General features: G+C 45.4%; 1 protein-coding gene across 1 annotated transcript; it reads left to right on the forward strand.

Annotated features, from left to right (window-relative positions):
- The first annotated feature begins 3,632 nt into the window (after positions 1-3,632).
- LOC140729956 (uncharacterized) lies at positions 3,633-46,796 on the forward strand. Its single transcript, XM_073050127.1, has 5 exons — positions 3,633-3,971; positions 14,090-14,234; positions 21,070-21,113; positions 21,593-21,636; positions 46,546-46,796. Exons 1-5 carry the CDS (start codon positions 3,686-3,688, stop codon positions 46,660-46,662), a joined length of 636 nt encoding a protein of 211 aa, XP_072906228.1. The 5' UTR covers positions 3,633-3,685; the 3' UTR covers positions 46,663-46,796.
- Positions 46,797-72,089: the final 25,293 nt, after the last annotated feature.

The raw sequence follows: 72,089 nt of genomic DNA on the forward strand, positions 1-72,089 counted from the left end.
ATTTGAACAAATAAATTACTAACTCAATGATTAAATATACAATACTAATATGGTTTCAATTTTGTAAATTTTTTGATTTGAATAAATTTACCCTTTCTAGTCCTATTTTATTTAATTTTTTTTTCAACCATCCAGAATTGATCAAGCCTTTCATCTTTGGAAAATGAAAGGAATAAACTGTCTTCGTGATTTATTTACAGATAACTGTTTATGTCTTTTGAACAGTTTTCTAATTTGCCTAGATCACACTTTTTAGATATCTACAGATTAGAAATTTTTGAATGTTATTTTGCCTACGTTTCTGATGGAATAGCAAGATGAAATTATGGGAAAAAATGTTAAGTTTAAATCCCTTACAAAACAGTGTAATAATACCAACTATCTACAATTTGATCATGAAAATCTCTTCAAGTATATCTGATAAAATAAAGAGTGAATGGGAACGAGAACTTAAAGTAAGTGTATCCATCGAAGAATGGGAAAAGGTTCTTAAATTAGTTAATACTTCTTCAATGTGTGCTAGACATACTTTAATACAATTTAAAGTGGTTCATAGAACATATATGTCGAAAGTCAAACTGGCCCGTTTTTATTCCCATATAAATCCTATGAGTGACAGATGTAACTCTGAGGTTACTTCTTTAACCCATATGTTTTGGTCCTGCCCTCTTTTGACAAAATATTGGAAAGACATCTTTGATATTGTTTCAGCAGTTTTAGATATTGATCTACAACTCCATCCTATTACTGCAATTTTTGGATTACCAATGATGGATTATAGTTATTTGCTATCTTCAGCCTGCCGTTTGATAGCATTTGTTACGCTGATGGCCAAAAGATCTATTTTATTTAAATGGAAAGATTCTGATCCCCTTACTACAATGGTTTTCTCAAACTATAGCTTGTTTAAACCTAGAAAAAAATAGGAGTGGCACGGTTAATTGCTCCATTAAGTTCAAGGAAACTTAGGAGTCTTTTATTCAATATTTCCATTCATATGACTTAAGTTCATTTTTTTCTTATTTTTAATCCTTTTTCCTATTAACTGTTTATGGAAGGAGGAATGGAGTCAAGGACAGAATAATTATAATTAACAAATTATACCAGACAGTTTTTATCTTTCTTTTTTTAGTTTTGTTTTCTGCTTAGTTTAGGGGATTTTTATTTTTTGTTTGTTTTTTCTGAACAAATCCTTTGAAATTTTTCTTGTTTCAATTATCAAGAGATCGGGTGGACATGTCTGGATATGATATTTGGAACTCATGTTGCATGTGTTGTAGCTATTATTGTAATCTTGTTCTCTTGGTATTGTTATTATTGATGTGTTCATTTAACTGATTATAATGCAATAAAAAGGTTTGAAAAGAAAGAAACACTGCTCAATAAAAATAAAGTGTAAACAAATCACTAACTTAACCGCAAGTTAACTGCTATATGGCAAATCAAACTGTTCCTAAAGCAATAAATGCAAACACAGTTCTTAAAGTGGTAAATGGGAAAGTCCAAATGATCTATACAGTCAATTAGGAGAGACTTTCCTGAAGTACCGAATTCCTCAATGACGTGACGTTACTGCTGATCCCAGCCAAATATGCCTTGCCCGAAGGATTTATGGTGAAGGAAGTAAAAACGGCTTAAAGGAACTGACCTTTTCCTTGGTGAATAACACTGTACCCAACCCTTTCTGCTCTTACAGCAGGGATTATCTCAGATGGAGGTTACTATCTCTTTGAACAAATATCCAATAAGGTCGATCCTGTAATACCGGCGATGATGCCAACTTTACTCGATCCTTCAGGTTCCCATACTTCTGTAAATATTCACTCTCCAATAATTAAACTTTAAAATTAAATCAAAGATACATCAAAATTAACCTGCAGTAATTTTAAAAAACTGCGGGCACAACTTACAGTAGAAAGTAAAACTGCACTTTAAAACAAAACTGTGTCATGAAATGAATATGCAGCATAACAGAGAAACTGATGAATTAAACAACGAACTAACCTGCATCATAGCAAGACTTTCCTGTTTTATACCTGTTGGGACAGGCAACCATATGATGTCTCACTGTCGGGAAAATTACATCATGTGACCTCACACTGGAGGGAAATTATATCACCCCACCGTCACAAGACCATTACATCATGCTGTCCAGATATTCAATTACGTCATGGTCATAAGACAGTCATAGATACCCATGGGGTATGTAACAATATGCAGTGAACAAAACAGTTTTAGATTGTGTTCCTGCTTATTTCTCATCAACTATCAGTGGCAAAATCACTGCTCCTTGAACAAAAACACACGCTTTGATACTATTTAAAAACTATTCATTAGAAGCAGTGTTGCATAACAGCCTTACAAGTGCACACTATTGACGCCTGTTAGAAACTGTTCAGCAACAACTTCCTGTCCCAATCACGCAACATATTGTCTCAAATGAACAAATTGAATCCAGGCTATTTTCTCAATTAGTTTTTGTGTTTTAAGAGATAGATAGATAGATAGATAGATAGATAGATAGATAGATAGATAGATAGATAGATAGATAGATAGATAGATACTTTATTCATCCCCATGGGGAAATTCAACTTTTTTTTCCTATGTCCCATACACTTGTTGTAGCAGAACTAATTACATACAATACTTAACTCAGTAAAAAAAAATATGATATGCATCTAAATCACCATCTCAAAAAGCATTAATAATAGCTTTTAAAAAGTTCTTAAGTCCTGGCGGTAGAATTGTAAAGCCTAATGGCATTGGGGAGTATTGACCTCTTCATCCTGTCTGAGGAGCATTGCATCGATAGTAACCTGTTGCTGAAACTGCTTCTCTGTCTCTGGATGGTGCTATGTAGAGGATGTTCAGAGTTATCCATAATTGACCGTAGCCTACACAGCGCCCTTCGCTCAGCTACCGATGTTAAACTCTCCAGTACTTTGCCCACGACAGAGCCCGCCTTCCTTACCAGCTTATTAAGACGTGAGGCGTCCCTCTTCTTAATGCTTCCTCCCCAACACGCCACCACAAAGAAGAGGGCGCTCTCCACAACTGACCTATAGAACATCTTCAGCATCTCACTACAGACATTGAATGACGCCAACCTTCTTAGGAAGTACAGTCGACTCTGTGCCTTCCTGCACAAGGCATCTGTGTTGGCAGTCCCAAATAAGCAGCTCCCTGATTACCCGGCAGCCCAATGAACCGGAATCTATTGTATCTGCCTGGAATCGATTACTGGGGTAGTCGTGGAAGTAGGCAGTTTGTTTGACTTTAAGCGGATTTTGGATAGACACATGAATACAAAGGGAATGGAGGGATATGAATGATACATAGGAGGAGGATATTTAACATAAATGAGCATCAAGATCGGCACAACATCAAGGCCAGGTGTCCTGTCCAGTTCTGTACTGTTCCACATTCAATTTAAAGTGGGTGGTGATTACTTGAAGCACATATTTATCACCCATCATTGGTCTCATCTGAACTCTGTAAACTCGGGAACAGCTGGAACATAATATTAACATCAGAAGCAATAAAGTGTTTGTACTTTCACAAGAGGTCATTTAACCAAAGATGGCTGCTTCAAGCTGGGGTTGAAGTGACGATATTTTCCCTTACAGGTGCAGACGTTCCTGTCCTTATCCAGTCCCCGAGCATACAGCGTGTCACTGAGGGTCACATGGCGTGGTTATGGTGTACCATGAGCAAAGCCAGGCTGGAAGACACCGACGTCCACTGGTATCGGAAACTAACTGGGCAGGATATGGAGCAGGTTTTAACACACAGGGCAGGAGGCAGCCCAGAGTGGGGACGGGGTTTCAATGAGAGGTTCCAGTCTTACAGAGACACGTCCAACAGCAGCTTCACCCTGATGGTCACAGACGTGGTGCACAGTGATTCTGCCATCTATTACTGCAGAGTGTGGGGAGACATAGATGGGAACGGCACCCAGCTCATCGTAACCAGTGAGTACAAGTTCTATTTATTCAGCAGTGTGTCCCTGTATTGGGAGTTATTCCACCACCACTCACTTCCCGTGGCTGGGCACATTGTACTGAAGAACACACAGTGTAATACTGGAGCCCAATCACTGGGACATGATCCAGAGCACTGTGGCCCCTAACTCATGGGTGGGGAGCACAAACATGGTGACTGACCATCTGCTCTGTGTGTCCAGTTAGATATTTGAAAATAAATGTCAATGTGGAGTGTGTTATCACAGGAGAGAAAAGGAGAAACTCTTCAGTGTTCAGAATCATAGATCAGGGTCTCTTAAATCAAAACCACCTCCTTCAAATGTCGCAAAAATGTGGAATTCAAAACCTGAAATGCTAAGAGATGTAGAATCAGTTAACACTTTTAAATGCCAGCTCAAAAAACTAATTATTTAACAATTAACGTCTTTTAATAGATCAAAGTAAGCTTATTGTCAAAGTCCATATATGTCACCATATTCAACTCTGAGATTCATTTTCTTGTGGGCAGCCAGCCAGAATGGGATCCCTTTATTTTCACTCTCTGTTTTCTGCTGACCAGCCAATACTCCACACTGCTAGTAACTTCCTTGTAATTCCATGGGGTCTTACCTTTCTAAGCAGCCTCATTTGCAGCACCTTGTCAAAGGCCTTCTGAAAATCCAAGTACACCATGTCTACTGTATTTCCTTTGTCTACCCTGCTTGTAATTTCCTCAAAGAATTGTAGTAGGTTTGTCAGGCAGGATTTTCCTTTCAGAAAACCATGCTGGCTTTGGCCTATATTGTTATGTGCCTCCAGCTACTCTGTGATCTCATCCCTAACAATCAATTTCAACAACTTCCCAACCACTGATGTCAGGCTAACAGGTCTATAGTTTCCTTTCTGCTGCCTCCCACCCTTCTTAAATAGCAAAGGAAAATTTGCAATTTTCCAGTCATCCAGTACAATGCCAGTATCTATCGATTCTTCAAAGATCATCGTTAATGCCTCTGCAATCTCTCAAGCTACTTCCTTCAGAACCTGAGGGTGCAAAACACCAGGTTCAGGAGACTTATCCACCCTTAGACCATTAAGCTTCCTAAGCACCTTCTCAGTTGTAATTTTCACTGCACAAACTTCACTTGCTTGACACTCTTGAATATCCACTATAATGCAGACATCTCTCACTTTTGTATACCTCTATCAAATCTCCCCTCAATTTTCTACATCCTAAGGAATGAAGATCTAACCTATTAAGACCATAAGATACAGGAGCAGAAGCAGGCCATTCGGCCCATTGAGTCTGCTCCACCATTCAATCATGATCTGTTTCAATTCTTCCAGCCATCCCCATTCCCCTGTCTTCTCTCCATACCCTTTCATGCTCTGGCTAATCAAGAACCCATCTATCTCCATCCTAAATACACCCAATGATTTGGCCTCCACAGCCTCTCAAGGCAACAATTTTCAAAGATTTACCATCCTCTGACAAGTAATTTCTCTGCATCTCTGTTCTAAGTGGTTGTCCTTCAATCCTGAAGTCTTGCCCTCTTGTCCTAGACTCCCTGAACATGGGAAATTCTTTGAGGAATAGAGAGGATGAGCGAGCATGTCTGTGGGGTTAGTACTTTGCTCCGTGAAGAAATGCAGCTTCCCACTGACTCCTGGGAACCATTGGCCCATGACACAGGAAACAATATTCAGGATGGTATCAAGAACTTTGAGGCCATGCATTGCAAACACACGGAAAAACTGCTGAAGAAGCACCACCTTATAAACCATAACACAATATTCTAGATCCACAGTCACCAGGATATCACATCACTACAGAAATATGTAGTTGAACCCTTTTCCCATGAAGATTATCACATATTTACTCTCCATACCTACATATCACCTTCATTACACAAGTAGGACATCCAGGTTCCTCTGGACACCAATGCTTTTCAATCTCATTCTTTCCATCTGACAATTCACTAACCTGTTCTGTCTGTCTGAAATCGCTCCACATTCTCCTTATAGCCACACTGCAAATCAGTAACTTAATCCATCACACAGTCCTCTCACTGACATCACCGATCAATTCACTGTGATACCCCAACAGTCAGAGTCACACAATCTTAAAATGGTCATTTCTGTTTCAGAAACTGGTTCTGAACAGACTGTTTTCTGTGCATAACCAATCCACAATCCACATTAGCATATTACCTCTCATACGGTGCACTGTAGTTTATATAACGATGTGTGTGTGACTCCTCACAGGAATCTCAATAGACAATAGACAATAGGTGCAGAAGTAGACCATTCGGCTCTTCGAGCCTGCACCGCCATTCTGAGCTCAAAACCTCCTCTCGACCCTCTCCAATAACATGACATTCCTTCTCGGATAAGTGGCCCAAAAATCTCACTCCACTCTTTAAGAAGGGAGGAAAGCAAAAGAAAGGAAATTATAGGCCAGTTAGCCTGACTTCAATGGTTGGGGAGATGTTGGAGCCCATTATTAAGGGTGAGGTTTCGGGCTACTTGGAGGCACATGATAAAATAGGCCAAAGTCAGCACGGTTTCCTTAAGGAGTTATCCTTCCTGACAAATCTGTGGAATTCTTTGAGGAAATAACAGGTAGGGTAGAGAAAGGAGAATCAGTGGATATCGAGCCCTCAGATTTTCTGAAGGCCTTTGACAAGGTCCACATGAGGCTGTTTAACAAGATAAGATCTCATGGTATTACAGGAAAGATACATGGAGTAAGAATTGACTGATTGGCAGGAGGCAAAGTGTGGGAATAAATGGAGTGATATTTACAATTTTACAGTCTTCCAGAACCATTCCAGAATCCAGTGAATCTTGAAAGATCATTACTAATGACTGCAATGTCTTCAGCCACCACTTTCAGAACCCTCGGGTGTTGACCTTGTGGTACAGGTGACTACTTTCATACCTTTCAGCATTGTAAGTACCATTGCTTTTGTAGTAGTTCAAGTTTATTGTGACTTGACAGTAAACATTTATACAATCACATGACACAACGTTCCTCCAGACCACAGTGCACACACAAAACATTTATCACAGCAGATAAAACAAAATATTACCATCAATATATTAATAAAATATCATTCAAAATACATGTAGACCACAGCACAGTAAACAGTAACCAACTCACTGTCTGAGTGATGAGACCTCAGTGGTGACAGGGTATTAATTCGTCTCACAGCCTGAGGGAAGAAGCTGTCCCCCTGTCTGGCTGTCCTTGTCCTGATGCTTCTGTACCTCTTTCTTGATGGTAGTGGGTCAAAGAGATTGTGGGATGGGTGGTGGGGATCATCAACAGTACTTCAGGCCCTTTGTCTGCAACACTCCCGGTAAATATCATAAATGGGGAGGAGGGAGACCCCAGTGATCATCTCGGTGATTTTTACTCCTCTTTGTAGGGTCTTGCTGCTTTGTACCACACAATGATACAACCATACAGCTAATTGAATCCAGTATTACATCATAAAACATAGGAGCAGAATTAGGCTATTTGGCCCGCCAAGTTCCCTCTGTCATTTCAACATGGCTGACCCAATTTTCCTCTCAGCTCCCATCTCCTGCCTTCTCCCCTTCATGCCCTGACCAATCAAGAATCTATCAACGTCTGCCTCAAAAGTATATGAACACTGCCATTCACAGATGCCTGTGGCAAAGAATTCCACAGATTCACCATTCTCTGGAAAAAGCAATTTCTCCTCTTAACCAATCTAAAAGGATGCCCCTCTATTCTGAGATTGTGTCCTCTGGTCTTAGACTCTACCCCCACAGGAAACATCCTGATCCCATATCCTTGCTTTTATATTCTAGTCTGAGTACTTGCTATGAGTACATGTGTTACATTTGCCTTCCTTACCACATTCAACCTGCAAATTGGTCTACAGGGAACCATGCACAAGGACTCCAAAGTCCCTTTGCACTTCAGTTCTTTGTATTTTCTCTCCATTTGGAAAATAGTCAACCCTTTCATTTCTTTTTGGGATGCTCTGTTGGTAAGGGATGGAATTACATCTTTAAAAAGAAGTGACATGGGATCAGAGAATGTTGAATCTTTGTGGGAGGAGTTAAGAAACTACAAGGGTGAAAATTATCATTATGGGAATGATCAGGCCTCCAAATAATAACCAAGATGTGCATTTGAGATTGCAAAGGGACCTGGAAAAGGCATGCAAGGAGATTGGGAAAATCAGGTTGGTGTCAGATTCCAAGAGAGTGAATTTGTTGAATGCCTATGAGATGGTTTTTAGAGCAGCTTATGCTTGAGCCAACTAGGGGAAAGGCTATCTTAGACTGTGTAAAAACCCAGATGTTATTAGGGAGCTTAAGGCAAAGGAACCCTCAGGAGTAAGTGATCATAATATGGTTGAATTCATACTACAGTTTGAGAAGGAGAAGCATAATTCACATGTATCAGTATCGTAATAACATAAAGGGAATTACAGAGTCATCAGAGAAGAGCTTGTACAGGTGGATTCGAGGGGTGGGGATGACAGCAGAGCAGAGATGGCTTAAACTCTGGGAATAGATCACAAGGCACAGTCCCAAAGAAGAAGTGGTTCTCAAATGGCAGGGTAGGTAACCGTATCTTGACAAAGGAAGTTAAGGACTGTATAATAGCCAAGGAAATGGCATATAAGGTAGCAAAACTGTGTGATTGGGAAGCATTCAATATTGAGAAAAAGGCAACTAAGAAAACTATGAGAAGGGTAATGGTGAAATACGCAGACAAACTAAACAATATTACAAAAGTTACGCAAGATACTAAAAGTTTTCTCAGTTCTATAAATAATAAAAGGGAGGTGAGAGTTGATATTGGACCATTGGAAAATGATGCTGATGAGGCAGTAATGGAGGACAAAAAAATTACAGACATACCTAATTGTGGAAGACACTAGCAGTGTGCCAGTGGTCTGTGAGTGTCGGAGCAGGAGTGAATGCCATTGAATTGAATTGAACTGGCTTTATTTCTTACATCCTTCAAATACACGAGGAGTAAAAATCTTTACGTTATGTCTCCATCTAAGTGTGCAATGCACAATCATAGTAATTTAAAATAAATAGAACAGTCAATGTGACATAAAATCAGTGTGAATTAATCATTCTGATGGCCTGGTGGAAGAAGCTGTCCCGGAGCCTGTTTGTCCTGGCTTTTATGCTGCGGTATCATTTCCTGGATGGTAGCATCTGGAACAGTTTGTGGTTGGGGTGACTTGGGTGCCCAATCATCATACTGGCCATTTTTACACAGCTGTTTTTGTAAATGTCCAGATTCATAGGAAGTTCACAACTACAGATGCACTGGGCTGTCCACACCACTTTCTGCCGAATTCTATGATTAAGGATACTGTTTCCATACAATTTCCATACCAGGCAGTAATGCAGCCAGTCAGGATGCTCTCAATTGTGCCCCTGTAGAAAGTTCTTAGGATCTGTTAGCCAATATCAAACTTCCACAGCTGTCTGTGGTGAAAGAGGCGCTGTTGTGCCTTTTTCACCATACAGCTGATGTGTACAGACCACATGAGGTCCTCGGTGATGTGGATGCTGAGGAACTTAAAGCTGTTCACCCTCTCAACCCCAGATCCATTGATGTCAATAGGGGTTCACCTGTATCCATTTCTCTTGTAATCCACAACCAACTCCTTTGTTTTTGTGACATTGAGGGAGAGGTAGTTTTCTTGACACAACTGTGTCAAGGTGATGACTTGTCCCCTGTAGGCCACCTCACTATTATTTGAGATTAGGCCAATCAATGTAGTGTCATTGGCAAATTTGTGGTGACACAGACATGGGTATACAGGGAGTAAAGGAAGGGGCTTAGTACACAGCCCTGAGGGGCTATTACAAATGAAAAAGTGCAAGGCAAACTCATCCCATAGGTTGCTGAAGAGATAACTGATGCATCGGTCATGATTTTACAAAAAAACTCTAGTTTCTGGCATGATCTCAGAGGACTGGAAAACTGCAGGTGCCACTCCACTCTTTAAAAAGGGAGGAAGGCAAAAGAAAGGAAATCATAGACCAGTTAGCCTAACCTTAGAGCTTGGGGAAACTGTTGGAGTCTGTTATTAAGGATGAGGTTTTGGGGTACTTAAATCAGAATCACATTTATTATCATCAACATGTGACATGAAATGATAAAATATGATAAAGTTAACATGGTTTCTGTGAAAGGAAATCTTGCCTGACAAACCTGGTAGAGTTCTTCAAGGAAGTAACAAGCAGTGTGGACAAAGGAGAGGCAGTGGATGTCATTTACTTGGATTTTCAGAAGGCATTTGACAAGGTGCTATATATGAGGCTACTTAGCAAGATTAAATGCAATGGCGTCAGAGAAAAGATACTGGCATGGACAGAGGAATGGCTAACAGACAGGAGGCAGTGAGTGTGAATAAAAGGGGCTTTTTCTACTTGGCTGCATGTGACTAGTAGTGTTCCCCAGGGGTCTTGATTTGAACTGCCATTTTTCACATTGTTTGTCAATGATTTGGATAATGGAACTGATGGCTTTGTGGCAAAGTGTGCGAATGAATCAAAGATAGGTGGAGGGGTAGGTAGTGCTGAGGAAGCAATGTGATTGCAGCAAGACTGGGTAGAAAATGGGTTAAAAAGAATGGGTAAAAAAAAGTGGAGGACAAAATACAGTGTTGGGATATGAATGATAATGCATTTTGGTAAAAGGAACAATAGTGCAGGCTACTATCTAAATGAGGAGAATATTCAACAGAGGTCAAATGGGACTTAGAAGTTCTCATGCAAGTCTTCCAGAAGATGAGTTTGTGGTAAAGAAGGCAAATATAATGTTAGCATTTATTTCAAGGAGAGTAGAATATAAAGGCAAGGAGATAATGCTGAGCCTTTATAAGACACTAGGCAGCCAACACTTGGAGTATTGTCAACAGTTTTGGACCCTACATCTCAGAAAGAATATGTTGTCATTGGAGAGTCCAGAGGAGGTTCTAAAGGATGATTCTGGCAATGAGTGGCTAACGTACGAGGAGCATTTGACAGCTTTAGGCCTGTACTCACTGGAATTCAGAAGGATGCATGGAAACCTAATTGAAACCTACTAAATTTTGCAAGGACTAGGTAATCTGGATGTGGAGAGGATGTTTCCTATGTTGGGGTTATTCAGAGTTAGAGGGGAAAGCCTCAGAATTGAGGGATGACTTTTCACAACAGAAGAGAAGAGGAATTTTTTTACCATTGAGTGGTGAATCTGTGGAATGCTCTGCCACAGGTTGCGATGGAGCCAGGTCTGTGGGTGTATTTAATGCAGAAGTTTATTGTTTCCTGATCGGTCAGGGCATCAAAGGATATGGCGGGAAGGTAACTGTATGGTGTTAAATGGGATCTGGGAGCAGCTATGATGGAATGTCGGAGCAGAATCCATTGTCTGACTCCCTATTTCTGCTTCTATATCTTATTGACTTATGGTCTTCTACCAAAGTGCATGAACATACACTTCCTGACACTGTATTCAATTTGTCATTTATTTGCTCATTCTCCTAATCTGCCTAAATCCTTCTGTAATCTCCTTACTTCCTTAAATTTACCTGCCCCTCCACCTATCTTCATATTTTCATCTTTTCTGTGAATATTACAACAAAGCCCTCTCAAAGCACTCTTTGTGTTCAGCTAATCATCCACAGCTCTCTCCATGCTAGAACCTTTCATGTAACACCATGTGATCATAGCTTGTTAAGCAGCCTCATGTGTGGCACCTTGTCAAAGGCCTTCGTAAAATCAATCTATACAACATCAACTGATTCTCTTTTGTCTATCCTTCTTGTTTTTAATTTAAATAATGCAAAAGATTTGTCAGGTCTCTCTCCCTTCTTGAACAGTGGGGTGACAGTCTTCCGGAACCATTCCAGAATCTACTGATTCTTGAATAATCATTACTAATGATTTCAGAATCTATTCAGCTGCCTCTTTCAGAACCCTTGGGTGTACTGAGATTTTACTGCTTGGCTGCCAGTAAGTAGTGATGTTCTATAGGAGTCGGTGTTGGGACCACTTCTTTTTATGCTGTATATCAATGATTTAGATGATAGAATAGATGGTTTTGTTGCCAATGATGTGGCCTGTAAGACTAACGTGCCTTCAGGGTGCCGGATTTTCGTAGGTCCGGAGGTAGGCAGATTAGACGTCAATGCAACATATTGTGTCAAGAAACCTTCTTGAACACACCTAACAAACTCTACCCCATTTAAACCCCTTGCTGTAGGGAGATGCCAATCAATATTTGGGAAATTAAAATCTCCCACCACAACAACTCTATTATTATTACATCTTTCCAGAATCTGTCTCTCTATCTGCTCCTCGATGTCCCTGTTACTATTGGGTGGTCTATAAAGAACACCCAGAAGAGTTATTGACCCCCTTCCTATTCTTAACTTCCACCCACAGAGACTCCGTAGACAACCCCTCCATGACTTCCTCCTTTTCTGCAGCTGTGACACTATCTCTGATCAGCAGTGCCACGCCCCCCACCTCTTTTGCCTTCCTCCCTGTAACCTTTCTGAAAACTGAATCCCTGCCCCCTGCTCCAATCCCTCAGCCACACATTTATCCTCCAGCTCATTCTATTCCTATACTCACTGTCACGTGCCACAGGCAGTAATCCCGAGATTACTACCTTTGTCTTCCTGCTTCTCAACTTCCTTCCAAACTCCCTGTAGTCTGTTTTCAGGACATCCTCCATTTTTCTACCTATGTCGTTGGTACCAATATGTACTACAACCTCTGGCAGTTCATCTTCTCACTTCAGGATATTGCAGATAGGATCAGAAATATCCCGGACCCTGGCACCTGGGAGGCAAACTACCATCTGTGTTTCTTTCCTACGTCCACAGAATCACCCCATAACTATAGAGTCCTCTATTACTGCTGACATCTTCTTTTCCCTACCCTTCTAAGCCACAGGGCCAGACTCGGTGCCAGAGGTGCAGCCACTGTTGCTTGCCCCAGGTTGATCATCTCCCCCAACAGTACTATAAGAGGAGTACTTATTGTTAAGGCGGATAACCATTGGGGTACTCTTTTGCCCTTCCCTCTCCTGATTGTTACCCTCTTATCTGTCTCCCGAGGCTCCGGTGTGACTACTTGCCTATAGCTCCTCTCTATCAGCCTATAGCTCCTCTCTATCAGCTCCTCACTTTCCCTGACCAGCGAAGATCATCGAGCTGCATCTCCAGTTCCCTAACCGAGTCCCTAAGGAGCTACAGCTAGATGCACCTGGCACAGATGTGGTCATCCGGGAGGCTGGGAGTCTCCCAGACATCCTACATCTGACACCCAGTACAGAACCTTGGCCTCACAGCCATACTTCCTGTCTCTATTCTTCACAAGTAACTTAACCTCGCCTCAACCCATTATCACCTAAGCTCTTATGCAACTAAACAACTTAGCTTTATAATTTTTAAGTTGACAAAAGGGTTATTAAAATAAAACAAAAAGCAAAGGGCCCATTTTAATGTAACAGTCTAATGTGTATGTTGGAGCTCACAATTTCCCTTCTGCTGGTCTTCCATTGATTTCCCTGGGCTTTGTCGACTGCCAGCCCCACTCAAGTCCACTCCTTTCTGGTGTCTATGACCTCTTCTTTCTGGCGTCTTCTCTCTTCATCTTCCGCCGAACAAAAGACCCAGATCACCTTGGTCGCAGGCAAACAAAAAAAAAACTCCTTTCATTGGATGGCGCACATTCCAAATCCCACGTTAGCTCTAGCCATAACCCGAGCATTGCTGCTTCAGAAACACCATTACATTAGCAGTGAAACCTTTTTCAAAGTGTTACACATGCTTCTAATCTATTTTCATATTTGTACTTTATCCCATTGTCTATATTGTCTGCAGGAAAAGTCCTCTTTAAATGAGTTATCATTATTATTGGTCATCTTGATGTTTCTTTCCTTCCCTACAATAGCAGCACAGTAAGTCTATACTTCAGCACGGTGCTCTCCTCCCTGACTGACCATAAATGAGATGTCTAAGGGAGAACTATCAGCCTCCAATGTTCACATATTAAACCTGTCATTTAAAGGACAATTCACATTACCGGTGTTAAACTGTACATCAATCTTTGCTATTTTTCAGAAGCAGATGAAGGTGGGTCTTGGAAAGTCTTGGCCAGTATTCTAGCCAGTATCCTCGTACTCGTCCTCTTATTCTGCATCTTAGTTACAGCAAGATGCTATGTGAAAAAATCAGCATCTTTTCAACAGAGATTGATGCCAGAAGGGTAAATAACATTTGATTTTGAATCTTGTATCAACAATATTGAATTAAACATTCGAAGGAAAAGGAAATTAATCTGAATGAAAAAGTCATAGAACACAGAAGTTCCACTAGGATGTTGTCTGGGATGAATGAGGAGAGACAGGAGAAGCTGAGTCTGGTCTCCCTTGGCCAGGAGCTCAAGGGGGGTGATTGATGTGTACAAAGTTATGAGGGGAATAGATAGGGTATACATTGCAGAACACTCATCCCCATATCAGGGGTAGTTAAAATTTGTGAACATGGTCTTAAAGTGAGGGGCAAGAGATTCAGAGGGGATATGCCAGGGCCTCAACAACCAGAGAGTGGGAGTACCAGAACACATTGCCAGAGAGAGTGGCTGAAACTGGGTCACTGACAGCACTAACAATGAACACTTAGGCGGAGAGGGCGATGGACAAGGTGCCAGGTGATGGGATTACTATGGAAGGGTCAATATTGGTCGCATGCAGTACAAACACATGAAATTACTGTAATTTCAAAATGAAAAGTGTGAAACAATAAATAACAAGACAGTGTCAAGAGACCATTCAGAAATCTGATGGCAGACTTTAGAAACCATTTCTGAATCCCTAACCTTAACAAGTTTAAACAGGAAACACCAGGAAACAGTATTACAAAGAGCAGATCTTTCAAGTAAACAACAAGGAACTCGAAGTGTTTAATAGATTTCATTAAACAACAGTTAGCCAATTCAGGTGCCTGAGAAACCTCAGCGTCCAACACTCTCCAGTGCCCCACACAGGCCCAAAGAACTCATTACAGACAGTGGTACAGGAACCTGAAGACACACACTCAACATTTCAGGATCAACTTCTCCTCTGACATCAGATTTCTGAATGGACAGTGAACCCATGAATTGCACCTCACTATTTTTTTTTTGCTCTCTTCTTGTACATCTTATTTAATTTGAAATGATATGTATACATCTTATTGTCTGTTGTATATGTAAACTTCTTATTGTAAATTATAGTTTATGATTATTATGCATTGTAATGTATTGCTGCCACAAGACAACAAATTTCACGACACATGCCAGTGACATTATACCTGATTCTGATTCTCCCAGATGGTGGTAACAAGCCGGGGGATGTCTGGATGGTGAGGGTCCTGAATGATGGATTTCACAAGCCAGGGGATGTCTGGATGGTGAGGGCCCTGAATGATGGATTTCACAAGCCGGGGGATGTCTGGATGGTGAGGGTCCTGAATGATGGATTTCACAAGCCGGGGGATATCTGGATGGTGATGGTCCTGAATGATGGATTTCACAAGGGGGATGTCTGGATGGTGAGGGTCCTGAATGATGGATTTCACAAGGGGGATGTCTGGATGGTGAGGGTCCTGAATGATGGATTTCACAAGCCGGGGGATGTCTGGATGGTGAGGGTCCTGAATGATGGATTTCACAAGCCGGGGGATGTCTGGATGGTGAGGGTCCTGAATGATGGATTTCACAAGCCGGGGGATGTCTGGATGGTGAGGGTCCTGAATGATGGATTTCACAAGCCAGGGGATGTCTGGATGGTGAGGGTCCTGAATGATGGATTTCACAAGCCGGGGGATGTCTGGATGGTGAGGGTCCTGAATGATGGATTTCACAAGCCAGGGGATGTCTGGATGGTGAGGGTCCTGAATGATGGATTTCACAAGCCAGGGGATGTCTGGATGGTGAGGGTCCTGAATGATGGATTTCACAAGCCGGGGGATGTCTGGATGGTGAGGGTCCTGAATGATGGATTTCACAAGCAGAGAGATGTCTGGATGGTGAGGGTCCTGATTGATGGATTTCACAAGCCGGGGGATGTCTGGATGGTGATGGTCCTGAATGATGGATTTCACAAGCAGAGAGATGTCTGGATGGTGAGGGTCCTGAATGATGGATTTCACAAGCCGGGGGATGTCTGGATGGTGAGGGTCCTGAATGATGGATTTCACAAGGGGGATGTCTGGATGGTGAGGGTCCTGAATGATGGATTTCACAAGGGGTTGTCTGGATGGTGAGGGTCCTGAATGATGGATTTCACAAGCCGGGGGATGTCTGGATGGTGAGGGTCCTGAATGATGGATTTCACAAGCCGGGGGATGTCTGGATGGTGAGGGTCCTGAATGATGGATTTCACAAGCCGGGGGATGTCTGGATGGTGAGGGTCCTGAATGATGGATTTCACAAGCCGGGGGATGTCTGGATGGTGAGGGTCCTGAATGATGATGCCACCTTCTTGAGGCCCTGCCTCTTTAATAGTCCTCGATGACGGGGGTGGTTCTGTTCCCCAGCTGGCTGAGTCTACAACCCTCTTGCAACGTGTGTGTTGGAGCCTCTCTATCAGGCTGTTGTACAACAAGTCACAATGCTCTCCGCCGTCCATCTGTAGAAATTTGCAAGAGCTTTTGGTGACATACCAAATCTCCTCAGACTCCTATTTTCACTGAACTGCTGGAATGTCCACTTCATGATTGGATCAATGTGTTGCACCACAGATAGATCTTTTATTTATTTACTAATTGAGATAGAGTGTGGAGTTGGCCCTTCTGGCCCTTTGAGCTATGCCACCATGTTATTCCACAATTTAACCCTAGCCTAGTCATGGAATAATTTACAATGATCAATTAACCTACCAACCGTTACGTCTTTGGACTGTGTGAGGAATCGGGAGCATCCGGAGGAAGCCCGTGCCATCACGGTGTTGAATGTGTGAACTCCGTACAGTCAGCAGTGGGAATTGAACCTGGGTCACTGGTACTGTAAAGCGTTGTGCTAACCACTACACTACCATGCTGCCACCTTCTGAGATGCTGACACAGAGGAACGTAAAGCTGCTCACTCTTTCCACTGCTGATCCCTTCATCACTTCCTTTGAAAGCTCTTGTCTAAAGCCCCGACCTCTGTCACCCAGAAGGACATCGAGCACATGGAATGCCAGCAGAGGGCCAACACAACCCTCACTTGGAGATACGATATCATTCCTTCATTGTCAATGGCTTTGAACCCCAGATCACCTCACATGAAATAAATTGTTCACTGGACAGACTGTAGCAATTGAAGGTGACAGTGAACTCCCTTCACTGGGTCTCTAAGAATGAATATTTAATACAGGCATGTCTGATTTAAGGACATTTTTGTTCATTTTGTTTATTTAGATACAAGGTGAAAACGAGTAAAAGTCAGTGTGTCCCTGTGAGGATCACCACTCCCTAAAGCCAGTCAGTTAGGCTGTTTTGCTCCTTTTCTCCAATATCTCCACGTGTGTCTCAGTCCCATCATTATCAATGCTGCTTTACCTTTGCCATCTTCTGCTGAACAGAAAGTGCTGGAATTAGCACTTGACTCAAATTTGGCAGTGTGGAAGGTAAGGAATGTTGATCAGCAGGCCGTCTGGGCAGTGCCATGGTAGATGGAATTGAATGCTTCATTTTGGAACATCAGGAGAAGGGTGGGGCATATGCAATGAATGTGAGGATGCTAACAAGTATTGAGGAATGGAGGGACATTGACGCAAAAAGTGCAGAGTAGGTTCACTAGGATATTACCAGTGATGGAGCGCTTCAGTTGTAGGCTAAGAATGGAAAGTCTAGATTTGTTTTCCCTTGAGCAGAGAAGGTTGAGGAGTAACCTAGAGACAGACAATGACTTGTGTGACAGAAAGAAGGGACACAAAATGCTGGAACTCAGCAGGTCAGGCAGCGTCTATGGAGAAGAATAAACTGTCGATGTTTCCGGCTGAGACAGTTTAGAGGGATATAAAATCAACTTTTCCACCCAGAGGGCAGCTGCCGATTGAAATGCTCTGCCTGAGAGAGTGGTGGAGGAAGTGTCGCTCACAACATTTTATTTATTTATTGAGATACGGAACAGAATAGGCCCTTCTGGCCCTTCGAGCTGTGCTGCCCAGCAAACTCCTGATTTAAGTTCCATCCTAATCATGAGGATGTTCACCAATTAACCTCCCAACCAGTATGTCTTTGGACTGTGGGAGGAAACAGGAACACCTGGAGAACATTCACACAGTCATGGGGAGAATGTACAAAATCCTTCCAGGCAACGGCGGGAATTGAACTGAGCTTACTGGTACTGTAACGCATTGTGCTCACTACTACACTGCCGTTGAGAAGTATCTCACTAAGTGTTTGAATTACTGGGACCATCAACAAAGGGCTGGGAACAGAATTGATGAAGAGATGGGTCAGAATATATAGGGTGGGTTGAAGGACCTGTTTCTGTACAGTATGACTCTATCCAATATACCCATATAAACATCAGCCTTTGTGCTGACCAGGTACCTGAGCTGACCTGCTGATGACTCGTCCCTACTATCAGTATGTCCTTCTTCCCCACTCCCCACCTTTTTATTCTGGCATCTTCCCCATTCTATTCCAGTCCTGATGAAGGGTGTCATCTTGAAATGTCTTCAGTATATTCCACTCCATAGATAATTCCTGACCTTCTGCATTTTGTCTGTATTATCTTGGATTTCAAGCACCTACAGAATCTCCCCTTTTTTTGAAATCATCTAGCCCATTCCTATCTTAATCCTGGCAACCCTGCTGTGTCGTGTATTGAGGATGAGATTAACCCAATTCCATCAGGAGTACTAAAACCAACATGAATCAGACAACTGTTGCATTCACAAAACTTTATTATACCAGAAAAAATAATCTGACTAACTTCTCGTAAAGTTGTCAAATTACTTTTCAGACATTACCATTTATCATTTAACATTATCCTTTACTCAAGAAAGGGAGTAGAGTTAGCCCAGGAAATTATAGACCAGAGAGTCTTACTTCAGTGGTTGGTAAGTTGATGGAGAAGATCCTTAGAGGCAGGATTCATGAACATTTGGAGAGGTATAACATGATTAGGAATAGTCAGCATGGCTTTGTCAAGGGCATGAGAACGTTTACAAGGATGTTGCCGGGACTTGAGAAACTGAGTTACAGAGAAAGGTTGAATAGGTTAGGACTTTATTCCCTGGAGCGTAGAAGAATGAGGGGAGATTTGATAAAGTATATAAAATTATAATGGGTAAAGATAGAGTGAATGCAAACAAGCTTTTTACACAGAGACTAGGGGGGAAAAACAGAGGACATGGGTTCAGGGTGAAGGGGGAAAAGTTTAAAGGGAACATTGGGGGGGGGGCTTCTTCACACAGAGAGTGGTGGGAGTGTGGAATGAGCTGCCAGATGAAGTAGTAAATGTGGGCTCACTTTTAACATCTAAGAAAAACTTGGACAGGTACATGGATGAGAGGTGTATGGAGGGATATGGTCCAGGTGCAGGTCAGTGGGACTAGGCAGAAAAATGGTTCAGCACAGCCAAGAAGGGCCAAAAGACCTGTTTCTGTGCTGTAATGTTCTATGGTTCTATGGCAGGTTGTGCTTCATGAGCCTGATTGAATTTTTTGAGGATGTGACTAAACATATTGATGAAGGAAGAGCAGTAGATGTAGTGTATATGGATTTCTGCAAGGCATTTGATTAGGTACCCAATGCAAGGCTTATTGACAGACAGACAGACAGACATACTTTATTGATCCCGAGGGAAATTAGGTTTTGTTATAGCCGCACCAACAAAGAATAGTGTAGAAATATAGCAATATAAAACCATAAATAATTAAATAATAATAAGTTGAGAAAGTAAGGTGGCAAGGGATCCAAGGGCACATTGCTTTGTGGATCCAGAACTGGCTTGCCCACAGAAGACAAAGAGTGGTTGTGGATAGGTCATATTCTGCACGGAGCTCGGTGACCACTCGTGTGCCTCAGGGATCTGTTCTGGGAACCTTACTCTTCGTGATTTTTATAAATGACCTGGATGAGGAAGTGCAAAATGGGTTAGTAAGTTTGCCGAATGCACAAAGGTTGGAGATGTTGTGGATAGTGTGGAAGGCTGTCAGAGGTTACAGTGGGACATTGATAGGATGCAAAACTGGGCTGAGAAGTGGCAGATGGAGGTCAACCCAGATAAGTGTGAAGTGGTTCATTTTGGTAGATCAAATATGATGGCAGAATATAGCATTAATGGTAAGACTCTTGGCAGTGTGGAGGATCAGAGAGATCTTGGGGTCCAAGTCCATAGGATGCTCAAAGCAGCTGCACAGCTTGACTCTGTGGTTAAGAAGGTATATGGTGTATTGGGTTTCATTAATTGTGGAATTGAATTTAGGAGGTGAGAGGTAATGTTGCAGCTATATAGGATCCTGGTCAGACCTCACTTGGAGTACTGTGCTCAGTTCTGGTCATCTCACTACAGGAAGGATGTGGAAGCCATAGAAAGGGTGCAGAGGAGATTTACAAGGATATTGCCTGGATTGGGTAGCATGCCATATGAAACCAGATTGAGTGAACTCGGCTTTTTCTCCTTGGAGTGACGAAGGATGAGAGGTGACCTGATAGAGGTGTATAATATGATGAGAGGCATTGATCATGTGGATAATCAGAGCTTTTCCCCAGGGCTGAAATGGTTGCCACAAGAGGACACAGGTTTAAGGTGCTGGGGAAAAGGTACAGAGGAGATGCCAGGGGTCAGTTTTTTTACTCAGAGTGGTGAGTGCGTGGAATGGGATGCTGGCAACGGTGGTGGAGGTGGATATGATAGGGTCTTTTAAGGGACTTTTGGATAGGTACATGGAGCTTAGAAAAATAGAGGCCTATGGGTAAGCCTAGTAATTTCTAAGGTATGGACATGTTCGGTACAACTTTGTGGCTAAAGGTCCTGTATTGTGCTGTAGGTTTTCTTAATTTCTATGTTTTATCATATACCGGTAACTAATTCACTAACATTATCTTCACCATTTCCCCAGGTGCTCTATTGAAGATCAGAACACAGTGTATGCCAATGTTACAGGTAAAAAGTTCATTTCAGTGCTCATATTGGGAATTACTTCACATGATAATTATGTTCAACGATGATTCCCAGTGCAGGACAAGGGAGTAATCAATTGTTTTATCATCCTCAATGGCAACTCCAGTCCTGCCTTTTCAATTGTCTTTAATATATGCAGACAAATAAACATTCCTTAACCTCTGAGATAGAGAAGGATAAAGATTCACAAGCCATATTAAAGAAAATTCATCGCAACTTTGTCCTAAATAACGGACACCCGTACACACAGACCATACTGAGCGATAGATCTAGAGTGAAAATCTCTACACTATTGCCTCAATTCCAATCAGATCCTGTATCCAAACAATCCAAATGTAAGCACTCAAATCTGTTTCAAACCAGAGGACAGTCTGCTACAGTGCACTGTGCATTCTGCCTACAGACACAGGCTGGCATACCATCAGTTGTGAGTTCTCAAACAAATTCTCATTTCATTTCAGCTGAAACCGAGGTGGATACACAGGCAGCCACAAATGTTACTGTGGTAAGTAACCTTCTTCAATATAACATTGAGGAATGTTTTCCATGAACACTTTTACTTCCTAATAAATCAAATAGTGAAAGTCTGTTCGATAAACACCATTACTTCCCCTTTAACCTTTTATTTAGACACTAATATGAATTAGCAGTAGGAACAGGCCCTTCTGTCCCGCTGTTATAAGACTATTTCTACTCTCCTCTACTCGTCTATTTCACCTCTACTTTCTGAGGAGGCTGAAGAGAGCTGGACTTTGCACATCCATACTCATGTCATTCTACAGATGTACAGTAGGGGGCATCCTAACAAACTGCATCACTGCACGGTACAGAAACTGCACTGCTGTGGACAGGAAAGATCTACAACAGGCAGTCCAAACTGTCCAACACATCACGAGCACCAGCTGCCCTCCATCAAGGACACAGATACAGAAAGGTGCTGGAACAGGGCCAGTTACATCATGAAGGATCCCTCCCACCCTGCTCATGGACTGTTTGTCCCACACCCGTCAGGCTGCAGGCTATGTAGCATCCACACCAGGACCACAAGACTCAAAAACAGTTACTTCCCCCAAGTAGTAAGACTGATCAACACCTCAACCCACTAGCCCACCCCTCTACACCCACAACCACCACTACTTTATCATTTCCTGACTGTCTCCTTATGTACAGACTGTCTTGTGCCTAATGTCACTTTATGGACATATGATCAATCTATGTATATAAACTATTTATATAAGTATTTATATTTATTGTATATTTTTATTGCTGTGTTCTTTATCTTCTTGCGTTTTTGTGCTGCATCAGATCCAGAGTAACAATTATTTTGTTCTGCTTCACACTTGTGAAATGGAAATGATGTTGAACAATTTTGAATCTTGAAAGGATCCCCTATAGGATAAGACCCTTGACTCACAATCTACCTCGTTATGACCTTCTACCCTATTGTCTGTCTGCACTGCACTCTCTCTGTGACCGTCACACTTTATTCTGCACTCTGTTATTGGTTTATTTTGTCCTACATCAGTGCACTATGGTAATGATTTGATCTGTGTGAACAGTGTGTATGTTCTTCACTCTACCTCAGTACATGTGGCAATGATAAACCAGTTTAACAATTTACCCTCAGACCTGCCCTCTTGTTTATTAAGGTCAAGGTGGTTCAATTGTAACTGCAACTCCATGATCCCATCTCCTCCCATAACTTTTCATCCCTTTGCTTATCAAGAGTCCATCTCTTTCCATTTTAAAGATTCAAAGGCTCTACTTTCAGTGCCCTTTGAGGTAAAGAGACCAAAGAGTCAATGCTCAGAGAATAATAAAATCCTCTCCTCTACAAATCCTGAGGCAAATTCACGTGGGTAATTCTCCAGATCCTTACAAGGTGCTCCCTCAGACCCTGTGAGAAGCAAGTGCAGAAATTGCCAGGGCCCTTCCACTACCCCACTCAGGATAGGGTCCCCCCTTGTCCTCACCTACCACCCCACCAGCCTCCAGATTCAACGTATAATTCTGCATAACTTCCACCACGTCCAACGGGATCCCACTACCAAGCACATCTTTCCCTCCCCTTCCTTCCTGCTTTCTGCAGGAATCGCTCCCTATGCGACTTCCTTGTCCATTCACCCCCCCCCAATCCCTTCCCTCCAATCTCCCTCCTGGCACTTATCCTTGCAAGCGGAACAAGTACTACACCTGCCCTTACACTTCCTCCCTCACCACCATTCAGGGCCCCAGACAGTCCTTCCAGGTGAGGCGACACTTCACCTGTGAGTCAGCTGGTGCGGTATACTGCGTCCGGTGCTCCCGTTGTAGCCTTTTATATATTGGTGAGACCCGATGCAGCCTGGCAGACCATTTCGCTGAACACCTATGCTCTGTTTGCCAGAGAAAGCAGGATCTCCCAGTGGCCACACATTTTAATTCCACATCCCATTCCCATTCTGATATGTCTATCCATATCCTCCTCTACTGTCAAAATGAATCCAAACTCAGGTTGGAGGAACAACACCTTATATACCGAAGAATACAAACACACAGCTGGGAGAACTCAGCAGGTCAGGCAGCATCCGTGAGAAAAGAGTAGCCAACGTTTCGGGCCCTTCATCAGGAATGGAGGGGAAGAGAGGGCGGAAGCCCAGTAATAGAGATAGGGGAGGGGGTAGGGCCTAGAGGCGCCAGGTGGAAAACCAATCAGAGGAAAGATAAAGGGGGAGGGGGAGTTGATAAGCATGAAAGAACTGTATTGGATAACAGACCCCAGCAGTTCCCCAGCACCACCACACTCCTCCAGTTGGCGGAGCTTGTTCTAACTCTCAATAACTTCTCCTTTGATTCTTCCCACTTTCTCCAGATCAAGGGCGTAGCCATGGGCACTCGCATGGGCCCCAGCTATGCCTGCCTCTTTGTGGGTTATGTGGAACAGTCTATGCTCCAAATCTATACTGGCACCACTCCCCAACTTTTCCTCCGCTACACTGACGGCAACATTGGTGCTGCTTCCTGCACCCATGCTGAGCTCGTCAATTTCATCAACTTTGCCTCTAACTTTCACCCAGCCCTTAAATTCACTTGGTCCATCTCGGACACTTCTCTCCCCTTCCTTGATCTCTCGGTCTCCATCTCTGGAGACAGACTATCCACTGACACCTTCTACAAACCCACTGACTCCCATAACTATCTTGACTATACCTCTTCCCACCCTGCCCAATGCAAAAATGCCTTTCCCTAGTCCCAGTTCCTCCGTCTCCACCGCATCTGCTCCCAGGATGAGGCTTTCCATTCCAGGACTTCGCAAATGTCCTCTTTCTTTCAGGAGCGTGGTTTCCCTTCTGGCGTCATCAAAGATGCCCTCACCCGCATCTCCTCCACTCCTGGCACTTCAGCCCTCAACCCATCCTCCCGTCACTACAACAGGGACAGGGTTCCCCTTGTCCTCACCTACCACCCCACCAGCCTCCGGATCCAACACATTATCCTCCGCAACTTCCGCCACCTTCAACAGGACCCCACCACCCAGCACATCTTTCCCTCCCTACCCCTCTCAGCTTTTCGCAGGGATCATTCCCTCGGCGACTACCTGGTCCACACGTCCCACCCCGCAGAACTCCCACCCGGCACTTATCCCTGCAAACGCAAATGCTACACCTGTCCCCACACCTCCCCCCTTACCACCATTCCGGGCCCCAGACAGTCCTTCCAGGTGAGGCAACACTTCACCTGCGAGTCTGCTGGAGTCGTCTATTGCATCCGGTGCTCTTGCTGCGGCCTCCTCTACATCGGCGAGACCCAACACAGATTGGGGGACCGCTTCGTCGAGCACCTCCACTCCGTCCGTCACAATAGACAGGACCTCCCAGTTGCCACCCACTTCAACTCTCCCTCTCATTCCCATTTGGATATGTCCATTCATGGCCTCGTCTACTGCCATGATGAGGCTAAACTCAGGTTGGAGGAGCAACACCTCATCTACCGTCTGGGTAGCCTCCAGCCTGGTGGTATGAACATTGAATTCTCCAATTTCCGGTAATTCCCTCCCCCTCCCCCTTCCCCTATCCCAGGTCCCTCTCTGCCTCTCTCCCCTTTCAACTTTCTGCTTCTTTATCTCTACAGTTCTTTCATGCTTATCCCCTCCCCTCCCCCCTTTATCTTTCCTCTGATTGGTTTTCCACCTGGCGCCTCTAGGCCCTACCCACTCCCCTATCTCTATTACTGGGCTTCGGTCCTCTCTTCCCCCCCATTCCTGATGAAGGGTCTCTGCCTGAAACGTTGGCTACTCTTTTCTCATGGATGCTGCCTGACCTGCTGAGTTCTTCCAGCAGTCTGTATGTATTCTTTGATCCACAGCATCTGCAGTTGTATTTTTGTACCTTATATACCGGCTGGGTAGCCTCCAACCTGATGGCATGAACATTGACTTCTCTAACTTCCGTTAATGCCCCTCCTCCCCTTCTTACCCCATCCTTGATATATTTAGTTTTTTTTCCCATCCCCTTTTCTTTCTTTCTCTCTCTGCCCATCTCTCTGCCTGTTCTCCATCTCCATCTGGAGCTCCCCTCCCCCTTTCTTTCTCCCTAGGCCTCCTGTCCCATTATCCTTTCCCTTCTCTAGCTCTGTGTCCCTTTTGCCAATCACCTTTCTGGCTCTCAGCTTCACCCCACCCCCTCCGGTCTCCTCCTATCATTTCGCATTTTCCCCTCCCACTCCTACTTTCAAATCTCTTACTATCTTTCCCTTCAGTTAGTCCTGACGAAGGGTCTCGGCCTGAAACGTCGACAGCGCTTCTCCCTATAGATGCTGCCTGGCCTGCTGCGTTCCACCAGCATATTGTGTGTATTGCTTGAGTTTCCAGCGTCTGCAGATTTCCTCATGTTTGCCAGAGATATTTGAAACCTTGTTGGTGACAGGAGAGGTACTAGAGGACGGAAGGTTAGATCAAATTGCCTGTTTAATGAAAAGGCTCTAAACACGAACCAGGGAATAATAGGCAACTGAGTGAGAAATCACTTGGAAGGAGATTGGAAGGTTTTTGAATGGACCAGACATTTAAGTATTTTGGATAAACATGAACTGATTAAGAATTATCTGTATGGCTTTGTGCATGGTAGGTCAACCTTACCAATCTTGCAGAGTTTTTTGAAGAAGTTATCAGGAAGGTGGGTGAAGGCTTTGCAGTGGCTGTTGTCCACATGGACTTTTGCAAGGCACTTGACAGGGTCCTGCTTGGGAGGTTGGTCAAGAAGGTTCAGTCGCTCAGCATTCAAAATTATGTAATAAATGTGATGAGATATTCACTTTGTGGAAGAAGCCATAGGACCTTAAGATATAGGAGTAGAATTAGGTCATTTGGCCCATTGAGTCTGCTCCTCCATTTTATTAAGACGGATCTAATTTTCCCCAAACTCCAAACTCCTGCCTTCTCCCCATGTCCCTTCATGCTCTGGCCAATCAAGAATCTATCAACATCTACCTTAAATATACATAAAGACCTGCCCTCCACAGGTGCCTGTGGCACAGAATTCCACAGATTCACCACTCTAGCAAAATAAATTCCTCCTCATTTGTGTTCTAAAAGGATGCCCCTCTATTCTGAGGTTCTGACCTCAGGTGTTAGACTCTCGCACCATAGGAAACATCCTCACCACATCCACTCTGTCAAAGCCTTTCAGCTTTGATAGGTTTTAATGAGGTCACCCCTCATTCATTTGCATTCCAGTAAATAGAGGTCCAGAACCATTAAATGCCTTTCATAGGACAAGCCATACTATCCTGAAATCATTTTTGTGAAGCTCCTTTGAACCCTCTCCAGTTTTAGCACATCCTCTCTAATATATAGGGCCCAAACAGTGCACAATACTGCACTTGAAATGAATGCTAACATCGCATTTGTCTTCCTCATCACAGTCTCAACCTGTAAATTAATCTTCACAGAATCCTACAGAAGGACTTCCAGCTCCCTTTGTGCCTCAGTTTTTTGTATTTTCTTTTTGTTTAGAAAATAATTAATTCTTTCATTTCTTCTAGCAACATGCATGACCATACTCTTCCCGACACTGTCAACCATCTGCCATTTCTTTTCCCATTCTCCTAATCTGTCTAAGTCCTTCTGGAGCCTCTCAACTTCCTAAAAACTACCTGCCTCTCCACTTATCTTCAAGACAAGTCAAGTCAAGTCACTTTTATTGTCATTTCAACCATAACTGCTGGTACAGTACACAGTAAAAACGAAACAACGTTCCTCCAGGACCATGGTGCGACATGAAACAAAGCAAAACTACACTAGACTATGTGAAACGACAGAAAACTACAGTAGACTTCAGACCTACATACTTCAGACTTCATAAAGTGCACAAAACAGTGCAAGAGAGTACAATAATTAATAAACAAGACAATAGACACAGTAATGGGCAAATTACAATATAATAATAAATGATGTAAATGTAAAAAATGTAAACAATGCAAACTTTGAAACAAAGCCATCAATTCCGTATTCCAAATCAATTACATATAAAGTAAAAAGAATTAGTCTCATCTCAGAGCCCTGTAGAACACCAAGTCACAGGCAGGAAGACAGTGTAGAGTCAATGTATCGGGCTGAGATCCTTTATCAGGACTGATTGAATAAAGGCCCCCTTTTTTTCCCACTCTTTGCCTCCTGTTAATAAGCCACTGCTTTATCTATGCTAGAATTTTTCCTGTCATACCATGGGCTTGTAGCTTGTTAAACAGCCTCATGTACGGTACTTTGTCAAGAGCCTTCTGAAGATCCAAGTACACAACATCCACCGATTCTCCTTCGTCTATCCTGCTTGTTACTTAATTCCAACAGATTTGTCAGGTAAGATTTTTCCTTGAGGAATGCATGCTGACCACGGCCTATTTTATCATCTGCCTCCAAGTACCCTGGAACCTCACTCTTAAAATCAACTCCAACATCTTCTCAACCAATGAGGCCAAACTAACTGGCCGATAGTTTCCTTTCATCTATCTACCCCACTCCTTGTAAAGTGGAGTGACATTTGCAATTTTCCAGTCTTCCACAACCATTCTAGAATCAAGTGATTCTTGAATGATCATTTACAAGTGCCTGCACAATCTCTTCAGCCTCTGCTTTCAAGGAACTTGGGTGTACACTACCTGGTCCAGGTGACTTATCCATCTTCAGTCCTTTCAGTTTCCCAAGAACCTTTTCTCCAAGAGTAGTGACTTCATACACTTCATGACCCCTGACACCTGGAACTTTCACCATGCTAGTGTCTTCCACAGTGAAGACTGATGCAAAATACATATTTAGTTTGTCTGCCATTTCATTGTCCCCCATTACTACCTTTCTAGTATTGTTTTCCAGGCATCCAATATTTGATCTTCCCTCTCTTTTACACTTGATGTATCTGAAGAAATTTTTAGTATCCTCTTTAATATTACTGGCTAGCTTAATTTCATATTCCATCTATACCTTCTTAATGACATTTTTTGTTGCCTTATGATGACATTTAAAAGTTCCCAATCCCTTAACTTCCCACTAATTTTTGCTCTATTATACACCCTCTCTTTGGCTTTTATTCTGGCCTTGGCTTCTCTTGTTAGCTATGCTTGTGTCATCTTTTCTTTAGAGTACTTCTTCTTCTTTGGGATGTATATATCCTGTGCCTTCCGAATTGCTTCCAGAAATTCCAGTCATCGCTGCTCTGCCGTCATCCCTGCCAGTGTTATTTTCCAATCAATTCTAGCCAACCTTTCTCTCATATCTCTTGTAATTCCCTTTATTCTAATGTAACACTCATACATCTGACTTCAGCTTTTCCTTTTCAAATTTCAGGGTGTATTTCATCATATTCTAATCACTTGCTCAACCATGAGCTGATCTAAAAAGCCATCTTATTGGCACTCTAGAAATTCTCCTTCCTGAAATCCAGTAACAACCTGATTTTCCCAATTGACCTGCATATTGAAGTCCCCCATGACTATTGTAACATTGCCCTATTTTACTGACAGAGCAACGCTGCACCCTTTGCCTTCCTGCCTGTCCTTTTCATACAATTTCAATACTTGGGTTATAACTCCCAGCTATAATATTTCAGCAATGATTCAGTGATGCCTACAACATCATAGCTGCCAATCTGCAACTGTGCTACAAGTTCATCTACCTTATTCCAGATACTGTGCACATTAAAATACAACTCTTTCAACCCTGTGTTCACTCTTTTTGATTTTGTCTGCCTTTTACATTGCAACTCATCCTTTTGACTGCAATTTTGCCCTATTATCAGCCTCACTACACATTGCCTCTGTTTGTAAACCAGCTACCTCATCTTCAGCACTATGATCTTCCTTTCATATGATACTTCTTGCTTTGAAATATACGCAGCTCAAGATACTAGTCACACCATGATCAATCTTTTGATTCCTAGCATTGTCTGAGGTCTTACCAACAGCTGCCTCCACAACCTTTCCACTAATTGTTCTGGCACTCTGGTTCCCATCCCCATGCAGATCTAGTTTAAAGACCATTGTGAAGCATTAACAAACCTTCCCACTAGGATATGAGTCCTCCTCCGGATCAGATGCAATCTGTCCATTCTGTACAGGTCCTGCCTTCCCTGGGAGAGAGCCCAATGATCCAAAATCTTTTGCTCTCCTTCCTACACCAACTCCTTAGCCATGTATTAAAATGTATAATCTTGCTAGTTTTGGCCTCTCTAGCACGTGGCATGGGTAGCAATCCTGAGATCTCAACCTTGGCGGTCCTGCCCTTTAACTTTTCCCCTAACTTACTGAACTTCCTGTGCAGAACCTCATCACTCATCCTACCCGTGTACTTGGTACCTACACGAACCATGATTTCTGGCTGATCACTCTCTCATTTAAGAAAGATGACCAATACATCCTGGACCCTGGCACCCAGGAGGCAACATACTATTCAGGAATCTCATTCACGCCCACAGAACCTCTTGTGCGTTCCCCTAACTAACAAATCCTCTTCAACACAGCGTGCTTCTTCTCCCCAGTTCCCTTCTGAGTCACAGAGGCAGACTCTGTGCTAGAGACTCACATATCGTGTTTTTCCTCTTTTAGGTCAACCCTCCCAACAGTATCCAAAGTGATATACCTGTTGTTGAGGGGTTGGCCACAGAGGTACAGTGCATTGGCTCCTTAACCCCTTCCCCTGCCTGACTGTCACCCAGTTTCCTGTGTCCCGTACCTTGAGTGTAACTACCTCTCTATATGTTCTATCTATCACCCCATCAGCCTCCCGAATGATCTGGACTTCATCCAGTTCAGCTCCAGCTCATTAATGCCATTTGTTAGAAGCTGCATCTGGATGCTCTTCTCGCCATTGTAGTCCCCAGGGACACTGGACCTCCCCTGCCTTCCCACATCCACCAAGAGGAGCATTTCACGATCCTGCCTGACATCTCTACTGTCCAAGCTGAGCAGATATAAAGAAGATAATGAAAAAATTTGATCTGTTCTTTCCTTTGCTTCTTCTTCACTGGCACCTCAGGAACACCACTCTGACCCTGCCTACTCAGACCCTGCCCACTCAGACCCTGCCCACTCTGATCCTGCCCACTCTGACAGGCTCCCACACTGACCTTGCCCACTCAGACCCTACCCACTTTGACCATGTCCACTCTGACCCTGCCCACTCTGACCCTGCCCACTCAGGCAGGCTCCCACTCTGACCATGCCCACTCTGTCCCTGCCCACTCTGACCCTGCCCCACTCTGACCCTGCCCCACTCTGACCCTGCCCACTCTGACCCTACCCACTCTGACCCTGCCCACTCTGACCCTACCCACTCAGACCTTGCCCAATCTGACCCTGCCCACTCAGACCCTACCCACTCTGGTCCTGCCCACTCTGACCCTGCCCACTCAGACAGGCTCCCACTCTGACCCTGCCCACTCTGACCCTACCCACTCTGACTCTGCCCATTCTGACCCTGCCCACTCAGACAGGCTCCCACTCTGACCATGCCCACTCTGACCCTGCCCCACTCTGACCCTACCCACTGACCCTGCCCACTCAGACCCTACCCACTCAGACCCTGCCCACTCAGACAGGCTCCCACACTGACCCTGCCCACTCTAACCCTACCCACTCTGACCCTGCCCACTCAAATCCTGCCCACGCTGACCCTGCCCATGCTGACCCTGCCCACTCTGACCCTGCCCCACTCTGACCCTGCCCACTCTGACCCTACCCACTCTGACTCTGCCCACTCTGACCCTACCCACTCTGACTCTGCCCACACAGCCAGGCTCCCACTCAGACTCTACCCACTCTGACCTTGCCCACTCTGACTCTACCCACTCAGACCAGCGCCTACTCAGACCCTACCCACTCTGACCCTGCCCACTCAGACAGGCTCCCACGCTGACACTGCCCACTCAGACTCTACCCACTCTGACCTTGCCCACTCTGACTCTACCCACTCAGACCAGCGCCCACTCAGACCCTGCCCACTTAGACCGGCATCCACTCTCACGCTGCCCACTCAGACCCTGCCCACTCGGACCCTGCCCAATCTGACCCAGCCCACTCTGACCCTGCCCACTCTGACAGGCTCCCATGCTGACCTTGCCCACTCAGACCCTACCCCACCCTGACCCTGCCCACTCTGACCCTACCCACTCTGACAGGCTCCCACTCTGACCCTGCCCACTCTGACCCTACCCACTCTGACCCTGCCCACTCAGACAGGCTCCCACTCTGACCCTGCCCACTCTGACCCTACCCACTCTGACTCTGCCCACTCTGACACTACCCACTCTGACTCTGCCCACACAGACAGGCTCCCACTCAGACTCTACCCACTCTGACCTTGCCCACTCAGACCCTGCCCACTCGGACCCTGCCCAATCTGACCCAGCCCACTCTGACCCTGCCCACTCTGACAGGCTCCCATGCTGACCTTGCCCACTCAGACCCTACCCCACTCTGACCCTGCCCACTCTGACCCTACCCACTCTGACAGGCTCCCACTCTGACCCTGCCCACTCTGACCCTACCCACTCTGACAGGCTCCCACTCTGACCATGCCCAATCTGACCCGGCCCACTCTGACCCTGCCCACTCAGACAGGCTCCCACTCTGACCCTGCCCACTCTGACCCTGCCCACTCAGACAGGCTCCCACGCTGACCTTGCCCACTCTGACTCTACCCAGTCAGACCAGCAACCACTGAGACCCTGCCCACTTAGGCCGGCGCCCACTCTCACCCTGCACCACTCTGACCCTGCCCACTCTCACCCTGCCCACTCAGACCCTGCCCACTCTGACCCTGCCCACTCTGACCCTGCCCTCTCTCACCCTGCCCACTCTGACCCTGCCCACTCTGACAGGCTCCGATGCTGACCTTGCGCACTCTGACCCTACCCCACTCTGACCCTACCCACTCTGACCCTACCCACTCTGACAGGCTCCCACTCTGACCATGCCCAATCTGACCCGGCCCACTCTGACCCTGCCCACTCAGACAGGCTCCCACTCTGACCCTGCCCACTCTGACCCTGCCCACTCTGACCCTACCCACTCTGACCCTGCCCACTCAGACAGGCTCCCACTCTGACCCTGCCCACTCTGACCCTACCCACTCTGACTCTGCCCACTCTGACCCTACCCACTCTGACTCTGCCCACACAGACAGGCTCCCACTCAGACTCTACCCAATCTGACCCAGCCCACTCTGACCCTGCCCACTCTGACAGGCTCCCATGCTGACCTTGCCCACTCAGACCCTACCCCACTCTGACCCTGCCCACTCTGACCCTACCCACTCTGACAGGCTCCCACTCTGACCCTGCCCACTCTGACCCTACCCACTCTGACAGGCTCCCACTCTGACCATGCCCAATCTGACCCGGCCCACTCTGACCCTGCCCACTCAGACAGGCTCCCACTCTGACCCTGCCCACTCTGACCCTACCCACTCTGACTCTGCCCACTCTGACCCTACCCACTCTGACTCTGCCCACACAGACAGGCTCCCACTCAGACTCTACCCAATCTGACCCAGCCCACTCTGACCCTGCCCACTCTGACAGGCTCCCATGCTGACCTTGCCCACTCAGACCCTACCCCACTCTGACCCTGCCCACTCTGACCCTACCCACTCTGACAGGCTCCCACTCTGACCCTGCCCACTCTGACCCTACCCACTCTGACAGGCTCCCACTCTGACCATGCCCAATCTGACCCGGCCCACTCTGACCCTGCCCACTCAGACAGGCTCCCACTCTGACCCTGCCCACTCTGACCCTGCCCACTCAGACAGGCTCCCACGCTGACCTTGCCCACTCTGACTCTACCCAGTCAGACCAGCAACCACTGAGACCCTGCCCACTTAGGCCGGCGCCCACTCTCACCCTGCACCACTCTGACCCTGCCCACTCTCACCCTGCCCACTCAGACCCTGCCCACTCTGACCCTGCCCACTCTGACCCTGCCCTCTCTCACCCTGCCCACTCTGACCCTGCCCACTCTGACAGGCTCCGATGCTGACCCTACCCACTCTGACAGGCTCCCACTCTGACCATGCCCAATCTGACCCGGCCCACTCTGACCCTGCCCACTCAGACAGGCTCCCACTCTGACCCTGCCCACTCTGACCCTGCCCACTCTGACCCTGCCCCACTCTGACCCTACCCACTGACACTGCCCACTCAGACCCTACCCACTCTGACCCTGCCCACTCTGACCCTGCCCACTCAGACAGGCTCCCACGCTGACCCTGCCCACTCAGACTCTACCCACTCTGACCTTGCCCACTCTGACTCTACCCAGTCAGACCAGCAACCACTGAGACCCTGCCCACTCTGACCCTACCCACTCTGACAGGCTCCCACTCTGACCATGCCCAATCTGACCCGGCCCACTCTGACCCTGCCCACTCAGACAGGCTCCCACTCTGACCCTGCCCACTCTGACCCTGCCCACTCAGACAGGCTCCGATGCTGACCCTACCCACTCTGACCCTACCCACTCTGACAGGCTCCCACTCTGACCATGCCCAATCTGACCCAGCCCACTCTGACCCTGCCCACTCAGACAGGCTCCCACTCTGACCCTGCCCACTCTGACCCTGCCCACTCAGACAGGCTCCCACGCTGACCTTGCCCACTCTGACTCTACCCAGTCAGACCAGCAACCACTGAGACCCTGCCCACTTAGGCCGGCGCCCACTCTCACCCTGCACCACTCTGACCCTGCCCACTCTCACCCTGCCCACTCAGACCCTGCCCACTCTGACCCTGCCCACTCTGACCCTGCCCTCTCTCACCCTGCCCACTCTGACCCTGCCCACTCTGACAGGCTCCGATGCTGACCCTACCCACTCTGACCCTACCCACTCTGACAGGCTCCCACTCTGACCATGCCCAATCTGACCCTACCCACTCTGACCCTGCCCACTTAGGCCGGCGCCCACTCTCACCCTGCACCACTCTGACCCTGCCAACTCTGACCCTGCCCACTCAGACCCTGCCCACTTGGGCCCTGCCCCATCTGACCCAGCCCACTCTGACCCTGCCCACTCTGACCCTACCCACTCAGACAGGCTCCCACGCTGACCCTGCCCACTCAGACTCTACCCACTCTGACCTTGCCCACTCTGACTCTACCCAGTCAGACCAGCAACCACTGAGACCCTGCCCACTTAGACCGGCGCCCACTCTCACCCTGCCCCACTCTGACCCTGCCCACTCTCACCCTGCCCACTCAGACCCTGCCCACTCAGACAGGCTCCCACTCTGACCCTGCCCACTCTGACCCTACCCACTCTGACCGTGCCAACTCTGACTCTACCCACTCAGACCAGCACCCACTCAGACCCTGCCCACTTAGACCGGCATCCACTCTCACCCTGCCCACTCAGACCCTGCCCACTTGGACCCTTCCCAATTTGACCCTGCCCACTCTGACCCTGCCCACTCAGACCCTGCCCACTTGGACCCTGCCCAATCTGACCCTGCCCACTCTGACAGGCTCCCACTCTGACCCTGCCCACTCTGACCCTACCCACTCTGACAGGCTCCCACTCTGACCATGCCCAATCTGACCCGGCCCACTCTGACCCTGCCCACTCAGACAGGCTCCCACTCTGACCATGCCCACTCTGACCCTACCCCACTCTGACTCTGCCCACTCTGACAGGCTCCCACGCTGACCTTGCCCACTAAGACCCTACCCACTCTGACCATGTCCACTCAGACCCTGCCCACTCTGACCCTGCCCACTCAGGCAGGCTCCCACTCTGACCATGCCCACTCTGTCCCTGCCCACTCTGACCCTGCCCACTCTGACCCTGCCCCACTCTGACCCTACCCACTCAGACCCTGCCCACTTGGACCGGCATCCACTCTCACCCTGCCCACTCAGACCCTGCCCACTTGGACCCTGCCCAATCTGACCCTGCCCACTCTGACCCTGCCCACTCAGACCCTGCCCACTTGGACCCTGCCCAATCTGACCCTGCCCACTCTGACAGGCTCCCACTCTGACCCTGCCCACTCTGACCCTACCCACTCTGACAGGCTCCCACTCTGACCATGCCCAATCTGACCCGGCCCACTCTGACCCTGCCCACTCAGACAGGCTCCCACTCTGACCATGCCCACTCTGACCCTACCCCACTCTGACTCTGCCCACTCTGACAGGCTCCCACGCTGACCTTGCCCACTAAGACCCTACCCACTCTGACCATGTCCACTCAGACCCTGCCCACTCTGACCCTGCCCACTCAGGCAGGCTCCCACTCTGACCATGCCCACTCTGTCCCTGCCCACTCTGACCCTGCCCACTCTGACCCTGCCCCACTCTGACCCTACCCACTCTGACAGGCTCCCACTCTGACCATGCCCACTCTGACCCTACCCACTCAGGCAGGCTCCCACTCTGACCCTACCCACTCTGACCCTGCCCACTCTGACCCTACCCACTCTGACTCTGCCCACTCAGACAGGCTCCCACTCAGACTCTACCCACTCTGACCTTGCCCACTCTGACTCTACCCACTCAGACCAGCGCCCACTCAGACCCTACCCACTCTGACCCTGCCCACTCAGACAGGCTCCCACTCTGACCCTACCCACTCTGACTCTGCCCACTCAGACAGAATCCCACTCTGACCCTGCCCACTCTGACCCTGCCCACTCAGACAGGCTCCCACGCTGACCCTGCCCACTCTGACCCTGCCCACTCAGACTCTACCCACTCTGACCTTGCCCACTCTGACTCTACCCACTCTGACCTTGCCCACTCTGACTCTAACCACTCAGACCAGCGCCCACTCAGACCCTGCCCACTTAGACCGGCGCCCACTCTCACCCTGCCCACTCAGACCCTGCCCAATCTGACCCTGCCCACTCAGATTCTACCCACTCTGACCTTGCCCACTCTGACTCTACCCACTCTCACCCTTCCCACTGAGATTCTACCCACTCTGACCTTGCCCACTCTGACTCTACCCACTCAGACCAGTGCCCACTCAGACCCTGCCCACTCTGACCCTGCCCACTCTCACCCTGCCCACTCAGACCCTGCCCACTCTGACCCTGCCCTCTCTCACCCTGCCCACTCTGACCCTACCCACTCAGACCAGCACCCACTCAGACCCTGCCCACTTAGACCGGCATCCACTCTCACCCTGCCCACTCAGACCCTGCCCACTTGGACCCTGCCCAATCTGACCCTGCCCACTCAGACCCTGCCCACTTGGACCCTGCCCAATCTGACCCTGCCCACTCTGACAGGCTCCCACTCTGACCCTGCCCACTCTGACCCTACCCACTCTGACAGGCTCCCACTCTGACCATGCCCAATCTGACCCGGCCCACTCTGACCCTGTCCACTCAGACAGGCTCCCACACTGACCATGCCCACTCTGACCCTACCCCACTGACTCTGCCCACTCTGACGGGCTCCCACGCTGACCTTGCCCACTAAGACCCTACCCACTCTGACCATGTCCACTCAGACCCTGCCCACTCTGACCCTGCCCACTCAGGCAGGCTCCCTCTCTGACCATGCCCACTCTGTCCCTGCCCACTCTGACCCTGCCCACTCAGACCCTGCCCACTTGGACCCTGCCCAATCTGACCCTGCCCACTCTGACAGGCTCCCACTCTGACCCTGCCCACTCTGACCCTACCCACTCTGACAGGCTCCCACTCTGACCATGCCCAATCTGACCCGGCCCACTCTGACCCTGCCCACTCAGACAGGCTCCCACTCTGACCATGCCCACTCTGTCCCTGCCCACTCTGACCCTGCCCACTCAGACCCTGCCCACTTGGACCCTACCCACTCTGACTCTGCCCACTCAGACAGGCTCCCACTCAGACTCTACCCACTCTGACCTTGCCCACTCTGACTCTACCCACTCAGACCAGCGCCCACTCAGACCCTACCCACTCTGACCCTGCCCACTCAGACAGGCTCCCACTCTGACCCTACCCACTCTGACTCTGCCCACTCAGACAGAATCCCACGCTGACCCTGCCCACTCTGACCCTGCCCACTCAGACAGGCTCCCACTCTGACCCTACCCACTCTGACTCTGCCCACTCAGACAGAATCCCACGCTGACCCTGCCCACTCTGACCCTGCCCACTCAGACCAGCGCCCACTCAGACCCTGCCCACTTAGACCGGCTCCCACTCTCACCCTGCCCACTCAGACCCTGCCCACTCTGACCCTGCCCACTCTGACCCTGCCCACTCAGATTCTACCCACTCTGACCTTGCCCACTCTGACTCTACCCACTCTCACCCTTCCCACTGAGATTCTACCCACTCTGACCTTGCCCACTCTGACTCTACCCACTCAGACCAGTGCCCACTCAGACCCTGCCCACTCTGACCCTGCCCACTCTCACCCTGCCCACTCAGACCCTGCCCACTCTGACCCTACCCACTCTCACCCTGCCCACTCAGACCCTGCCCACTCTGACCCTGCCCTCTCTCACCCTGCCCACTCTGACCCTACCCACTCAGACCGGCGGCCACTGCAACGACAGCCACTGTGCTCCCCCTGCCTTCCTTTAAATTGCTTTTACTGATCAATCCCAAACACCAAATGATTGCTGATTAAAGCTCTTATTCTCTACACTATTCTCTTTTATCCTCGAGCTGCAGACTTGAGTAAAGTCCCCTCCAATCCAAACTTCCAATGTCCAAACTGGCTGCTGATCAAAGCCAGAGAGTGGTAGTAGATGGTTGCCACTTTGACTGGAGGCCTGTGACGAGTGGTGTGTAGCAGGGATCAGAGCTGGTTCCTTTGTTGTTTGCCATCTGTATCAATGATCTGGATGATAAACTGGATCGACAAATTTGACACCAAGTTTGGGTGTATAGTAGACAGCAAGGAAAGCTATCATGAGGGATCTGCATCAGCTGGAAAAATAGGCTGAAAACTGGCAAACGGAATTTTGTGCAGACAAGTGCAAGAGGTAAATACAAACATACTTTTTCCACTAGGGTTGGGTGGAACTACAACCGGACGTCATAAGTTAAAGGTGAAAAGTGAAAAGTTTAAGGGCAATGTAGGGGGAGACTTCTTCACTAGAATTGTGAGAGTGTGGAATGAGTTGCCAGCATGGGAACTCGATTTCAAAATTTAAGAGAAGTTTGGATAGGTACATGGATGGTAGGGGTATGAAAGGCTATGGTCCTGTGTGGAGCAGGCCGATGAGTGAAGGCAGCTTAAATGGTTTCAGCATGGACTTGATGGGCCAAAGGGCCTGTTTCTCTGTTGCTCATCTTTAAATAAAATGGTTTACTCTTATTTTTAATGAGAGATGCTAATTCCAGAATTTCCTTCAAAATTCAAAGTAAATTTATTTTCCAAGTACATATCTGTCCCCATAACAGCCCTGAAATTCACTTTCAAGTGTCCATTCACGATAATTACAAAAAAAAACTGTGTTGAATTGATGACAAACCACAGACAACAAGATGGACAAACAACCAAAGTCCCAAAGACAACAAACAGTGGAAATAAAATAAGAGAAGGAAAGAAAGAAAATAACAATATTAATAAGAAAGCAATAAATATTGAGAACATGACTTGTAGAGTCCTTGTAATTGTGTCTATATATTATGGATTTTGAGTCATGTTCAAAGGAACATGTTGCCTGTCAAAATCCTTCTCTCTTCTAAAAAGAACATCGCCTACTGTACCCACAGTCAAAGATGTATCAGTTAGGAAATTACCCTGTGATTAGGTGAGGGTTCAATAGGTGGGCTGCTGAGTGTCATGGTCGAGGGGTCAAAAGGGCCTATTCCATACTGTATGTCAGTTTTTAAAAATCTCCACGTGTAATCTGTTCTGAGCCAAACTATTATGAAGTATAACCTTGCAGGGAAATATTTAGCAAATATCATTCAGATTTATTTATCAATGCACATTAAATATACATTAACAACCAACACACCCAAGGATGTGCTGGGGCAGCCCGCAAGTATCACCACATATTCAACGCCAACATAACCAACACACAATGTTCAACAGAACTCCATTCAAGTTCAAGTTTATTGTCATCTGACTGTACGTGGTTACAACTAAATGAAATAATGTTCCTCTGGACCACCGTCACCCACAATACATTTATCATTCAGCACATAAAACCAAAATATTACCATCAATACATGAATAAAATATCATTCAGAATGCATGTAGTGTGCTCTACATGTAGTACATGTGGTGTGCTGTGCTGCACAAGTAATCAATAAACAGTTCACTGTCCTGGTGATGAGACCTCAGAGGTGACAGGGTATCCATTAGTCTCACAGCCTGAGGGAAGAAGCTGTTACCCAGTCTGACAGTCCCAGTCCTGATGCTCCTGTACCACCTTCTTTACAATAGTGGATCAAGGAGATTGTCGAATGGGTGGTGGGGATCCTCAATAATCCTTTGGGCCTCTATCTCTGCAGTAGTTGACTTTGATCTTCAATCTTACGGGCTATCAAACTCCAAGCTTGAATTAATGGAGATAAAGGGTGCTCAGGAAGTTTAATGGTCTGAGAGTGGACACATCTCCTGGACCTGATGGAATGCATCCTAGGGTTCTGAAGGAAGTAGCTGGAGAGATTGTGGAGGCATTAACAATGATCTTTCAAGAATCCATAGATTCTGGCACTGTGCCTGATGACTGGAAAATTGCAAATGTTATTCCGCTATTTAAGAAGGGTGGGGAAACTATAAAGGCAGAAAGAAAACTATAGATCTGTTAGCTTGACATCAGTGGTTGGAAAGCTGTTGGAAGCGATTGCTAGGGATGAGATTACGGAGTACCTGGAGGCATATAGAAGCATAGAAGAATCTACAGCGCAATCATGCCCTTCGGCCTATGAAGTTGTGCTGAACACGTCCATACCTTAGAAATTACTGGGGTTACCCATAGCCTTCTATTTTTCTAAGCTCTGTGTACGTATCCAAAAGACTCTTAAAAGACCCTATTGTATCCACCTCCACCACCGTTGCCGGCAGCCCATTCCACGCATTCATCACATTCTGTGTTAAAAAAAACTTACCCCATGACAAGATAGGCCAAAGTCAGCATGGATTCCTGAAAGGAAAATACTGCCTGACAGACATACTACAATTCTTTCAGGAAATTACAAGCAGGGTAAACAAAGGAAATGTAGTAGATGTAGTGTACTTGGATTTTCAGAAGGCCTTTGACAAGGTGTCGTGCATGAGGCTGCTTAGTAAGGTAAGAGCCCATGGAATTACAGGGAAGTTATGAGCATGGGTGGGGCATTGGCTGGTTGGCAGAAAACAGAGTTGGATAAAAGGACCCTACTCTAGCTGTGTGCTAGAGTAACTTCCACAGGGTTCGGTGTGGGACCACTGCTTTTTACAATGTATGTCAATGATTGGACTATGGTATTAAGGGACTTGGGGCTAAATTTGCTGATGATACAAAGATAGGTGGAGGAGCGGGTAGTGCTGAGGAAACAGAGAGCCTGCAAAGAAGCTTAGATAGTTTAGGGGAATGAGCAAAGAAGTGGCAAATGAAATATAATGATGTAAAGTGTATGGTCATACACTTTGATGGAAGAAATAAATGGGTAGACTATTAATTTAGATTGGGAGAGAATTCAAAATGCAGAGATGCAAAAGGACTTGTGAGTCCTTGTGCAAGATAATTCTATCTCCTTTACAACAACATTGGAGAGAGATAGGAAGGGACAAGTTAGAGAAGCATTTAATTGGAGTAAGGGGAATTATGAGGCTATCAGGCAGGGAATTGGAAGATTAAATTGGGAACAGATATAATCAGGGAAAAGTGCGGAAGAAATGTGGCAAATGTTCGGGGGATATTTGTGTGAAGTTCTACATAGGTACATTCCAATGAGACAGGGAAGTTCTGGTAGGGTAGAAGAACCGTTGTGTACAAAGGCTGTAATAAATCAAGTCAAGAAGAAAAGAAAAGGTTACAAAAGTTCAGGGAGCTACGTAATGTTAGAGATCTAGAAGATTATAAGTCTAACAGGAAGGAGCTTAAAAAGGAAATTAGGAGAACCAGAAGGGACCATGAGAAGGCTTTGGTGGGCAGAATAAAGGAAAACCCCAAGGCATACTACAAGTATATGAAGAGCAAGAGGATAAGAAATGAAAGAATAGGACCTATCAAGTGTAGAGTGGGAAAGAGTGTATGGAACCAGAGGAAATAGCAGAGGTACTTAAATGAATACTTTACTTCAGTATTCACTATGGAAAAGGATCTTGGTGATTGTCGTGATGACTTACCGCAGACTAAAAAGCTTTAGCATGTAGATATTAAGAAAGAGGATGTCCAGGAGCTTTTGGAAAACATCAAGTTGGATAAGTCACTGGGACCAGATGTGATGTACCCCAGGCTCCTGTGGGAGGGAAGGGAGGAGATTGCTGAGCCTCTGTGATGATCTTTGCATCATCAGTGGGGATAGGAGAGGTTCTGGAAGATTGGAGGGTTGTGGATGCTGGGGAGTAGAGATAGCCCAGGAAATTACCGTAGATTCTGGACTACAGAGCGCACCTGATTAAAAGCTGCTGGCTCTAATTTTAGAAAGAAAATCAATTTTGTACTTGTACAGGCCGCACCGGATTTTAGGCCGCACCGGATTTTCAGCCGCAGGTGTCCCACATTGTAATATGAGATATTTACACAGAAAGATATTACACGTGAGGATTTTTTAACTTTTAATTAAATCCATATGGTAACATAAACAAATACATATTGCAAATGCTTTTTTTTCGAACCGTGCCTGTAACGCGGCTACTTTTAAATATACGTTGCGTATACTTTTTTACTGAACAACATTCCAATATCTCCTAACGACTGGTAAAAAATATATATACTGCAGCCTACCAGGAAAAGTTATTGATCACCTTTAACTTAAAAGTAGCGTTCGCTCAGATCTAATGCCGCTCCGCCACTCGCGTAATGTGCTCGCCCCCTCCTTCCCGTTTATCGCAAACTGGCATTTTTCCCACAAGACGCGGCGAAACCGGGTGTGACGTCATAGCATCCCGGGATGTAGTACAGAAAACAAATATAGTTAAAACACTTCTAACTTTAACTAACAAATGAATTACTAAGCGAAAATATTATAAACTAAATAACTGCCATAAAGGCAGCACAATGCTTTTCTTCGAGTGTTTTCCATGTTGATGAGGGTGAGTACAAATGACTGATTTACAATAATTTAATTGTGGAAGTGCGCTTGATTTATCGTACAATTTCATTGGACCTCTGTGAACTACTCATCAATTTTATTGGTCTACTGTTACGAGGCAAAATGTTTTTGGCGGCATGAAAAAAATCATGCATTAGCCGCACCGTAGTAAAGGCCGCAGTGTTCAAAGCTGTTCAAAATGTGGGAAAAAAGTAGTGGCTTATAATCCGACATCTACGATATAAACAAGTGAGTCTTACCTCAGTGGTTGGTAAGTTGATGGAGAAAATCCTGAGAGGCAGGATGAACATTTAGAAAGGTATAATATGATTAAGAATGAAGATGTGACTAAACACATTGATGAAGAAAGAGTAGTAGATGTAGTGTATATGGATTTCAGCAAAGCATTTGGTAAGGTTCCCCATGCAAGGCTTACTGAGAAAGTAAGGAGGCATGGGATCCAAGGGAACATTGCTTTGTGGATCCAGAACTGGCTTGCCCACAGAAGGCAAGTGGTGGTTGTAGACTGGTCATATTCTGCATGGAGGTCGGTGACCAGTGGTGTGCCTCAGGGATCTGTTCTGGGACCCTTACTCTTCGTGATTTTTATAAATGACTTGGATATGGAAGTGGAGGAATGGGTTAGTAAGTTTGCTGATGACACAAAGGTTGGAGGTGTTGTGGATAGTGTGGAGGGCTGTCAGAGGTTACAGCGGGACATTGATAGGAAGCAAAACTGGGCTGAGAAGTGGCAGATGGAGTTCAACCCAGATAAGTGTGAAGTGGTTCATTTTGGTAGGTCAAATATGATGGCAGAATATAGCATTAATGGTAAGACTCTTGGCAGTGTGGAGGATCAGAGGGATCTTGGGGTCCGAGTCCATAGGATGCTCAAAGCAGCTGCGCAAGTTGACTCTGTGGTTAAGAAGGTGTACGGTGTATTAGCCTTCATCAATCGTGGAATTGAATTTAGGAGCCGAGAGGTAATGTTGCAGCTATATAGGACCCTGGTCAGACCCCACTTGGAGTACTGTGCTCAGTTCTGGTCGCCTCACTACAGGAAGGATGTGGATGTGGAAACCATAGAAAGGGTGCAGAGGAAATTTACAAGGATGTTGCCTGGCTTGGGAAGCATGCCTTATGAAAACAGGTTGAGTGAACTCGGCCTTTTTTCCTTGGAGCAACGGAGGATGAGAGGTGACCTGATAGAGGTGTATAAGATGATGAGAGGCATTGATCCTGTGGATAGTTAGAGGCTTTTTCCCAGGGCTGAAATGGTTGCCACAAGAGGACACAGGTTTAAGGTGCTGGGGAGTAGGTACAGAGGAGATGTCAAGGGTAAGCTTTTTAAAAAGAGAGTAGTGAGTTCATGGAATGGGCTGCCAGCAACAGTGGTGGAGGTGAATACGATAGGGTCTTTTAACAGACTTTTGGATAGGTACATGGAGCTTAGAAAAATAGAGAGCTATGGTTAAGCCTAGTAATTTCTAAGGGAAGGACACGTTTGGCTCAACTTTGTGGGCCAAAAAGCCTGTTATGCGCTGTATGTTTTCTATGTTTTTATCTTACTAAGACACACTAAAGGTTAACCTCCAGGTTGAGTCAGTTGTGAAGAAGGTGAATGCAATTTTGGCACTCATTTCGACAGGTATAGAATATAAGAGCAGGGATGTGATATAGAGAATTTACTTTAGTCAGAGAGTGGCTAATCTGTGTAATTTGCTGCCACGAGCAGCTGTGGAGGCCAAGTCATTGGGTGTATTTAAGGCAGAGATAGAGAGGTTCTTGATTAGCCAGGGCATCAAAGGGTATGGGGTGAAGGCAGTGGAGTAAAGATGACTGGAAGAATTAGATCAGCCAATGATTGAATGGCGGAGCAGACTCGATGACTGAATGGCCTATTTCTGCTCCTATATCTTATGGCCTTATGGTCTCTGTGAAACAAATTTCCTCTTTACCTCTGTTCTAAAAGGTCTCTGTCTCCTCTAGTTCTGGATACTCCCACCAGAGGCAACGTCCTCTCCACGTCAACCCTATCGGTGGGCCTAATGGCCTACTTCTGCTCCTATATCTTATGGTCTTACAACTTCACTTGCCCTATCACTGAATTGTTCTCAAAAGCTATGGACTCACTTTCGAGGACTCTTCGCCTCATGTTCTAATTTACACATTGGTTGTTTGTCCATCCTGTTGGGTGAGGTCTTTCATTGACTCTGTTGTGTTTCTTTGTATTCTCTGTGAATGCCCACAAAAATGAATCTCATGGTTGTATATGGTGACATAAATGTACTTTGATAATAAATTTACCTTGAACTTTGAACTATTGACTCAACAACTTTGGCCTCATCTTGTCCTTCCCTATTATACCAAGCAACTGTGAGGGCCCAACTCGAACACTCAGTGTCCTGACCAATAAGGCAGGTGTACCAAATCCTTCTTCACCATCATATCTACCTGAGTCACCACCTTCGGGGAATTGTGTACTTGTACCCTTGGGTCTTTCTGTTCTCCAACACACCCTGCAATTTACTCTGGACATTAGCAAGGCATTCAGAATGGTCCTGAATGAGATGCTGGTCTGGAAAGTGAAGTCAAATGGGCTGCAAAACAAACTTCCCAGTTGGATCCAACATTGGCTTGGTGATGGGAGGCAAAGGGTTGTGGTGGGAGATGCTTTACTGATTCGAGGTTGCAGGGTGATCAGTGATGTACCATCGAGACTGGTGTTGGAAGGATTATTGTGATTTTGATTGATGTAAAATGTCAGAAACTTTCTTGTCCCATGCTAATGGCTTCAAAAGCAAGAGTGCATGGGTTCAGTATGAGAGGAAGGAGTTTTGAGTGTAATCTGAGCATTTAGTACACTTAGAAATCTGGTTAATATCTGCAAATCTCTGCCTGAGGTGGTTTTGGAATCAGATACAATCTGTAATTTTAGAGACATTTAAACAGGCACTCAAATAGATAAGGCAGAGAGGGATACGGAACAAATGGAATTCAGTCGATGGGGAAAAGGTCAGCATGGCATTATTTCTCTGCCGTACAACTCGATGACCATATGAGATGAAAGGGAGTTGTTGGATTCAAAGACTTTAATCCAAAGTTCCTTTGGAAATCAGGAATGAGGCCCAAAACCTGTTGCTTCAAGGTTGGTTTATTAAGACCTAATGGAACAAAGAAAACTGGAAATAGACCTGCATAATAATCTGCCCATCACCTACTCCTTCTCTCTCTGGTTCCCCAGTCTTTATTCATAGTCTGCTGACGTTTCCTATCAGATTCCTTCTTCTTCTTCAGTCCCTTGCCCCTTCCACCATCCCTTCCCAGCTTCTCACATCATCCTTTAAACCCCACCCCCCACCTCCACCACTACCTTTCTCACCCTCCCCTCTAACCTGGACTCACATATCACCTGCCATCTTGTGTTCCTCCACCTCCCTTCTACCCTTTTTATTCTGGCTTCTGCCCTCTTCCTTCCCAGCCCTGATGAAGAGTTCACTTTCCAAAACATTGACTGATTATTCCCATCCATTGATGCTGCCTGATCCACTGAATTCCTCCAGGATTGTGTGTGTGTTGCTTCAAACTAATTGCATCATCAGTATCTCTGGTGTCTAAGATCCCTGAAGTTACAACAGAGACTGTGTCTTTAGTAGCCAAATGTAGCAATGTCTTGTGGGATGGGTCAGATATAAACCAGGGGGTGAGTGGTTTGTTTCAGTACTGTAAATGTCTGTGTTCTTCTGTTCCAGTCAGAGCAATCAGAGATGTTTTATGCTGATGTTCAGTTCCAACGGCAGAAGACAGCTCCAAAAATACAAGTCACCGAGGAAACAACCGAATATGCCGTCATCAAACGCACCCAGTGACTAAAAATAATTCTTCAGCAGCAGGTCACTAAATATGTGCGTGCTTCTTTCTGGTAAAAATCAGCACACGGGACTCCGGAATGTCACACCTCTCTACTTCTACCAACTACAACCTGATCCTACGATCACCACGTCCTCCCCTCCCCACCCCTTTATGCTTTCCACAGGGATCACTCTGTCTACAACTTCCTGGTCTGTCCATCTCTCCCCACCCATTTCTTCCCATCCCCGGGGACTTTCCCCTGCAACTGCAGGAGATTCAACCCTCTCACAAATTCACAGTCAAACAGCAAGGAAACAGTCCCTTTTAAATATCATTAATGCACCTGTCTCAACCACTTGCTCTGGCATATACTGACCACTCTTTGGATAGCAGCATTTAATAGCGAGTGCAAGCATATCCCCACTATACCACTTTCCCCTCCCCACCACCCACCTGGCTACGACGACCTTAAAGGAACCCAGGAAAATAGATATCATTTGCTAACTTTATAGAGCATTTTGTTAATTAAATACAGACAACCCCCATGTTACGGGGGATGGTGGAGGGGTGTGGGGAGTTAGCATTCATTGAAGACAGAACACATCGCAATTTCCTGTAACGTGAAACCTTGTTGACAGCCAATGCTATAAGAAAGTGGGTGAGGCTTCAGCTCAATTACTGCTGTAATGTTCGGGCAGGTGGGGCTAGTCAGCCTTGGACAGCAACTTGCCTGGGCCAAGGAAAACTCTGATTTTAAATCTCCGCTGCCTTGCGGCCGTATCCACCCATGGGAAAGGTTTTGGGAGTAAACCCTGAGGAAGAAATCCGGAGCTGGGTTACCTAAGCCAGTTTGATGTCGTTTACAAATTCACTCTGACAACCTCTGCGACGACATTGGTGCCAAGCTGTACTGGCGCTTGCCCTTCCCTTGGACTACATCAGTGACGTGGAGAGGGGGAGCCCGCTGCACGGGCAACAGCCTGTTCTTCAAATCTTCGCGCCCAGGATTGCGTCCTGGAGAGGACACAGTCCACCAGAGGCACAATCCCCTGGGATTGACGCTGCCTACTAATGAGGCATGTATCCTGCTTGTAGAAAAAGAGTTTACTCCCTCAATTTGTATTGTGTAAACATTGCAATTTATTAATTTTGACAGGAAAAGCTGTGTGCAGCTTGCTTGCAAGTATTGATATTGCTTTCTAAGTAACTTAATAAAATAAAATTCTGTGTGTATTTATGAATTAAACAATGGGATTTTGATACTGGAATGCACAGTTGTGCAGCTCTGCCATTTACAGTCAATCGTAGGACCCCAGGGAGTCGTAGAGCACTCTGGCCCTTTGGCCCATCTAGTCCATGATGAACTGCCCAGGCTCAGTGACCCTCCATTCCCCTGCTGATGGCCAGTTGGATTTCTGGTGACCATGTTACGGGAAGGAGGTTGATGCACCATCAATTACTCTAGGAGACTTGAAGTGAACGATAGGCTTTTATTAACAGCAAAAAGGGAGCAGGACATGTTGAAGACTGAGGGAGGAGCAGTGCCCCAATCGCCTTTATACAGGGGTCTGTGGGAGGAGGCACAGGAGCAGTCAGCAGAGGGGCATGTCCAGACAGGTATACATAGTTTACCACAGAGGTGGAGGTTTGGAAAGGGTAGAGAAGCAGTTCAGCAGAATGAGAGTTGTTCAATTTGGTATCACAGTGAACAGCATGGCTTGTCCCTGTGCTGTGTTCATCTGTGTTTAATTGTCTGTGAAAAGGTGGTGGTGACTAGAACTCTTGTGTTTCTGCAGTCATCCTGATGGCTCAGAGAACAACTGGGGTTGAATACCAGAGTAAACTTAAAGGAATCATACTGATACAAGGTTTCCCAACCAGCTTTTACCTGAAGGAATGGTTGGCAATGAAAAATGTAGAGCCTATACAGTCAAAAGCAAGAGGAAATTATAATTGCGAGCAGAGAAAAAGTGGAACAGCATATACTATAGAGAGATGCTGTTGAGATTGGGAGGTGATGGGGTGTTGGGGATAACAGACACTATGATGGCTTGAATGGCCTCCTCTGCCACACTCTCGCTGCTGATTGGGCCCAGGATGGACTTCCATGACGGGACACTGTGACTGCCATCGCTGCCCCTAGCAGACCCATATCAACCTATTTTAGACCTCAAGACATAAAAGCAGAATTAGTCCATTCAGCCCATCGAGTCTGTTCCGCCATTTCATCATGGCTGATCCCAGATCCCATTCAACCCCATACACCTGCCCTCTACTCTAATCTTTGATGTTCCAACTAATCATCAATCTATCAAATTTTTACTTTAAATATACCCACGGTCTTGGCCTCCACCACGGTCTGTGGCAGAGCACTCCATAGATTCACTACTCTCTGGCTAAAAAAATTCTTCTTTACTTCTATTTTATAAGGTTAACCCTCAATTTTGAAGCTGTGCCATCTAGTGCTGGATACCCACATCATAGGAAACATCCTCTCCACATCCACCCTATCTAGTCCTTTCAGCATTCGGTTGGTTTCAATGAGATCCCCACATATTCTTCTAACTTCCAGTGAGTACAGGCCCAAACCTGCCAAATGCTCTTCATATGCTAGCCATTTCAATGCCAGAATCATTCTCACAAACCTCCTCTGGATGATCTTCAATGATAATACATGCTTCCCAAGATAAGGGGCCCAAAACTGTTACCCACTCTTACCAACATAGCCCAATCACCACCTATGCCTTCCTCGCAAACATGATGAAATCTGCAGATGCTGGAAATTCAAGCAACACACACAAAATGCTGGTGGAACACAGCAGGCCAGGCAGCATCTATAGGGAGAAGTACAGTCAATGTCTCAGGCCGAGACCCTTCATCAGGACTAACTGAAAGAAGAGATAGTAAGAGATTTGAAAGTGGGAGGGGGAGAGGGAGATTTGAAATGATAGGAGAAGACAGGAGGGGGTGGGATGAAGCTAAGAGCTGGAAAGTTGATTGGCAAAAGGGATACACAGCTGGAGAAGGGAAAGGATCATGGGACGGGAGGCCTAGGGAGAAAGAAAGGGGGAGGGGAGCACCAGAGCGAGATGAAGAGCAGACAAGGACTGATTGTGAGAGGGACAGAAGAGAAAAAATAGAGAAAAGAAAAAAAGGGGGAAAATAATAATATAAATAAATAAATAAATAAATAAATAAGGGATAGGGTAAGAAGGTGAGGAGGCATTAACGGAAGTTAGAGAAATCAGTGTTCATGCCATCAGGTTGGAGGCTACCCAGATGGAATATAAGGTTTTTTTCCTCCAACCTGAGTGTGGCTTCATCTTGACAGTAGAGGTTGCATTGGATAGACATATCAGAATGGGAATTGGATGTGGGATTAAAATGTGTGGCCACTGGGAGATCCTGCTTTCTCTGGTGGACAGAGCGTAGGTGTTCAGCGAAATGGTCTCCCAGTCTGTGTCAGGTTTCAGCAAAACGGATATTGCTATGTCTATCCATGGCCGTCCCATTCTGATATGTCACAGAACCAGGACTTGTGATATACACCACTGCTCATATGACCATCCACCACCTGCTCCCATGGCTTCACATGACCCTGATGGGGGAGGGGGGCAAAGCAGGTGCTACACCGTACCCAAGGGTGACCTGTAGGTAGTGGAGGGAAGGAGTGCCTTTCACCTCCTTTGATGGAGATGTATCTCCAATCCAACACCAACAGCAAACTGTAGATTCGTATAATTACAACATTAAAATAACGTTTGCACAAGTACATGGAGAGGAATGTTTTGGAGTGTTATCGGCCAAATTCAGGCCAGTGGGATCCATGTAGATAGGGGCATCCTGGTCAGTATGGACTAGATGGGCTGAATGTTCACCGATTCGCTGTATTACTCTGTGAATCTATTTGTTCTGCTGTCAGTGTGATCAGGCTCAGAGAGTCGGAAGACTGACACTGTGAGTGCTGATGTGTAAAAGTCAAAACTACAATAATACATCAAACAGGAGCATGTAGTGGAACATCAGCACTAACCACTGAGATATTTCTACTTGCTGCTCCTCGTCTCAATGACCAGTGAGGCATTTTTGGCTCTACGAGCTCCGGGGACAAATGATCATCGGGACAGAAACGTACCCTGATGATTGGGATGATGGACTGACACTGCCCTCTGGTGGTGGTTGTGCTACAGGACAAACACTTCCCTTCCACCACAGCTGCCGCAGGAGCTCAGCGGGTCAGGCAGCATCATGGGGAGAGACACAGACAGTCGACGTTTTGGGCCAAAACCCTGTGGCAGGACTGGAGGAAAAACGTTGAGGAGTAGATTTGAAAGGTGGGGGGAGGGGAGAGAGAAACACCAGTTCATAGGTGAAATTTGGTGGGGGAGGGACGAAGCAAAGAGCTGGGAAGTTGATTGGTGAAAGAGACAGAAGGCCATGGAAGAAAGAAAAAAGCGTGGGGGAGGAGCACCAGAGGGAGGCGTTTGGTGGGCAAGGAGATAAAATGAGAGAGGAAAAAGGGGATAAGAAATGGTGAGGCATGGGGAGACATTACTGAAAATTTGAGAAATCACTGTTCACGCCATCAGGTTGTGGACCTCCCAAACAGAATATAAGGTGTTGTTCCTCCAACCTAAGAGTGGTCCTATAATGACAAAGGAGGAGGCCATGGAATACATATTGGAATGGGAATGGATGTGGAATTAAAATGGGTGGCAACAGGGAGATCCTACTTGTTCTGGCAGACAAAGCATAGATGCTCAGTGAAGCGGTCTCCCAATATGCATTGAAATTTCCACTGAGGTTGGGTGAAACTGGAACTAGAGGTCATGAGTTAAGGCTGAAAGGTGAAATGTTAAAGGGGAGCATGAGGAGGAACTTCTTCACTCAGAGGGTGGTGAGAGTGTGGAAGCTGAAGTGCTGGATATGGCTTCAATTTGAGAATTGAAGAGAAATTTGGATAGGAACGTGGCTGGGAGAGCTATTGGAAGGCTTTGGTCCAGGAGCAGCTTGATAGAAGATTAATAGCTCAGCTCAAGCTAGATGGGCTGAAAGGCCTGTTTCTGTGCTGTAGTTTTCTATGACTTCTATATCTTTTCGATGAAATAATTTCAAAACACAGTGAGAGAGGGAAACCAGCCAATGACCCAGCTGCTGGGATAATATGGAGGGATTGAACCCTTACATCAGTATGGATTGATCAGACAGTCACTGTACCTTCAGGAACACACAACTATGTGACATAGACAATGGCCATTTGGCCTATCGTACTTGTGTTTTCAGGATAGGGGATGGAAAAATAATCTTCCTCAATATCCTGTAATAATGTATCTAATCTCGTTCCAACTAATCTGAATCTCTGCTATTCAATTCCTATAATGGAGGGATGTCCCTTTGGGTCAGAGATGAGGAGGGTTTATTTTTCAGCCAGAAAGCAGTGTATCTGTGGAATTCATTGCCACAGACTGCCGTGGAGTCCAAATTATTCAGTATTTCAAAAGCAAAGGTTAATAGTTTCTTGATTAGTCAAGGTATTAAAGACTATAGGAAAAAGACAAGAGAATGGAATTGAGAGGGTTGATAAATCAGCCATGATGGAATGGCAGATCAGGTTCAATGGGCTGAATGGCCTAATTCTGCTCTTATGTCTGAAAGTCTTATGATCTAATAACAAGAGCATAAGCATTGTCACAGGAAAGCAACATCATCAGGGACCACTGCCACCTCACTGCCCAGGACATGCCCTCTTCTGACCACTGCCATCAATCAGAAGGTATAAGAGCCTCAGGACTAACACCACCAGGATCAGGAACAGTTATTACCCCTCAACCATCAGGTTCTTGGTTAACTTCACTCAACTTCATTCAACCCATTATTGAAATGTTCCCACAACCTATGGACTCACTTTCAAGGACCATTCAATCCAGGTTCTTGATACTTATTGCTTATTTATTTATTTATTTATTATTATTTATTCTTTCTTTTTGTATTTACACAGTTTGTTGTCTTTTGCACAAGGGTTGAATGCTCAAATTGGTGAGGTCTTTCATTGATTCTATTATGGTTATTATTCTATTAAGGATTTATTGAGTATGCCTGCAAGGAAATGAATCTCTGGATTGTATATGGTGATGTATCTGATATATCTGATATATATTTGATAATAAGTTTACTGTGAACTTTGAACAAGGAATATTGTAGTCTTGGTCTGTGAACCAATGTGGGATTTGACAGCCGCATGTACAAACAAAACTGTTCTTCCAGATACTGAATCACTGGGTAGTTAAAGAAAAAGCAGACAGATTGTTGAAAGTTCAGAGAATTGCGAGCTGTGGACAAAAAGGGAGATAAGGCCTGGGGTAGACCATCCGTGGTCATACTGAGGAGTGGGACAGTCTGAGGGGCTAAATGGCCTACCCCATTCTCCCACAGTCTAATGCACAACCTGAACTGACACTGGGTCCTACACATTACCCGAACGGAAGGGAACGTGTTCAAACAGCACATCAGCTCAGAATCAGAGTTGGGAGTGGAACTGAAACTAGGTGTTACAAGTTGGAACAAGCCGAGACGGAACCTGCCTTTTCTCAGGAATGGCCCAAGCTCGAGGATAACTTGTCTTCACTCCAGCTTTGCGTTCCTCCTTCACCATCCCTTCTACCTGTATCACCACTTTCAGGGAATATACACCCCTTGTCGTTGGAGGTTTAATTAACGCCCTGCCCCAGTTATCATTCTTCAGCAATAATTCCACCTCATCAATTTCCATACTATTAGCACCACTTTTGATAGAATTGTTCTCCTAACTGACATTAATTCACCTTGAGCCTGTGATCATCTTTAATCCAATACTCACCAGAATTACATTTCTGAAAGTTTGTGCATTCTTTCTGAAACATCACACTAGCAGATAAAGATAAAGAGAACACATTTGATCAGGTCCTCACCACAGTGACAGGTGGGGCTCAGAAACTCTGCAGACTCCAGGAATGCCTGTCTCCCTCGCCCTGGGATCCCTGGGGCTACTGTATTCCAGTGTCCTTGTAACAGTCCCTCCTGTGTCCCACTTTGAGAGAGGCAAGTGTGTTCCAAATCCTGGTCTTTCAGACAGACATACATCACCTGCTGACATTCCCACTCAGCATGGAACTTCACACAATGGGTCTCAGCTGAAATCTTGCATTGATTCTTGTCAGGGTGCATCTTAGGACCCGAGCTCAGGATCACACAGAGACTCGGAGGGGTTATTTATGAAAGAGAGAAAGCAAAAGAGTAGAACTTCCAATGTCTTAGATAACTTGGAATAACCCGGCTAGAACTTCACTAGGCAAGGATCAGGACAACAGAGCCAACATATGGTTAGCACTGCCTCTTGGAATATACTCCAGGGCACCAAAAAATCTGTTCCCTGACAAATAACAAGTTTACAAGTGACTTTTCTAAGCAGAGACAAAAGTCAAAGGATACTTAGAAACATAGGATTGGATATGTTTAAAGTTCAGAGAATTAATTGGAAGTATTCAAGCACAATTACAACTTAAAACTAGAGAAGAACTAACAATAGCACAGAACAAACCCGAAGTGCAACAACTATAGTTAACTATTATTATAGTTCATAAAGTGCAAGGAATACAAAAAAGACCAACAGCAAAAACTCTGAGCTCTCTGAATATTCTACCGATACCCAAGGTCGTGACAGAACTTCTCTCCAACGGGCACCTGGAGGTTTAACAGGTTACCGGGTGAAGGAGCAGTTTCTGGGGTGCTGCAATTTTCTGTCTTTAATGATGCTTTGCTGCACACTTGAGTGGTCAATAGGGAGGAGCCGATGCATTTTGCTGCTGGAGGGGGGTGTCGGTGCTTTGCTGCTGCTTATGAGTGGGAAGGGGGAGTTCAGGGGGGCTTTGGGATTCTAACATTTAACTATTACATATTCTGTGTTTTCATGGATTTCAGGGTGTTATATTGTATAAATTTTGCTGACATTAAATGTACCTATTGACATTGTAACTTGCATGTTACCGAATTAATTTTCCTAATGACTTTAAAGGGACCGGTAAACTGAGTGGCTAGTTTCCAGAATCCTAGCTTGAATGGAAGATCAGCAAGTCAGCTTGGCGGGCAGGGCAATCCAACCTCACACCCAGGCCAGGTGTACGGGCATGGGAGCTCTTTGGCCTTGACCCTCATCTCTGAATGGCTCACTCCACCTGCGCTGATTCTGCAACATAGAACTACGGTTCATCACTCGAATATGCTTCGCCTTTGCTCACCACTTCATTGTCTGTGGTGTTAATTTACCACAATTTACATAAGACAGGGTGTTATTAGTAATATTTTTAGTCGAATATTTTGCCATCCTTAACCTGATGATACAAAGTGATATCAATTCCTAAGTGTTATGTTGTTTAAGCTCCTATAATCTATGCAAGGTCTAAGGCTGCCATCCTTTTTGTTTACAAAAAGGAATCATCCTCCTGCCAGAGAAGTGGAGAGTCTGATAAACCTTGACTCAAGTGCCTCTTGAATATATTTGTCCATGGGCAGCCTTTCGTGTCCACAGGGAGAATGAGCCTTCCTCGTGGTGTACTGATGAAGGGTCTCAGCCTGAGATGTAAACTGTTTACTCTTTTACATCGATACTGCACAAGGATAAGGAACCCTTAGGGAAGAGTGATCGCAATACGATCAAGTTCACTTTAAAATTCGAGAGGGAAAAAATAAAATCTAATATGTCGGTATTTCAGTGGAATAAAGGAAATGACAATGGCATGAGAGGGGAACTGGCCAAAGTTGACTGGAAAGGGACACCAGCAGAAGGACAGCAGAGCAGCAGTGGCTGGAGTTTCTGCAATGAGGGAAGTGCAAGACAGATATATTCCAAATCAGAAGAAACTTTCAAAGGGAAGAAGGACAAGTGAAGTTAGAGCCAAAGTAACCACAAAAGAGAGGGCATGCATGGAAGCCAAAGGTACTGGGAAGATAAAGGATTGGGGAGCTTTTAAAAACTTGCAGAAGGAAAGTAAGAAGGTCATTTGGAAGGAAAAGATGAATTATGAGGGAAAGCTGGCGACTGATATCAAAGAAGATACTAAAATCTTTTTAAGTATATAAAGGGTAAAAGAGAGTCGAGAGTAGATATAGGACCAATGGAAAATGACACAGGAGATACTATAAAGAGAGATGCAGAGATGGCAGAGGAACTGAATACGTATTTTGCATCAGTCTTCATAGTGGAAGACATTAGCAGTATACCGAACATTCAAGAGTGTCAGGGATGTGAAGTTAGTGCAGTGAAAATTATGACTGAGAAGGTGCTCAGGAAGCTTAATGGTCTAAGGCTGGATAAATCTCCTGGACCTGATGGAATGCACCCTCGGGTTCTGAAGGAAGTGGCTGGAAAGACTGCAGAGGTGTTAACAATGATCTTTCAAGAATCAGTAGATTCTGACATTCTCCCGCTAGGGGATGCTGTTTGTATAGAGAGGCTGGTTCTGGGGTTGGAGGGGTTTTACTTCCGTTTTCTTGTCCGGTGTGCATGTGTATAGCTTCTCTGCCATGCAGTATAGTTCAGTGAAAGCCTCTGTATGTAAGTATCGGTTTTGCCATCCAGATAAAGTTGTTCCTTTGGGCATGCAGTTGTCGAGTAGTCCTTTTTCGAAGTAGAAGTTACCACACTCTCAAATGGAAAGCAACGTCTACACTGCAGCTGAAAGGAACAACTAAGAATTAAATGAATACCGCTAGTCTTCAGAGACAGTTGACTCGACAGTCCAGTTTCTCAGGCAAGGCGGAATGCAGATAACGAAGCGTAGCTATGTTCAAGTCTCCACATAAACTGCGATGGAATGAATGGAGTTAAATACTATCACAATAAAATGATGATAAGATGACATGTGCATATTCACGAGTGTAATTGCCAAATCTGCTGTGCTGCCGAATCCGTGGTTGTGACAGAAGCTGGAAATCCGAGCCATAGAACCATAGAACATTACAGCACAGAAACAGGCCTTTTGGCCCTTCTTGGCTGTGCTGAACCATTTTTCTTCCTAGTCCCACTGACCTGCACCTGGGCCATATCCCTCCAAATCTCTCTCATCCATACACCTGTCCAAGTTTTTCTTAAATGTCAAAAGTGAGCCCACATTTACCACTTCATCTGGCAGCTCATTCCACACTCCCACCACTCTCTGCATGAAGAAGCACCCGCCAATGTTCCCTTTAAACTTTTGCCCCTTCACCCTTAACCCATGACCTCTGGTTTTTTCCTCCCCTAGCCTCAGTGGAAAAAGCCTGCTTGCATTCACTCTATCTACACCATCATAATTTTATACACCTCTATCAAATCACTCCTCATTCTCCTACACTCCAGGGAATAAATTCCTAACCTATTCAACCTTTCTCTGTAACTCAGTTTCTCAAGTCCCGGCAACATCCTTGTAAACCTTCTCTGCACTCTTTCAACCTTATTAATATCCTTCCTGTAATTAGGTGACCAAAACTGCACACAATACTCCAAATTCAGTCTCACCAACATCTTATACAACCTCACCATTACATTCCAACTCAATACTTTGATTTATAAAGGCCAACGTACCAAAAGCTCTCTTTACAATCCTATCTACTTGTGACGCCACTTTTAGGGAATTATGTATCTGTACTCCCAGATCCCTCTGTTCTACTGCACTCCTCAGTGTCCTACAATTTACCTTGTATGTTCTACCTTAGTTTGACCTTCCGAAGTGCAATACTTCACATTTGTCTGCGTTAAACTCCATTCTTCCAACTGGTCCAAATCCCTCTGCAACCTTTGAAAACCTTCCTTACTGTCCACTACACCTCCAATCTTTGTATCATCAGCAAATTTGCTGATCCAATTTGCCACATTATCATCCAGATCATTGATATAGATGACAAATAACAATGGACCCAGAACTGATCCCTGTGGCACACCACTAGTCACAGGCCTCCACTCAGAGTAGCAATCCTCCACTACCACTATCTGGCTTTTTCCATTGAGCTAATGTCTAATCCAATTTACTACCTCTCCATGTATACCTAGTGACTGAACCTTCCTAACTAACCTCCCATGCGGGACCTTGTCAAAGGCCTTACTGAAGTCCATGTATACAACATCCACTGCCTTCCCTTCATCCACTTTCCTGGTAACTTCCTCGAAAAACTCTAATAGATTGGTTAAACATGACAAAGCCATGCTGACTGTTTCTAGTAAGTCCCTGTCTATCCAAATACTTGTAGATCCTATCTCTTAGTATTCCTTCCAATAATTTACCTACTACCGATGTCAAACTTACCGGCCTATAATTTCCTGGCATACTTTTTGAGACTTTTTTAAACAACGGAACTACATGAGCTATCCTCCAATCCTACAGCACCTGACCCGTGGATATCAACATTTTAAGTATTTCTGCCAGGGCCCCTGCAATTTCAACACTAGTCTCCCTCAAGGTCCGAGGGAATACCCTGTCAGGTCCTGGAAATTTATCTAGTCTGATTTGGCTCAAGACAGCAAGCACCTCCTCCTCTTTAGTCTGTATAATTTCCATGACCTCCCTACTTGTTTGCCTTGTTTCCATAGACTCCATTCCAGTTTCCTTAGTAAGTACAGATGCAAAAAACCCATTTAATATCTCTCCCATTTCTTTTGGTTCCATACATAGCCGACCACTGGGATCTTCAAGAGGACCAATTTTATCCCTTACTATCCTTTTGCTCTTAACATACCTGTAGAAGCTCTTAGGATTATCCTTCACCCTGACTGCCAAAGCAACCTCATGTCTCCTTTTAGCTCTCCTGATTTCTTTCTTAAGTATTTTCTTACTCTTTTTATACTCTTCAAGCATCTTATTTCCTCCCTGTTGCCTATACATGTTATACATCTCTCTCTTCTTCTTTATCAGAGTTCCAATATCCCTCGAGAACCAAGATTCCATATTCTTATTCATTTTGCCTTTAATCCTGACAGGAACATACAAACTCTGCACTCTCAAAATTTCTCCTTTGAAGGCTCCCACTTACCAATCACATCCTTGCCAAAGAACAACCTGTCCCAATCTACGCTTTTTAGATCCTTTCTCATTTCTTCAAATTTAGCCTTTTTCCAGTTTACAACTTCAACCCGAGGACCAGATCTATCTTTATTCATGATCAAGTTGAAACTAATGACGTTATGATCACTGGAACCAAAGTGTTCCCCTACACACACTTCCATCACCTGTCCTAACTCATTTCCTAATAGGAGATCTAATATTGCATCCTTCCTAGTTGGTACATCTATATATTGATTTAGAAAACTTTCCTGAACACATTTCACAAACTCTAACCCATCTAGACCTTTAACAGTATGGGAGTCCCAATCAATATGTGGAAAATTAAAATCCCCTACAATCACAACTTTCTGTCTCCTGCAGTTGTCTGTTATCCCTCTGCAGATTTGCTCCTCCAATTTTTGCTGACTATTGGATGATCTATAATACAACCCTATTAATGAGGTCATACCTTTCCTTTTTCTCAGCTCCACCCATATGGCCTCCGTAGACAAGTCCTCTAATCTTTCCTGCCAAAGCACTGCTGTAATATTTTCCCTGACAAGGAAAGCCACCCCCCACACTTCATCCCTCTGCCTCTATCACGCCTGAAACATCGGAACCCTGGAACATTGAGCTGCCAGTCCTGCCCCTCCTGTAGCCAAGTTTCAGTCATGGCTGTGATGTCATAATTCCACGTGTCAATCCAGGCCCTCAGCTCTTCTGCCTTTCCCACAATACTCCTCGCATTGAAATATACACACTTCAGAAGATTGTTACCACCACACACAACCTTACTATTTGTGACTTTGCATGAACTACTAACATCATTAATTTTTACCCCCGTTCCACTATCTACTCTGGCACTCTGGTTCCCATCCCCCTGCAAATCTAGTTTAAACCCTCCCCAATAACACTAGCAAACCTCCCTGCAAGTATATTGGTGCCCTTGTAGTTCAGGTGTAACCCGTCTCTCTTGTACAGGTCCCACCTGCCCCAGAAGAAGTCCCAATGATCTAGAAATCTGAAACCTTGCCCCCTACATTAGTTTCTCAGCCACGTGTTCATCTGCCAGAGCATCCTACTCTTACCCTCACTGGCACGTGGCACAGGCAGCAAGCCTGAAACATTGACTGTGCTTTTATCCACAGATGCTGCCTGGCCTGCTGAGTTCCTCCACCTGAACCGTGATGGGACCTGGATCTTGGCGAATTGCAAAACTCGGGTTTGTTAGAAGTTTACTCGTTTATTTACAGATACAGTGTGGAGTCGGCCCTTCCGGCCATTGACCTGTGTAGACCAGAAACTACAAACAGCCCAGAACAATTTCCAATGACCAATCAACCTACCTGATACATCTTTGGACGATGGGTGGGAACCGAAGCACCCAGGGAAAACTCACGCGTTCCACAGGGTGGACGTACAACATTCTCAGAGAGGATGCTGGGATTGGATGCTGAACTCCAACATCACGACTGAAATAGCATCACACTAACCACTACCCAACCGTAGTGCCCAAATATATTAATATATATAATATTATGTGGGCACAGATAGATAACAGTGTCTTTTCCCCACCAGTGAAATGTCTAGTCCCAAAGGGCAGGCATTGAAAGTGAGAGAGGGTAATTTCAAAGGAGAGACGAGGGGCAAGATTCTGAAACAGGGTGGGGGGAGAGTCTGGAATTCACTGCGGGGGTGGTGGTGGAGACAAATATGACAGAGATGTTCAAGAGGTCCTTGGATAGAGACATGAATTGGCAGGAAGTGGAGGGATATGGACATTGTGTGGGCAGAAGTGATTAGTTTCACTGGGCATTTGATTGTGAATTTTAATTATTTTGACACATCAATTCCGAAGGGTCTGCTCCAGTGCAGTATTGTTCTGTGTCTGACGTTCGAAATGACATTGAAGGGAACGAAGGGATATGGATGATACACAGGAGGAGGATATTTAGTACAAATTGTCGCCAATGTCAGCACAGCATTGTGGGCTGAATAGCCTGTACATTCTGTACTGTTCTACGTTGTAACAACTGGATTCTGATCGCATTTCACCCACTCGATCTCAACCTCCCACCAGGGTTGGTTTCCCCTGAAAGAAACATCCCAAATGTTGTCTCTGGTGAAATTCTTGTCTCACATGTCGAACGAGTAGAATGTCTGGGCCTTAAACTTTTCCACGTCTGATGAGTGTGTCTGTGCAGAAATCCATCCGGGGTTCCTCCCCCAGCCGAGGCCACACAGACGATTCCCACTGTGGTTCAGCTGGTAGACGGTGGTTTATTGACGGCTGAAACAAAAACAACAAGTTGTGTGAGGTGAGCCGGTGAAGAATGGGAGAGTTAAACTGAGTGGCAGACATTGCCTGAGTGGTTTTCCCGAGTCTCTGACCATCGGGGATTTGGGTCTCTGGGCTGAGTCACCTCTGCTGGCCCTGAGCATGGACCTGTGGCCAGAGATAATGAATTTGTCAACATGACCATCATCCCAGGTTACTGACGGACGCAGGGTGCTGAGGACAGAAGCACCCATGGGTGGGGGACTCTATCAGCAACACAATGCTGCTGTCCTAATGCTGGACTCATATCAGCGGCCCGGAACAGAAAATGCAAAGTGAAGGTGGAGAACAGACCATTCAGTCCCTCCAATCCGTTCTGTCACTTGATCAGATAGTGGCCGATGGGTTTTAGCTCTAATCAACTTTCACAGTCCAAAACCAGCAAATTCCAGCCGTTTCCAAACGGGAATTCCCACATGCGCTGGGAGAGTGTTGCACATCTCCATGGCAACACCAGTGTGTTTCCAGAGCAGCTGGGCTACAGTGATGTTGTACAGTTGCCCCACGTTCTGGATTCCCCATGAGAACAAATGGTTTCTCAACATCCATCAGAATGGACTCCATTGACATTGGCTAATCCTCTCATATCACATTCTGGGTGGGATCTCCAGTGTACAGGAACACAAGGGAATCAGTGAGGTCACACCTAGTTGTACCACATTCTGGTGTGTGATCTCCAGTGTACAGGAGCTCCAGGGGATCAGTGAGGTCACACCTAATTGTACCACATTCTGTTGTGTGATCTCCAGTGTACAGGAACACAAGGGGATCAGTGATATCGCACTTAGTTGTATCACGTTCTGGTGTGTGATCTCCAGTGTACAGGAGCTCCAGGGGATCAGTGAGGTCACACCTAGTTGTAGTAGTTGTACCACGTTCTGGAGTGTGATCTCCAGTGTACAGGAGCTGCAGGGGATCAGTGAGGTCACACCTAGTTGTAGTAGTTGTACCATGTTCTGGAGTGTGATCTCCAGTGTACAGGAACACAAGAGGCTACAGAGAGAACAGGGCTCAACCAATTCCATCATGAGTACAGCTCTCCTCACCATTGAGAACATCTACAAGAGATGATGTCTCAGGGAGGTGCTATCCATCAGAGAATCCCACCATCCAGCCATATCCTCTACTTAATGCTGTCTTCAGGCAGCAGGAGCCTGAAGTTACACACATCGAGGTGCAACAACAGCTTCTCCCCACTGTCATCGAGGTCTTGAATACATCCAGTTGTGGTTCCTCTCTATGGCTCGTGGCGCTTCGGGTGGCAATATAGCCATTTCATTAACATTTATCTGTTTTTCATAGGTTGAGTTGTCAGCTCATCACTCCACTGAGTACGGATGGGAAGTGTGCAAGGAACCAGCCAAATTCAAACCTGGGACTATTTGATTGAAGTCCAGTGCTGATACTACTACACCATTGACCAGCTTGAAGAAACTTGATCTTGAAAATTAACTCTTCTAACCTGTTGAAACTGTCTAAACTGAGAGCACTGCAATCCAATTGTGCAAATGGCTGGGATAGTTGAACCCTGCCTCATCTTGCCAGTAGACCTGGTTCAGATGACACTGTGAACTTGCTCAGGGATTGACGTCCCTTCCCTGAATTCTTCATGAGGAGTTACTGATGGGTCCAGATGAGGACGAGGAGTGTGAGTGAGAGTTTTGCCTCGGTCATCACCTTCCAAATTCCAGCAACTCCTGAACAGCTCTTGTTGGAAAAATCAGGGACAGCACTTGCTCAGCCTTGAAACCAAAGGAGGTCTTTTAGATTCTCAGCTTTGCCAGGACTGTGAGGATGTGTGTACACGGCTGAGTGACCTGGTTCAGTAAAAGGTGTGAATTCACACCCTGGTCCCATTGGTCATCAGACTGAGCTCCCGCTGACCCATTACCACAATGGGCTCATTGCTCACTGGGTGTTCCTGTCTAAAGACTTCTGTACATTCTCACCACTTCCACAACAGTTGATATGGTTTAGCCAACCCTTGTCCAAAGATGTTGCTACGTACCTTGGAGATTACCGTAGATGGACTGAGTGGGACGTTGCACAGCCTAGTAGAGAACACAGAAATGGTGTGAACAGCAGCTTGACAGCCCATGCTGTGGGAAAAGTTTCAATGTTCCAGAGCTGATCTTCCTTACCATGTATGTGTTGTTTGAATCGACCTGACAACCTCCTGAAACCTACAACAGAACACAATTGAATCTTTACAAACAAGAGAAAAATCTGCAGATGCTGGAAATCCAAGTAACACACACAAAATGCTGGAGGAACTCAGCAGGTCAGGCAGTATCTACGGAAAAAAGTACAGTTGACATTTCCGGCTGAGACCCTTTATCAGGCCTGGAGAAGAAAAGATGAGGAGTAGTGGGGGGAGTGGATAAAGAAACACTGGATGATGGAAGAAACTAGGAGGGGTGGTGGGGAGAAGTAAAGAGCTATAGGTCTGGAGAAGAGGGAATCTGATAGGAAAGGACATTTCCATTCCGACATGTTAGTCCGAAATCTCCTCTACTGTCACGATAAGACCACACTCAGGTTGGAGGACCAACACCTTATATTCCATTTGGGTGCCTCCAACCTGGTGGCATGAACATTGATTTCTTGAACTTCCTGTAATGTCCCACTCAGTCACCATTCCCCATTCCTATCTCCCATTTTACCTCCTTACCTACACATCAATTCCCTCTGGTGCTCCTCCCACGTTTCTTTCTTCCATGGCCTTCTGTCCTCTCGTCTTTGATTCCAATCCCCATTCCGATTCCAACATGTTGATCCATGGCCGTCTTTACTACAATGATGAGACAACTCTCATTTTGAAGGAGAATCACCTCGTATTCCATCTGGGCAGACTCTAAACTGTTGGCGAGGACAATGATTTCTCTATATTCCGGTAAATTCTCACATCCCCCCTCCCTCTTCTTCCATTCCCCACTCTGGATCTCTTCTTACCTCCTTATTTGCCTATCACCTCTTCCTGTGTGTCTTCAGTCCTTTAGCTTTTCCACCGACACCACTCAGCTACTCACTGCATCCCCTTCCCCCACTCACTTGGCTTCACCTATCACCTTCCAGCTTATTTCCCACCCCCACTTATCTTCTCATTGTGGCTTCTTCCCGCTATCAAGGGCTGATGAAGGGCCTTGACCTGAACCTCCTACCTTTCTATAGATACTGCCTAACCTGCAGAGTTTCTCCAGCATTTTGTCTGTGTTGTTCGGGACTGGTTTCATGTAGCATTCGAGTTGGCACAGCCATGATGGGCAGAAGGGCCTGTTCCTGTGCTGTAGAGCTGTGCGGTCTGTGGTCAATATCCAGGAACAGTTACACCACATACAGTTGCAAATCATTCAGACATTGCAGAAATATCCACTGAACCACAATGTCACTGGGGAATATCCCTGATGTAAGAAGCCATGAACATACCAGAGCGATCCCCACTCAATTCTACTTGTCTGAGAAAAGCATCAGAACTCACCGGGACATCCCTGGCCATGGAAACATTTTCATAAACTGCCCCTGAGCTCCGGTGATCAGTTACTGTGGGTGGGTCTGTGAAATAGAGTATAAAGTATCATTAACATCTGTCTCAGAGCTGTGAGTCCCACATTGTGTCACAACACAACGAAGGGCTCTTTCACAATCAGTCCCCGACCTTTACATTTTAATAACTCCACACAACAATCTGATCAGAATGAACCATTTAGTCACACGTACGGGACGGGTGGTTTCTAAACACTCTGCGTCTGATGAGGAAAATGCCTCCAGTGACAGCGAGAACTCCCAGCACGACAGCCAGAATGAGCCAGGCCAGGTACGATGGGGCTCGGGACATCTCTGTTTGAGGAACGGAAAGGAAATCACATCAGTGGGTAAACACCTGGGAAGCTCACTGTCAGTGTAGAAAGAATCCATTCGGCCCATCCTCCTGTGCCAGCTCTTTGAAAAAGGTGCTCACTGATCCCAGTCTCCTCATTCCCCAGAGTCCTGTGAAAAGTTCTTTACAAGCATTTACCCAATCCCTGAAGGAATGATGTTGTTCCAGCTGCTGCACCAACTGATCCAGTGGGTGACTGAATAAAGCACGACCCTCAGAGTCAACCTGTTCCTCATTGCCGTCTCACTGGAGACCAGAATTCCATCAAGGCATCGTTACTCTTGTACTCAAACCTGGCCCACAATAATGGACAAGGGGTTCATTTCCGAATCACCAGCTGTACCTGCTTGCTGGGTTTGATCTTTGTGTACATGGCCACCCAGATTCCCCAGGACATGAACGTCCCTCAGTCTCTCTCCATTCAGAAATTACTCTGTTTCTATTGTTCCTCCCAAGAGAATGATCTCACATTTGTCCAAATGATATTCCAACTGTCTTCACCTTGCACATTCACTCCGTGTGTCTACATCCCCTTACATCTCTGCATCCTCCTGACCAATCTCATTGCCACCACCTCTGCATCCCCAACAGGCTTGGATACACTTGGTCCCCTCATTGATACAGATTGTTAGAGCTGAGGCCCAGCCCTGATCCCAGCCACTACTGACAGTCTTCCAGCTGGACAATCACCCACTCTTCCCATTCCTTGTTCTCTGGATTGTGCTCATTTCCATAGATGCTGCCTGGTCTGCTGATGTACCTTCAGCATTTTGTGGGAATTGAACCTCGATCACTGGCACTGTAAATCGTTATGCTACCCACTACACTACCGTGTCACATGATTGAAAGATTTACTAATGTTAATGTACACAACATCCACTTCCCAACCCTCCATTATCTTCATCACCTGCTTAGAAAACTCAATCAAGCTGTTGAGATGTGACTTTCCCCACACAATATTATGCTTACTATATCTAATAAATCCATTCAGGAACACACTGCTAAATAAATAGAACTTGTACTCACTGGTTACAATGAGCTGGGTGCTGTTGCCATCGATGTCTCCCCACACTCTGCAGTAATAGACAGCAGAATCACTGTGCACCACGTCTGTGACTGTCAGAGTGAAGCTGCTGTTGGACGTGTCTCTGTAGGGCTGGAATCTCTCAGTGAAACCCCGTCTCCACTCTGGGCTGCCTCCTGCCCTGTGTGTTAAAACCCACTCCATGTCCTGCCCAGGTAGTTTCCGATACCAGTGGACGTCGGTGTCTTCCAGCCTGGCTTTGCTCATGGTACACCATAACCACACCGTGTGACCCTCAGTGACATGCTGTATGCTTGGGGACTGGATAAGGACAGGAACGTCTGCACCTCTAAAGGAGAATATCGTCACTTCAACCCTAGCTTGAGGGGTGGAGGACAGAGTTGCTGTGTTTGGAATGTGGTTTTTAAAAGTGTTCCTGAGACACAGAGGTAGAAAGAACAAGTCCTGTCTACAAAATTCCACTGAAAGCTGAGGGTAGGAGCCAAATCTCCACTGCGTGTGATATATGTTTTGAAGGTGCACCGTGGTGGAGGGATATTGTGTCATGTGGTTGTATACAGCATATGTTTACAGTCAAATCACAATAAACTTAAACTTGAACTATTACTAAGGCAAAGGTGCTTGTGACACTGAAAGGTATGAAAGTAGGTAAGTCATCTGGACCACATGGTCAACACCCGAGAGTTCTGAAAATGATGGCTGAAGAGATTGCAGAGGCATTAGTAATGATCTTTCAAGATTCACTAGATTCTGAAATGGTTCTGGAAGACTGTAAAATTGTAAATGCCACTGTGTTTATTCCCGCTCTTTGCCTCCTGGAGTCAACTCTCACTCCATGATAGTATCTTCCCTGAAATACCATGGGCTCTTATCTTGTTAATCAGCCTCATGTGGACTTGTCAAAGGCCTTCTGAAAATCTGAGGGCTCAATATACACCAATTCTCCTTTCTCTACCCTGCCTGTTATTTCCTCAAAGAATTCCTCAAATCTGTTAAGCAGGATATCCCCTCAAGGAAATCGTGCACACTTTGGCCTGGTATCCTGGTATCATGTGCCTCCGAGTAGCCCGAAACCTTGTCCTTAATAATGGGCTCCAACATCTTCCCAACCACTGAAGTCAGGCTAATTGGCCTATAATTTCCTTTCTTTTGCTTCTATCCCTTCTTAAAGAGTGGATTGATATTTTTGAGCCACTTATCCAAGAAATAACGTCGTGCTATTGGAGAGGGGCGAGAGGAGATTCCTGCGAGGAGTCACACACAGATTGTTAAATAAACTACAGTGCCCAGTGTGAGAGGTAATATGCTAATGTGGACTGTGGATTGGTTATGAACAGAAAACAGTCTGTCCAGAACCAGTTTCTGAAACAGAAATGGCCATTTTAGGACAACGTGACTCTGAGTCACGATCGGTGACTCGGTACCATGATCGGTGATGTCAGTGAGGGGACTGTGTGAAGGATAAAGTTACTGATTGGCAGTGTGTCTATGAGGAGAATGTGGAGAGATTTCAGACAGACAGAACAGGAGAGTGAATTGTGAGATGGGAAGAATGAGATTGAAAAGTGTTGGTGTCCAGAGGAACCTGGATGTCCTACTTGTGTAATAAAGGTGATATGTAGGTATGGAGAGTAAATATGTGATAATCTTCATGGGAAAAGGTTTCAACTACATATTTCTGTCGTGATGTGATATCCTGGTGACTGTGGATCTAGGATATTCTGTAATGGTTTACAAGGCAGTGCTCCTTCAGCAGTGCTTCAGTATGCTCCCAATGCATGGCCTCAAAGCTCTCAATACCATCCTGAATATTGCTTCCTGGGTCATGGGCCAGTGGTTCCCAGGAGTCAGTGGGAAGCTGCACTTCTTCATGGAAACTTGCATCCTATATCCTTCTCAAGGAAAAACACTGCGGTTAATATCTCTTTAATATTTGGCCACAGCCCATGAAATCACTCTCTCCTTTAACGTACAAGGAAATTGTGATTATACAAAGAATGAATTCATTTTCAAATTCAAATAAGGATTGCCTAACAACCAGACTGCTCTCAAAAAGCAAAGAACTGATCATGGTGGGAAAGAGGCTGTGGATGTTGGAATCTGTCACACAAACCAAACTTGGAAGAAGAAAGCATGCTGAAGGTTTGTCAGGAGCATCCGAGCGGAAGGAAGGAATTTGTGACTCTTCAATCTGGGATCCTGGATCAGGACTGAGAGTGCAGAGGGAAGGCAGCCAGAATAAAGAGATAAAGGGACACGTGAGATGGAGAGACAGGTGAGATGGAGAGACAGGTGAGATGGAGAGACAGGTGAGATGGAGGCTAAAAGGTGATAGGAGTCACTGATGAAAATCTAAAACAAAAGCCACATTCAATAGTGCTGTACGGAGGTCAGAGGCAGAGGGATTAAACTAGAGTTGTAGGAAATGAGAATAAGAATGCCTGATCAGGTAGTGTAGACATTGTGGAGACAAATGTTGTTAAGATATTAGAAATTTGGTTCGGAAAAAGAGGGATGTCTACAATAGATATAGGCAGCATGGAGTAAAGGAATTGCTCGAGGAATATAAAGAATGTAAAAGGAATCTTAAGAAAGAGATTAGAAAAGCTAAAAGAAGATACGAGTTTGGTTTGGCAAATAAGGTGGAAGTAAATCCGAAAGGTTTCTACAGTTATATTAAAAGCAAGAGGATAGTGAGGGATAAAATTGGTCCCTTAGAGAATCAGGTTGGTCAGCTATGTGTGGAGCCGAGGGAGATGGGAGAGATTTTGAATGATTTCTTCTCTTCGGTATTCACTAAGGAGAAGGATATTGAATTGTGTAAGGTGTGGGAAACAAGTAAGGAAGTTATGGAACCTATGACAATTAAAGAGATGGAAGTATTGGCGCTTTTAAGAGATTTAAAAGTGGATAAATCTCCGGGTCCTGACAGGATATTCCCCAGGACCTTGAAGGAAGTTTGTGTAGAGATAGCAGGAGCTCTGACGGAGATCTTTCAGATGTCATTAGAAACGGGGATTGTGCCGGAGGATTGGTGTATTGCTCATGTGGTTCCATTGTTTAAAAGGGGTTCTAGAAGTAAGCCTAGCAATTATAGACCTGTCAGTTTGACATCAGTGGTGAGTAAATTAATGGAAAGTATTCTTAGAGATATTATTTATAATTATCTGGATAGGCAGGATCTGATTAGGAGTAGCCAGCATGGATTTGTGCGTGGAAGGTCATGTTTGACAAACCTTATTGAATTTTTTGAAGAAGTTACGAGGAATGTTGATGAGGGTAAGGCAGTGGATGTAGTCTATATGGACTTCAGCAAGGCCTTTGACAAAGTTCCACATGGAAGGTTAGTTAAGAAGGTTCAGTCGTTAGGTATTAATGCTGGAGTAATAAAATGGATTCAACAGTGGCTAGATGGGAGATGCCAGAGAGTAGTGGTGGATAATTGTTTATCGGGATGGAGGCCGGTGACTAGTAGGGTGCCTCAGGGATCTGTTTTGTGCCCAATGTTGTTTGCAATATACATAAATGATCTGGATGATGGTAAATTGGATTAGTAAGTATGCCGATGATACTAAGGTAGGAGGTGTTGTGGATAATGAGGTGGGTTTTCAAAGCTTGCAGGGAGATTTATGCCGGTTAGAAGAATGGGCTGAATGTTGGCAGAAGGAGTTTAATGCTGAGAAGTGTGAGGTTCTACATTTTGGCAGGAATAATCCAAATAGAACATACAGGGTAAATGGTAGGGCATTGAGGAATGCAGTGGAACAGAGAGATCTAGGAATAACAGTGCATAGTTCCCTGAAGGTGGAGTCTCATGTAGATAGGGTGGTGAAGAAGGCTTTTGGAATGCTGGCCTTTATAAATCAGAGCATTGAGTACAGAAGTTGGGATGTAATGTTAAAATTGTACAAGGCATTGGTAAGGCCAAATTTGGAATATTGTGTACAGTTCTGGTCACCGAATTATAGGAAAGATATCAATAAATTAGAGAGAGTGCAGAGACGATTTACTAGGATGTTACCTGGGTTTCAGCACTTAAGTTACAGAGAAAGGTTGAACAAGTTAGGTCTCTATTCATTGGAGCGTAGAAGGTTGAGGGGGGATTTGATCGAGGTATTTAAAATTTTGAGAGGGATAGATAGAGTTGACGTGAATAGGCTGTTTCCATTGAGAGTAGGGGAGATTCAAATGAGAGGACATGATTTGAGAGTTAGGGGGCAAAAGTTTAAGGGAAACACGAGGGGGTATTTCTTTACTCAGAGAGTGATAGCTGTGTGGAATGAGCTTCCTGTAGAAGTAGTAGAGGCCAGTTCAGTTGTGTCATTTAAGGTACAATTGGATAGGTATATGGACAGGAAAGGAGTGGAGGGTTATGGGCTGAGTGCGGGTAGGTGGGACTAGGTGAGATTAAGAATTCGACACGGACTAGGAGGGCTGAGATGGCCTGTTTCTGTGCTGTGATTGTTATATGGTTATATGTAATATGGTTAAGATGGCAGACAAAGTCAGGAATCAAAAGGTTGACCACAGGATGACTAATGTCCTCAGCTGCATGGATTTCAATGCAAGGATTATTGGATGAAAGGCAGGTGAGCTCAGGATGTGGATCAGCAGCTGGAATTATCTTGTTGTAGTCATTTGTAAGATTTGATTGCAGGAGGAGCAGGAGTGGCAGCTCAGTATTCTGGGGTTTTGTTGTTCCACATGTGATGGAGCAGGATCCATTAAATGAGGTGGGGGCAAGAATACCATTCAGGCACATTGTCACCGCAGCACTCAGTCAGGACAGATTGGAGAACTCGTGTAGTGAGGCATGGGGGTGGAACTGAAAAAAAGAAAGATTGAACCACATTAAAGGGGTTATTTTACAGAACACCTAACAGTCTGCAGGATTTAGAGGAACACATTTTCAGAGAAATCGCAGACTGCTTCAAGAAACATAAGGTTGTTATAGAAGGTGATTTCAACTTTCCATATTCTGACCAGGAATCCCATGCTGTTAAAGGACTGGATGGGACACAGTTTGTCAAATGTGTTTCCCTAATCGGAAGAGAGAGTGTATAAAGCTTGATCTGTTACTAAAGAATGAGGCAGAATTTTATGTAGGGGAACACTTTGCATCTAATGATCTTAATGCCAATAGTTTAAAAGTAAGTATGGAAAGGGATAGGTCTGGTCCATTGACTGAGATTCTAAATTGGAGAAAGACCAATTTTGACTAATCACAAAGGATCTGGGCGGACTGTTTTCTGGCAAAGGTGCACTTGGTAAGTGGGAGGCCTTCAAAAGTGAAATTTTGAGAGTATAAAGCTTGAATATGTTTGTCAGAATGAAAGGTAAAGATAACAGGTTTAGAGAACCTGTGATTTCAAGAGATATTAGGCCCTGTTTAAGAAAAAAAAAGGAGGTGCATAGCCAGTACAGGAAGGTAGGAACAATTGAGGTACTTATGGAATATAAAAAATGCAAGAGAAGAGGAAATCAGGAAGGCAAAAGGAAGGCATGAGCTCACCCTAGCAGACAAGGTGAAAGAGAATCTTAAGTGATTCTACAGATACACTAAGAGCAAAAATATTATAAGGGACAAAATTGGTCCTCTGGAAGACCAGAATGGTGATCCATGTGTGGAGCTAAAAGAGATGGGGTAGATTAATATTTTTTTTGCATCTGCATTTACTCAGGAGCAGCCACAGAATCCATAGCAGTGAGGGAAAGCAGCATCAACTTCATGAATCCTATACAGATTACAGAGGAGGAGGAGGTGTTTGCTGTCTTGAGGCAAATTAGGGTGGATAGATCCCCAGGGCCTAACAAGGTGTTCCCTCAGACCCTGTGAGAGGCAAGTGCAGTAATTGCAACAGATTTCAGAGATGTTTAAATCATCCTCAGTGACCGGAGAAGGACTGAAGGATTGGAGGATAGCTAATGTTGTTCCGCTGCTTCAGAAAGGCTCCGAAAATAAATCAGGAAATTATAGGCTGGTGGGCCTGACATCAGAGGTGGGAAAGTTATTGGAAGGTACTCTAAAGTGGAAGACTGCTTCAACGAGCACCGATGTTCTGTCTGCAAGAAAAACTGGGACCTCCCAGTGGCCACCCATTTTAATACCACTTCCCATTCCCATTCTGATATGT

Source organism: Hemitrygon akajei, chromosome 7 (assembly GCF_048418815.1).
Source record: "Hemitrygon akajei chromosome 7, sHemAka1.3, whole genome shotgun sequence".
Classification (NCBI taxonomy): Eukaryota; Metazoa; Chordata; class Chondrichthyes; order Myliobatiformes; family Dasyatidae; genus Hemitrygon; species Hemitrygon akajei.

Bases quoted from the DNA above. Each gene is read 5' to 3' on its own strand.
- LOC140729956 (XM_073050127.1), top strand. From the start codon at position 3,686: ATGGCGTGGTTATGGTGTACCATGAGCAAAGCCAGGCTGGAAGACACC. The intron at 14,235-21,069 runs GTAAATAACATT...CCATTTCCCCAG, and splicing joins CAGAGATTGATGCCAGAAGG to GTGCTCTATTGAAGATCAGA. The intron at 21,114-21,592 runs GTAAAAAGTTCA...ATTTCATTTCAG, and splicing joins AGTGTATGCCAATGTTACAG to CTGAAACCGAGGTGGATACA.